General features: G+C 47.8%; 2 protein-coding genes across 3 annotated transcripts; one reads left to right on the top strand and one right to left on the bottom strand.

Annotated features, from left to right (window-relative positions):
- The first annotated feature begins 5,315 nt into the window (after positions 1 to 5,315).
- ZNF57 (zinc finger protein 57) lies at positions 5,316 to 25,566 on the top strand. Its single transcript, XM_054466100.2, has 4 exons — positions 5,316 to 5,455; positions 21,997 to 22,123; positions 22,568 to 22,739; positions 23,405 to 25,566. The coding sequence occupies exons 1-4, from the start codon at positions 5,453 to 5,455 to the stop codon at positions 24,768 to 24,770; spliced, it is 1,668 nt and encodes a 555-aa protein (XP_054322075.1). The 5' UTR covers positions 5,316 to 5,452; the 3' UTR covers positions 24,771 to 25,566.
- Positions 22,818 to 49,065, bottom strand: ZNF77 (zinc finger protein 77). Of its 2 annotated transcripts, XM_054466102.2 has the most exons (5): positions 48,934 to 49,065; positions 44,443 to 44,569; positions 41,903 to 42,083; positions 38,795 to 40,191; positions 23,489 to 23,587 (listed from the first exon to the last, which is right to left on the bottom strand). In XM_054466102.2, the coding sequence occupies exons 1-4, from the start codon at positions 48,934 to 48,936 to the stop codon at positions 38,865 to 38,867; spliced, it is 1,638 nt and encodes a 545-aa protein (XP_054322077.2). In that variant the 5' UTR covers positions 48,937 to 49,065; the 3' UTR covers positions 23,489 to 23,587; positions 38,795 to 38,864. The 2 variants fall into 2 exon arrangements, with proteins under 2 accessions (XP_063514385.1, XP_054322077.2); XM_063658315.1 differs by lacking the exon at positions 38,795 to 40,191 and having other exon boundaries at positions 22,818 to 23,587.
- Positions 49,066 to 70,928: the final 21,863 nt, after the last annotated feature.

Genomic DNA, 70,928 nt, shown 5'->3' on the forward strand with positions numbered 1-70,928 from the left:
AGAAAACCCGTCTCTACTAAAAATACAAAATTAGCCGGGCGTGGTGGCGGGCGCCTGTAGTCCCAGCTGCTCGGGAGGCTGAGGCAGGAGAATGGCATGAACCCGGGAGGTGGAGCTTGCAGTGAGCAGAGATTGCGCCACTGCACTCCAGCCTGGGCTACGGAGTGAGACTCTGTCTCCAAAAAAAATAAATAAATAAAAAGTACCCACGTTGACATGGGAAATCTTGTACAACACATGTACTCTAGATTTTATCATCTTCAAATAACAAGGTCTACCTTCTCACTTCATAACTTTTGTGTCCAATTCCCAGCCAGGAGCTGGGACACACAGAAAAGGGTAAAAGAGGAAAATGAGTCACATGAGGGTGTTCCCAGGCCACAGCCTTGTATTTAGCAATTTCTGCCAGGATCATGAAATACTGTGTCCACTAAGTAAAAAAAATGCTGAATATACATTTTCTAATACTAAAGACTAAAACCCTCAAAAAACATGGTGAAACCCCGTCTCTACTAAAAATACAAACAAATTAACTGGGCATGGTGGTGGGCGCCTGTAGTCCCAGCTATTCGGGAGCCTGAGGCAGGAGAATGGCGTGAACCCGGGAGGCGGAGCATGCAGTGAGCCGAGATTGTGCCACTGCGCTCCAGCCTGGGCGACAGAGAGAGACTCCATCTCAAAAAAACAAAACAAAAAAACAACCTTAAGTTCAAACTTTCAGCCTCCAGAACTATGAGAGAATAAATTTGTTTCATTCGGCCACCAACTTTGTGGTGATTTGTTACAGCACCCCTTGCAAACACTTAAAGGAGTATTTACCAGCTGTGTTTCTCTCAAAAAGAATGAGAAATAATGGGCTAGAGGTCTACTTTAACATAAGACACTAATAAACCCATGGCTAGACTTAAGACCTTTATAAACATTTTCTAACAGTATTGAATTTATTCAGTACAGTAAGTCATCTGCACGGAACCTTTGCCACATTACTTACTAACATAGGGTTTCCCTCCAGTGTGAGTTTTCATCTGTTATTTTAAGGATGGGAGACCCCAGAAAGCTTTTCTATGCTGCATACATTTAGAGAGTTTCTCTCCGATGTGAATCCTTATGTCTTTGTAAGGACGAGAGTCTACCGAAGGCTTTTGTACATTCCTTACATTCGTGGGGTTTCTGTCTACTGTGAGTTCTCAAATGTCCTCGAAAAGATGATGACCAACTGAAGACTTTCCCACACTGCTCACACACATAGGGTTTCTCTCCAGTGTGAATTCTCACTTGTGTTCGGACGTATGAGGGACTACTGAAGACTTTCCCACATTCCCTACAGGCGTACGGTTTCTCTCCAGTGTGAGTCCTTACGTGTCCCTTAAAGGAGGAGGGAGAACTGAAGGATTTTCCACACTGTTTGCATCCACAGGGCTTTTCCCCAGAGTGTGTTCTCATGTGAACCCTAAGGTCCGAGGGCCAACTGTAGGTGTTCCCATATTCCACACACTTGTAGGCTTTTTCTCCTGTGTGCATTCTGGCATGTATGATCAGGCAGAAGGAATGAAAGGCCTTCCCACATTCCTTGCATTTGTAGGCTTTCTCTGGACTGTGAACTTTTTTTTTTTTTTTTTTTTTGAGACGGAGTCTCGCTCTGTCGCCCAGGCTGGAGTGCAATGGCGCAATCTCAGCTCACTGCAAGCTCCGCTTCCTGTGTTCACGCCATTCTCCTGCCTCAGCCTCCTGAGTAGCTGGGATTACAGGCACACACCACCATGCCCGGCTAATTTTGTATTTTTATTAGAGACAGGGTTTCTCCATGTTGGTCACGCTGGTCTTGAACTCCCAACCTCAGATGATCCACCCGCCTCGGCCTCCCAAAGTGCTGGGATTACAGGCGTGAGCCACCGCGCCCGGCTTGTATTTTTTTTTTATAGAGATGGGCTCTCCCTATGTTGCCCAGGCTGATCTCGAACTCCTGGACTGAAACGATCCTCCTGCCTCGACCTCCCAAAGTGCTGGGAATACAAATGTGAGCAACCACATCTGGGCCAACTTGCATAAAACCTTCTAAGTAGGCGGCCACATTTTTTTCAATTACTTTCCATTGCTAAAATTTCTCTGGTCAATTTCAGACACAATGACTGACAGGCCAGCCTGCTACTCATAGAAGGTCTGGCTACAGAACATGAGAAGAACAGGTAGGTGCCAGCAGGCTTCCAAGTGAAAGGAACACCATTTTCACTTCAATTATTTATCCCTGCTTGAATGTAACCATCAAAAATCACCATGATCGATAAAAAGAATGTAACGATAGAAGTAAATCTTGTCATTGGAAGTGATAATATCGCTTTTCTGAGAAACTAAACATAACTGCAAAACTGCCAGAACTTGATAAAATACGTGCAATATACATAATTAAACGTATTGATGGACTAAAATTTCATTTTCTGGAAAAACTATATAAAATATTGAGGAATAGGCTGAACAGCACCTGCCAGGTCTGTGTGAAGACAATGTCAGGTATCTCATGAGAACGTGACAGAGAGGTCTCCCATGGGTATATAAACAACTTTGTGAGGGTGAAGACTCCTCAATTCAAATGCATTTGCATTCTGTAAGCATATTGAGTTAAGTGGGCCAGGCACGGTGGTTCATGCCTGTCATCCCAGCATTTTGGGGTCCTGGAGGGAGGCCATCAGTTCAAAATCAACCTGGGCAACATAGGTAGAGCCTGTCTACAGAAAATAAAAAAAAGAGTTAACTGGTCCACGGGTTCTGGTTTACAGTGAGCTGTGTTTTTTTGTTTGTTTGTTTTTTGTTTTTTGTTTTTGAGATGGAGTCTCACTCTTTCACCAGGGCTGGAGTGCAATGGCACAATCTTGACTCACTGCAACCTCCACCTCCGTAGTTCAAGCCATTCTCCTGCCTCAGCTTCCCGAATAGCTGGGACTACAGGCGCTCGCCACCATGCCCAGCTAATTTTTGTATTTTTAGTAGAGATGGGGTTTCACCATGTTGGCCAGGATGGTCTCGATCTCTTGACCTCGTGATCCGCCCACCTTGGCCTCCCAAAGTGCTGGGATTACAGGTGTGAGCCACCGCCCCGGCCGAGCTATGATGATCTTGTCACTGCGTTCTATCCTGGACAACAGAGCAAGACCTTGTCTCAAAAAAAAAAAAAAAAAAAAAACAAAGACGAAAAAAACAAGAGAGGGAGATTGAGAAACACTTAACTGGTTTATCCCAAATTTATTTATTTATTTAATTTTATTTTTTAATTTAATTTAATGTTTTTTTTCAGACAGTATCTCACTCTGTTGCCCAGGCTGGAGTGCAGTGGCGGGATCTTGGCTCACTGCAACCTCCGCCTCCCAGGTTCCAGCGATTCTCCTGCCTCAGCCTCCTGAGTAGCTGGGATTACAGGCACACGCCACCAGGCCCAGCTAATTTTTGTATTTTAGTAGAGACAGGGTTTTGCCATGTTGGCCAGGCTGGTCTTGAACTCCTGACCTCAGGTGATTCCCCCCCGCCTCAGCTTTCCAAAGTACTGGGATTATAGGCGTGAGCCACCACGGCTGGCCTGGATTTTTTTTTTTTTTTTTTTTTTTTTTTTGAGACGGAGTCTCACTCTGTCTGCCAGGCTGGAGTGCAGTGGTGCAATCTCGGCTCACCGCAAGCTCCGCCTCCTGGGTTCAGCCATTCCCCCGCCTCAGCCTCCCGAGTAGCTAGGACTACAGGCGCCTGCCACCACGCCTGGCTAATTTTTTTGTATTTTTAGTAGATCTGGGTTTTCAGCGGGTTAGCCAGGATGGTCTTGTTCTCCTGACCTCGTGATCCACCTGCCTCGGCCTCCCAAAGTGCTGGGATTACAGGCTTGAGCCATCGTGCCCAGCCCCGGATTTCTTGATCTAAAGAATGTCTGCCGGGCGCGGTAGTGCAAGCCTCTAATTCCAGCACTTTGGGGGGTGGCCAAGGCGGGCGGATTACGAGGTCAGGAGTTCAAGACCAGCTTGGCCAACATAGTGAAACCCCCGTCTCTACTAAAAATACAAAAATTAGCCAGACGTGGTGGCGGGCGCCTGTAATCTCAGCTACTGGGGAGGCTGAGGCAAGAGAATTTTTTTAACCTGGGAGGTGGAGGTTGCAGTGAGCCGAGATCACGCCACTGCACTCCAGCTGGGGCGACAGTGCCAGACTCCATGTCAAAATAAATAAATAAATAAAACAAAAACAATGTCCAACAAAAAACAAATCCAACGAGGCCAGACAGGATAGGGGCTCCCCGGGGTCAGCCCATTTTCGGGATCAGGTGACTGAGGTTTGGTCCTTATTTTAGTGCAGGCTCGGATGTGGGGGGCGAGCAAAAGTGCAGGGGCCTGTGGGAAGGACAGGAGGCTGGGAAACGTTTGGGTAAAAAAAATCAGGACACTGGCCAGGCGTGGTGGCTCACGCCTGTAATCCCAGCACTTTGGGAGGTCGAGGCGGACTGATCACAAGGTCAAGAGCTCGAGACCATCCTGGCTAACACGGTGAAACCTTGTCTCTCCTAAAATACAAAAAAACTAGCCGGGCGTGGTGGCGGGCGCCTGTGTCCCAGCTACTCGGGAGGCTGAGGCAGGGGAATGGCTGAACCCGGGAGGCGGAGCTTGCGGTGAGCCGAGATGGCGCCACTGCACTCCAGCCTGGGCGACAGAGCGAGACTCCGTCTCAGGAAAAAAAAAAAAAAAAAAAATCAGGACACTGACATCACGTGCTCCAGCACGGGGCCGGGCCTCCATGGGGTCCGCGCCCACGCGGGGCAGGGCGGTGACGTCACGGCTGAGGACCCCGCCCCACGAAGGGCTCAGCCCCACGCGACCCAGGCCGCCCGCTCGCCCTCCCCTCCACCCAGCACTCGGGCTGCTCCGTGGGGAAACGGAGTCTGGACTTCTCCTGCCCGTTCAGGAGAAGGACGCGGGAGTGGGGGCCGAGCTGCGGGAGGAGGCTGGGCTCGCCCCGGGCCAGAGCGAGTTCGCGCAAACGCGAGAGTCCACGGCTGGCGGGTCAGCCACTAGCGTTGGCTACGCGCCGGTCACTCAGGCGACAGGAGGCGGGGCGGCGTGGAAGTTATCTTCCAATCAGGCGCTCCTGGGGCAGGTTTGGACAACTGTCCAATCAAGGCACGGGGCGGGCACCAGGAAGCGGATTGCAGGTTTGGAGTAGTGTCCAATCGAAAGCACCAGGGGTGAAGGGGGCGTGTCCAAAACACTGTCCACTCAGAGCGTTGAAAGGGCGGGGACTTAGAAATTGTCCAATCAGGGGCGCCGCTGCCTGCGCTCCGAGGCCCCGAGGGCGGGACGTTTCGTCCTCCCTGCCGCACGTGCCCCGCCTACCCCGAGAGGCCCGGGAGTGCCTGTACCTTTCAGCTGCGCCGGCCGGGAGGCCACGGGGAGCTCGCCTTGGAGAGCCCAGGAGCAGGCGAGATATGGTGAGTGCGGGGCAGGAGCAGAGCCAGGGGACGGTCGGAGCGACGAGAACCGGCTGGAACCAGAGTCCGCCGAAGTCTGCGGCCGGGCTTGGCTGAGGGACGCGCGGGGCGGCGCAGGACTAGCGCCTGCGACCCGGGGACACCAACACAGCGGCCGGGCTGGAGGGCTAGGGGCAGTTTGGGGGGACGGAAGGGGCAGCCAGGAGCTGGGGGGTAATTTAGGGGGAGGCCTGGGCAGGAGGGGGGCTGGAGGTAGTTTGAGGGGACGGTAGGGGCGGTCAGGGGTCAGGGACCAGTTTGGGGGGACGGCAAGGGACGGTCAGCAGGTTGGGGATGTTACGCGTGTCCGTATAAGAGATCACCTGAGCAGGCTTAGTTTGAGCCACAAGGCTGTTTACTCACTTGGGTGCAAGTGGGCTGAGTCCGAGAAAGGAGTCAGCAAAGGGTGATGGGATTATTATTATTATTTTTTTCCATACTAGCAAAATACTTTATTTTTATAATGATAAAACAAGGAAAGTAAAGATTTCTTTTTGGTATATACCAGAGTTAAGGGTAGTAGAAAAATATGGGGATTAATAGGACTTTTATGCACTTTTGATGACAATAAAAAGTTAACAATACCAACTGTTTGCCATAAAACTTATCATAGCTCCCCCAAAACACACATATAAAGGATCATAGTTTTAAAATCTATAAAAGTAAAAAATATACAGTTGGAAGCTCTAGCGCTTATTCCATCTTTCATATAAAATTGTAAACATTTATTTACACAAAGCAAATGTATATAACAAAAGTCTGAGCACCCTTTTCTTCTGAGTCGTGGCTCCTGGAAGACGGGGCTGTGCACAGAAGCAAAGTCATCTCCTCCCCTGACTCCTGAAAACCAGATTCATAAATACAGCCATGGGCAGCTTCCCTGGGGGGACCCTAAGAATCACATTTTATTGCTATGACACTGCAGCAAGTGAGGAGCCCACTGTGTCGCCGGCCCCAGGAGTGTGATGGGATTATTATTGGGGTTTTTTGTTTGTTTGTTTTTTTGAGACGGAGTCCCGCTCTGTCGCCAGGCTGGAGTGCAGTGGCGTGATCTCGGCTCACTGCAACCTCCGCCTCCCGGGTTCACGCCATTCTCTCGCCTCAGCCTCCCGAGTAGCTGAGATTACAGGTGCCCGCCACCACGTCCGGCTAATTTTTGTGTTTTTAGTAGAGACAGGGTTTCGCCATGTTGGCCAGGATGGTCTCGATCTCTTGACCTTGTGATCCTCCCGCCTCAGCCTCCCAAAGTGCTGGGATTACAGGGGTGAGCCACCGCGCCTGGCAATCATTAGTCCTTATAGGTTTGGGACAGGCATCGGAGTTAGGAGCAGTTTTTTTGAGGACAGTTGGTGGGTGTTACAAAGTACATTCTCGGCCGGGCGCGGTGACTCACGCCTGTAATCCCAGCACTTTGGGAGGCCGAGGCGGGCGGATCACAAGGTCAGGAGATCGAGACCATCCTGGCTAACACGGTGAAACCCCGTCTCTACTAAAAATACAAAAAAATTAGCCGGGCGTGGTGGCGGGCGCCTGTAGTCCCAGCTACTCTGGAGGCTGAGGCAGGAGAATGGCGTGAACCTGGAAGGCGAGCTTGCAGTGAGCCGAGATCGCGCCACTGCACTCCAGCCTGGGCAACAAACAGCAAGACTCGGTCTCAAAAAAAAAAAAAAAGTACATTCTCAAGGGCGGGGACGATGTTTCAAAGTACATTCACAAGGGCGTGCGGGATGTATTGTCACAAGGGCTGGGAGGAGTATTACAAAGTACCTTCACAAGGGCGGGGTACCTTCACAAGGAAGTACATTATCACAAGGGCGGGGGGCTTGACCCCACCCACGATGGCTTGACCATGGTGCAGCCAGCTCAGAGCACCTTACAGGGGACAGCTTGGGGGGACAGCAAAGGACAGTGCGGGGGTCGGAGGCAGTCTGGGGGATGACCTCGGCGGTGGGAGTGACCTGCCCTGGGGGTTTTGTTGCAGGGTATCACCAATGCCCTGAAATCTTTATTCGGGCAGCCGGTTCCAGTAAATATACTGTCTCCTGTGTGCCTTTTTTCTTCTCCTTAGTGACAATAGGAAAATGTTCAAGTCTGTTTTCTGCCTTCTGGTCCGTCAGGATAACACCTGTTTATTCTGGGGTTCAGGCTAAGAATGGCCTAAGGAAGTCTCTCAGGAATATTCTCTCTCCCACCACAATTGTAGAGAAAGGGTGCGCAGTTCCACATCTTATAGCAGCTAGAGATGGATTAAAATGTTCATAAAAATAGTTTTTCAAATGCCAAAGCAATCAGACAAAAAATAATAGTAGTTATTCCTCCATACAAGTGCAGAGTTTGTGACAGCGTGTGATCGTGTTCCATTTCAGTTCAGCTAGACATGAGATTAACGCAAATTCTGCAAAAACCTGTAAAACTGAGGCGTGTTCCATTCTGGTTAGTTTCCAGTTTGTCATCAAGAGTATTGCTTCACTGATCCATCATCTGTTTGCTGACTGGGAAAAGCAGTTTCTGGCCACGTAAAGTCATAAAGACTGCGTTGGAACTCCCTTCCCCTACTTACACGCGGGGTGAAAGCAGTGATTCTGCTGCATTCTCACTCTACAGGATGAGGGTGTTTGTGGCATTTAAAGTGTAGCACCTGGAGCAGAGAGGTGAGCCCCAAGACCAGTGACTCCAGCTGAGCCCACAGTTGAGCCTGCACGGGAGGCCGCTGAGGGTGCAGCGGGGTCTGGCTGGGCAGCCTCCCCCTGCTCAGACCTCCTGCCTCGTGGAACAGCCACAGCGGGAACTGTTCATGCTGATTGAGGCTGCTGAGCATTGGAAAGACGATTGTCCTGGAGATGTGCTTGTGGGCGTTTTAGCGTTTCTGAGGTTGCACCTGTGGTTGTCTTGGAGCCGTTTCTAAGCAGCTGGTTTAGTTTATGCATTAAGTGTTTTTTTTCTTTTTTTGAGACACTGTGTCTCCCAGGCTGGAGTACAGTGGCGTGATCTCCACACATTGTATCCTCCGCCTCCCGGGTTCAAGCAATTCTCCTGCCTCAGCCTCCCGAGTAGCTGGGATTACAGGCACCTGCCACCACGACTGGCTAATTTTCATATTTTTAGTAGAGATGAGGTTTCACCATGTTGGCCAGGCTGATCTCAAACTCCTGACCTTAAACGATCCACCCTCCTCCGCCTCCCGAAGTGCTGGGATTTCAGGCGTAAGTCACCACGCCAGCCTGGATTAAGTTTTAATATAAACACCAGTGGTCTTTACTGCCTGCATAAATAGGCCTTCAGCCTCTCTTCAACACCTGTGTGCTGCTCCCAGAGCTCATCTCTGTTTTGCCCGCAGGGTAACCACTGTCCTGGTTTTTTTTTTTTCATTCTCTCTACCTTTACCATTTATTATTTATCACCATACAGAGTTTTAATTTTGCCTCCTTTGAATTTTTTTTTTTTTTCAGGCAGGGTCTTACTCTGTTGCCCAGGCTGGAGTGCAGTGGCGTGAGCACAGCTAACCACCAATGGCGCATGCATGCCACCATTCCTGGCTAATTTTTATATTTTTTTGTAGAGAAGGGCGCCTCGCTGTTGCCCCAGGCTAGTCTGGAACTCCTGGACTCAAGCGATCTGCCCTCCTTGGCCTCCCAAAGTGCTGGGATTACAAGCATGGGCCACTGCACCCGGCCTGAAATTTCAATAAGTGACTGTTACCATTAATGCACCATGAATATCAGCTCGAAAGGCTTTTCTGTGGTTTCTTTCCTTTGCACTGATGTCTGAGACGGTGACGCAGTTAGTTCAGTCATTCCAGCGTTTGTCGGGCTTGGGTTAATTCAAGTGTGTTCATTTATTTTATGTACTTATTTATTTTTAGAGACAAGGTCTTGTTCTGTTGCCCAAGCTGGAGTGCAGTGGTGTTATCATGGCTCACTGCAGTCTCAGACTCCTGGCTTTAATTAATCCCCTCACCTCAACTTTCCAAGTAGCTGAGACCACAGGTGTGCACCACCACACCCAGCCAAAGTTTTTTTTGTTTCTTTCTTTTTTTTTTTTTTTTTGAGACGGAGTTTCACTCTGTCACCCAGGCTGCAGTGCAGTGGCACGATCTCGGCTCACTGCAACCTCTGCCTCCCGGGTTCAAGCAATCCTCCTAACTCAGCCTCCCGAATAGCTGCGGTTACAGGCATGTGCCACCAAGCCTGGCTAATTTTTATATTTTTAGTAGACACAGAGTTTCATAACGTTGGCCAGGTTGGTCTCAAACTCTGGGCCTCAAGTGATCTACCTGCCTCAGCCTCCCAAAGTGCTGGGATTACAGGTGTGAGCCACTGCACCTGGCCTTCCTTGTAGCTTACTAATGTCTGTGTGTGGGCATATGTGGGCACTTGCTGTGCCTGGCCGTTGTCAGAACTAACTTCTGAATGGGTTCTGCTTTTGTCATTCACAGTGAGATGTGCGTTATGCCGATGATTGAACTTGCAGTTGACGTGGACGTTCCTTATTCTCCCATAGATAGCATCTCTCTTTGCCCAGGTGTTAAACTGCCCCTCGTTTCCAGCATTGTCGCAACGCTTGCTCTGTCATATATTCATGCACCATAAACACAGCTTCCCATCCTTTTCTGTCGGTCTATTTGTCCATCCTGCCGATACCATCCTCTAATTACTATTTTTTCTTTTTTTAAGAAGGAGTCTTGCTCTGTTGCTTAGGTTGGAGTGCAGTGGCACGATCTCGGCTCACTGCAACCTCCGTCTCCCGGGTTCAAGCGATTCTTCTGCCTCAGCTTCCCGAGTAGCTTAGATTACAGGCATATGCCAGCACGCCCATATAATTTTTAAATTTTTAGTAGAGATGGGGTTTCATCATGTTGGCCAGGCTGGTCTCGAACTCTTGACTTCAGGTGATCTGCCCCACCCTCGGCATTCCAAAGTATTCGCATTACAGGCATGAGCACCCGTACCTGGTCCTCCTAATTATGATTGTGATTTAAGTGCCTTGATGTGTTTTAGCATTGTCCTTCTACCGGCCGAGGTGGGCGGATCACGAGGTCAGGAGATCGAGACCATCCTGGCTAACAGGGTAAAACCCCGTCTCTACTAAAAATACAAAAAAAAATTAGCTGGGCGTGGTGGCGGGCGCCTGTAGTCCCAGCTACTCGGGAGGCTGAGGCAGGAGAATGGCGTGAACCCAGGAGGTGGACGTTGCAGTGAGCTGAGATTGCGCCACTGCACTCCAGCCTGGGTGACAGAGCAAGACTGTCTCAAAAAAAAAAAAAAAAAAGAATTGTCCCTCTACCTTGTTGTGTAGGAAACCTGGTTGTTCTTAGACATTTGCCTTTCATTTCAGTTCTTAGAAGTAGTTTTTCATAAATTCAAAAACAAGGAAAAACAAGGAAATGAGGCTGGTTTTGGATTTAATGGAATTTTATTCAAACCCTAGATCAGTCTGTGAGATCTGCTGACGTGGTGGCATTGTTTCCTTCCTGAGTCCATGTGCCATCTCTCATTTCTCTCTCCTTTTATGTCTTTCAGTAGTGTTTTATAATTGTTCCATGATGATTGTTTTATATCCTTCATTAGATATAAAATCCCTCTTGGCCAGGCTGGAGTGCAGTGATGCAGTCATGGCTCACTGCAGCCTCAGACTCCTGCGCTCAAGCGATCTTCGGCCTCAGCCTCCTGAGTAGCTGGGACTGCAGATTCATGCCACCACACCCAGCTAATTAAAAACTTTTTTTTTTAATAGAGCTGGGGTCTTGCTGTGTTGCCCAGGCTGGTCTCAAACTCCTGGGCTCAAGCGATCCTCCCGCCTCTGCCTCCCAAAGTGCTGGGAGGAAAGGCGTGAGCCACCGTGCCTGGCCCTGAGTGTGAATTTTAAAAGGTTAATGCCCAAGCAGTGTGTCTTAGTAAGGACAAGCAGGCCCTGAAAGAGCTTTGGAACACTGAAGACAGAGCAAGCAAAATATGCCAGTGGGCTCAGATCAAGTATTTTAGCAATGTTGATTATTCTGTTTTCATTGTGGAGTTGAATGCGCAGCCTTGCCCGTCTACCCATATGCAACAAGAAGCCCCGTTGTCGAAACCGCCCCCTCCCTGGCTGGCCAGTAAACAGTCCAAAGCCACACAGTCATCTGCTGCGTGGCTACCAGGGAGCGTCGTCCTGGCTGTGAAGCTTCCAGACAGTCACTGTCTGCTGTGTGTGGTTAGAACGATTTGGACATCCATGTTGTGTGTGTACAAGACTGTCCTCGGGAGATGGGCCAGAGGGCCCAGGTTTGCCTCAGTGCCATAAGTATCATTTCCATTTCAGGAAGGAGGTTCTGTGGACCCGTGAGTCTCACCACCGGAGGCATCAGGGCAGCTCCGGGCAGAGAGGCACAGGGCCCCTGGGAGCCTCCATCTCTAGTGGGCTGTGGAGGCCACATGGGAGGACAGTGTCCTGCACCAGATCCCCATGGCCAATTCACCGCCACCAGGACTGGTCTGAGATTCCCTGAGGCTGGAGCAGAGGCTTCGAAAGCCTCTCCAGAGGAGGAGTCCAGGCGAGGGGGCACAGTGGAATCCTGTCGTCATTGCATTTTGCACAGCATCTAGAACCTCTTGTCCCACAAGTAGGCTGATTTCCGATTGCACAGATGGGTCAGAGTAAAACCTGTAAGTGAGGAATATGTTCTCTCCAAAACCCAGATAGACCTACAAAGTGTTAGGCTTGCTCTGGCCGTGGGTGTTGATAAATGAGGTGTGCTTCCTGCCTGGGCTGCTGCTTCAAATAACGACCAGAAATATGAAGAAAGTGGTGGGGACTTGAGTCTAATGGGATGCAGCAGCTTGCCCCACCTGGAAAGTTCTGCAGCAGGCCCACGAGCCTGTCCCCATGCCTGACTCTTCCGAAAGCACAAATTAAATCTCTAAAATCTAAAACCCTCTCATCCCCAAGGCCAGCTACCCTCTTTCACTTCATAATGTCACAGGAATTATTCTTCCCCCATCCTACACTTCAGTAGGATTTTCATTATCGTTACGTCACAGAGAGATCCATTCTTTTCCATTGGTTCGTTTGTCCATCCTTCTGCTAATACTGTACTGGCAAGATTGACAGCTCTAAAATCCTTGCCCTGTGTTAGGTAAGACTTCACCCTGTTCTTCAGAAAGTTTTGGCTATTTTTAGACTTTTTTTCTCTGTTCAGTTTGGCAAGTAGTTTTGTTAAGTCCTAAAAAGTCTCATTAAGAGAGGATCTCACTGTGTGGCCCAGGCTGGAGTACAGTGGTGTGATCACAGCTCACTGAAACCTCCTGGGCTCAAGTGATCCTGCTGCGTCAGCCTCCCTAGTAGCTAGGACCGCAGGCACAGGCCATCATGCCTGGCTAATTTTAAAAATAATAATTAAAAAAAATTGTAGACTGTGTCTCCTTTTGTCACCCAGGGTGGTCTCAAATTCCTGGCCTCAAGCAGTCTTCCTCCCTCGGCCTCCCAAAATGCTGGGATTATGGGCACGAACCACCTCACAGGGCCCCGATCAAGATTTGTTTCTCCATTGAAATCCTTTACTAGCCTTAAGTACTTATTTAACTTTGGATTTTCCCATAGTATGTATCAGCTTTTAAAAATTAATTTTCCAACTATTATGAAGTAGAAATATAATGCAATTTCTTGGAATCTTGGTAAAAAATCTTTTTCTAGGATTATCTCTTTGTTCTGTTGGGGTTTTATGTGCATAATTCTTAGAAATTTGCATAAAGACAAGTTTATATTTTATAATTCTTGTATATTTTCTGTTGGTGCTGGAACTAGTATAACGTTGACTAGAGGTGAGGTCCTGGGCATCTTCATTTTGTGTATCATGTTTTGAGGAAGACAGTGAACTTCACATTCTTTATGTTTTTTAAAAATCAGCTTTACTGACATATATAACGTACAGCCATTTGACGTGTACATTTCATTGTTTTTTTTGTTTTGTTTTGTTTTGTTTTTTTGAGACGGAGTCTTGCTCTGTCGCCCAGGCTGGAGTGCAGTAGCGCGCACTCCAAGCTCCGCCTCCCCAGTAGCTGGGACTCCAGGCGCCCGTCACCAAGCCCGGCTAACTTTTTGCATTTTTAGTAGAGATAGCTAGGATGATCTCGATCTCCTGACCTCGTGATCCGCCCGCCTTGGCCTCCCAAAGTGCTGGGATTACAGGCGTGAGCCACCGCGCCCGGCCACTGGTTTTTAGAGTCACACAATCCTGCAACCAAGACCACAGTCAACCTGAGAACATTTCCATCACCTCACGAAGAAACCCCCAGACCCTTCAGTTAGCACTCTCCTATTGCCCCGGAGCCCCTCCACCACCCTAAGAAATGACTCATCTGCCTCTGTCTCTAGAGATTTGGCTGTTCTTGACATTTCGTATGTTGTTTCTCTTTTTTTTCCTTTTTATTCTTTTGTTCTTTTGACATTTCATATGAATGGAATCCTAATATGTGTTCTTTTCTGGACATGTTTTCAGGGTCATTCATGTTTTAGCCTGTCAGAGCCTCATTCCTTACATGGCTGAGTCATATCTACTCTGTGGACAGTACCACATTTTGTTTATCAGTTGATCAACTTTGAGTTGTTTCCACCTTTTGACTATTGTGAATAATGCTGCTGTGAACATTTGGGTACAAATGTTTCTTTAAATATGTTTTCAAATTTCTTCAGTATATATTTAGGAGTGGAATTTCCATTTGATAATACTATGTTAACTTTTTTCCTTATAATAGATTTTATTTATTTTTGTTTATTTGTTTGAGATGGAGTCTCGCTCTGTCACCCAGGCTGGAGTGCAGTGGCACGATCTCCGCTCACTGCAAGCTCGGCCTCCTGGGTTCACACCATTCTCCTGCCTCAGCCTCATCAGTAGCTGGGACTACAGGCACGCATCACCACGCTCGCCTAATTTTTTGTATTTTTCGTAGAGACGGGGTTTCACCTAACATGGTCTCGACCTCGTGATCCGCCCACCTCGGCCTCCCAAAATGCTAGGATTACAGGTGTGAGCCTCCGCACCCGCCGGTATCTTGTTTTCATTTGCATTTCCCTGATGACATGATGTGGAACATTTTTTATATACTCATCTGCCATCTATATATCTTCACAGATGAGTTGTCTTAAGGTCTTTAGCCTCTACACCTGGCTAATTTTTTCTGAATTTTAGAAATGGGGTCTCACTATGTTGCCCAGGGTGGTCTCAAACTCCTGAGCTCAAGCAATCCTCCCACCTTAGCCTCCCAACATGCTGGGATTACAGGCATGTGCCACCACACCTGGCCTATTTGTACATGCTTTGCTCTACATCACACTCTCCTGATGACCATAGCTCTCCAGAAAGCCTTGAAAATGAATAGTGTCAGTCCTCCAACTTTAATCTTCCCCTTCAATACTGTGTTGGTTGAGTCTTTTACCTCCATAGAAACTTTAGAAGCAGTTTGTCAATATCCACCAAATAACTTGCTGGGATTTTGATTGGGATTGTGTTGAATCTATAGATCAAGTTGGGAAGAACCGATGTCTTGACAATATTGAGTCTTCTATCCGTGGACATGGAATAACTATTCACTTAGTTCTTTGATTTCTTCTGTCAGAGTTTTATAATTTTCCTAAGATCTTGTGCACACTTTGTTAGATTTATACCTGAATGTTTTATTTTAGGGCAATGCTGATTTAATTCCAGTATTGTCTAAGAGCATATGATGTATGATATTCTTTTACACTTGTTAAGGTGTTTTATGTCCCAAAATACAGTCTAGGTTGAGGAATGTTCCATGTGAGCTTGACAATGTGTTTTCTGCTGTTGTTCAAGTTGTCTACAGACATTCATTATTGGGGGTGCTGTTGAATTCAACTCTGTCCTTATTGATGTTCCACCTGCTTGATCTATTTCTTTCTTTCTTTTTTTTTTTTTTGAGACAGAATCTTGCTCTGTTGCCCAGGCTGGAGTGCAGTGGCACGATCTCAGCTCACTGCAAGCTCCGCCTCCTGGGTTCACGCCATTCCCCTGCCTCAGCCTCCCCAGCAGCCGGGACTACAGGCACCTGCCAGCATGCCCGCCTAATTTTTTTGTATTTTTAGTAGAGACGGGGTTTCACCGTGTTAGCCAGGATGGATAGTCTTGATCTCCTAACCTCGTGATCCGCCCGCCTCAGCCTCCCAAAGTGCTGGGATTACAGGCGTGAGCCACCGCGCCCAGCTGCTTGATCTATTTCTAATAGGTGTTTAAGTCTTCAGCTATGATGGTGGATTCATCTGTTTTTTCCTTACGGTTCTAGCAGTTTGTACCTCCTCTGCCTGAAATTAATATATGTGCTCCAGCTTTCTTTTGAATAGTGTTAGCATGATTTATCTTTCTCCATCCCCTTACCTTTAATCTGTTATGTATCTTTAAAGTGGGTTTCTTATAGATTGGGGTCCCCAGCCCCCAGGCCATGGACCAGTACTGGGTTGCACAGGAGGTGAGTGGCGGGCAGGCAAGCAAAACTGAGTTCCATCTCCTGTCAGATCAGCAGCGGCATCAGACTCGCATAGGAGCCTGAACCATATTGTGAACTGCGCATGACAGGGATCTAGGTTGTGTGCTTCTTATGAGAATCTAATGCCTGATGATCTGTCACTGTCACCCATCACCCCCAGATGAGACTTTCCAGTCACAGGAAAACAAGCTCAGGACTCCCACTGAGTCTACCTTGGGGTGGGTATGTAATAATAATGTGCACAATAAATGTAATGCACTCGAGCCATCCTGAAAGCATCCAGCCCCCACCCCGTCCATCTGTGGAAAAACCGTCTTCCACAAAACCAGTCCCAGTGCCAGCCAGGTTGGGGACTGCTATTATAGACAACATATAGTTGGGTCTAGTTTTTTTGGTCCATCCTGACAATCTGTTAATTGTAGACCATCAACTTTTAAAGGGATTGTTGACATAGTTGGATTAATAGCTTCCATATTTGTTAGTTTTCTTTTGTTTTTTTTTGTTTTTTTTGTTTTTTTTTTTTTTTTTTTGAGACAGAGTCTTGCTCTGTTGCCCAGGCTAGAGTGCAGTGGTGCATTCTCAGCTCACTGCAACCTCTGCCTGCCGGGTTCACGCCATTCTCCCACCTCAGCCTCCCGAGTAGCTGGGACTACAGGCGCACACCACCATGCCCGGCTAATTTTTTGTATTTTTAGTAGAGACGGGGCTTCACCGTGTTGGCCAGGATGGTCTCGATCTCCTGACCTCATGATCTGCCTGCCTCAGCCTCCCGAAGTGCTGGGGTGACAGGCGTGAGCCCCCACGCCCGGCCTGGTTACTGTTTTCTATTTGTTACCCTTGTTTGTTGTTCCTTATTTTGTCTTCCACTCTTTTTCTGCCTTTTTTGGTTTTAATTGCATGTTTTGTGTGATTCCATTTTTTCTCCTTTCTTAGCAAGTCAGGTATGCTTGTCTTTCCTTTTTTTAGTGATGGCCCTAGAGATATTTATTTCCCTTTTATTTGGCAGGGTCTTGCTCTGTCACCCAGGTTGGAGTGCAGCGGTACAATCATGGCTCACTGCAGCCTTAATCTCCCGGGCTCAAGCCATCCTGTTACTTCAGCTTCCCAAGTAGCTGGGACCACAGGGTACATGCCTCCAAGCCCAGCTTATTTTTAAAAACTTTTTGTGGCCGGGCACAGTGGCTCATGCCTGTAATCCCAGCACTTTGGGAGGCCGAGGTGGGTGGATCACCTGAGGTCAGGAGTTTGAGACCAGCCTGGCCAACATAGTGAAACCCTTTTCTATAAAAATACCAAAAAATTAGCTGGGCATGATGGCGGGTGCCTGTAATCCCAGCTGCTCAGGAGGCTGATGCATGAGAATCACCTGAACCCAAGAGGCAGAGGTTGCAGTTAACTGAGATTGTGCCATTGCACTCTAGCCTGGGCGACAGAGGGAGAGTCTGTCTCAAAAACAAAACAACAACAACAAAAAACTTTTTAAAGACAGGGTCTCACTATGTTGCCCAGACTCCTAGCCTCAAGCAGTCCTCCTGCCTCAGCCTCACAAAGTACTGGGATTCCAGGCATGAGCCACCGTGTCTGGCCTAGAAGTTTTCATTACATGTCTTCAGGCTCAGTCTTTCCTCAGCCACAGCAGTCTCTCGTGAGTCCGTTAGTGTCATTCTCCGTTTCTGTCACAGTGCTTTTCATCTTTCCCATGGCTTTTTCATTCTTAGGATTTCCACTTCTCGGCCTGTATTGCCTGTTTCTGCATGTTGTCTACTTTTTCCATTAGAGCACTTCACCCGTTAATCATACTTGTTTTAAATTCCCAGTCTGATACTTCCAACGTCCCTGCCATATCGGAGGGGTTCTGCTTTATCTCTTCAAGCTGTGTCTTTTGCCTTTTAGTATGCCTTGTCATTTCTCTCTGGAAAGCCAGATGCAATGTACTGGGTGAAAGGCACTGAAGTAAATAGACCTTTAGTAACACAGTGGTGAGGTGTGGGCAGAGGGCAAGGATTCCCTGATCCTTTGATGACGTCTCAGTCTTTTCGTGAGCCTGTGCCCCACGACAATGAACTTCACAAGTGCTTCTCAGTTCCTCCTCCTCTCACTTGGCGGGACAAGATGAATAGAGGAAGCTGATGAGGGATACATCTCTTTCCACAGGCCATTTAGACTCTGATGAAACCCCAACAGGTGAGGCTCTGATCAAATAGTTTTAAGGGAAAGGCCTGGTGAGAAAGAACAGAAATATCTGGCCTATTTCAAAATCATTATTTTTCTCCTCTACAAGACTGGGCCCCCTGAGATTCCTAACTCAGACTTGGGCCCGCTGTGCCCCCAGCAATTCATCAGTTACAGCTCAGGGTTTCCCATCTAAGTAACGGTTCCCACAGAGGCTTCTGTTCATGGTTGCGTGTTCTGGTGAATTGTGATTCTCTGTATCCGCCTCTCTCTTCAGTTTGAGGGGGCAGAGCTTGCCTTGTGACATCAGTTCTCTGAAGGATGGAAGAAGAGCTTGTTGAGGTTTCAGTTTGTTCAGCTTTTGGAGTAATAACTTCCAAGCTCCTTACATGCTGGACCAAAAACTAGAAGTCATTTAACTTTTAAAAGGAACTGCCACACTGTTTTCTTAATTGGTTGTACCATTTTACATTCCCACCAGCAATGTGTGAAGATTCCTGTTTCTCCATATCCTTGCCAAAACTTATTTTCCTTTTTAGTTTATTTTACCCATCCTAGTGGGTGAGAAGTGGTATCTCCTTTTTGTATTGATTTGCATTTCCTTGATGACTAATTACTGATAATGTTTATTTTTCTTGGAGAAATGTCTATTTACATCCTTTCCCCACTTTGTTGTTGTTGTTGAGACTGAGTCTTGCTCTGTACCCAGGCTGGAGTGCAATGGTGCGATCTCGGCTCACTGCAACCTCTGCCTCCTGGGTTCAAGCAATTCTCCCTCCTCAGCCTCCTGAGTAGCTGGGATTACAGGCATCCGCCACCATGCCCAGCTAAGTTTTGTATTTTTAGTAGAGATGGAGTTTCACCATATTGGCCAGGCTGATCTCAAACTGCTGACCTTGTGATCCACCCACCTCTAAAGTGCTGAGATTACAGGTGTGAGCCACTGTGCCCGGCCGCTAAATCAGTTTTGTTTGATCTTTTCAAACAACTAGCTTTGGTTTCATTGATTTTTCTCTAGTGTTTTACTGTTCTCTGTTTCATTGATTTGTCTGTAATATTTATTATTTCCTTACTCCTAATTGCTTAGGGTTAGTTTTGTTTTCCTGTTGTCTTGAGGTGAACTAGGTTAGGTTGTTGATTTGCAGTCTTTAGGATAGGTATTTATAGCTATTAATTTCCTTTATATAAGTTTTGTATATTATGTCTTTATTTTCCATCCATCTCAAAGTATTTGCCTTTTGATTTCTCTTTGATCCATTAGTTACGGAGGAGTGTGTTAATATCAACATATTAGTGAATTTGCCAAATTTTCTGTATTAGTTTCCAATTTCATTTCTCATTCCATTGTGGTCAGAGAACATACTTATTTCTGGTTTTCTTCTTTTTGTTGGTGGTGTTTTTTTATTGGGAGACTGACTCTCACTCTGTCAGTGGTGTGATCAGAGCTCACTGCAACTTGTCTTCTGGGTTCAAGCAATTCTCATGCCTCACCCTCCCAAGTAGCTGGGAATCCATGTGTGTGCCACCATACCCAGCAAATTTTTGCATTTTTAGTAGAGACAGGGTCTCACTATGTTGCCCAGGCTGGTCTCGAACACCTGAGCTCCAGCGATCCATCTGCCTTGGTCTCCCAAAATGCTGGGATTACAGGTGTGAGTCACCAAGCTCAGCCAATATTTTGTATTTCTATTGTTTAAAATGTGTTGAGGTTTCTTCTATGGCCTAGCAAAGGGTCTCTTTTACAGAACGTTCTTCTGCACTTGAAAAGAATGCATGTTTTGCTATTGCTGGGTTCAGTGTTCTGCAGATGTCTGCTATGTCTAAATGACATAGTGTTCAATTATTTTATTTCCTTGTATTTCACCTAGATGTTCTATCATTAAAAAGTGGGGTAATTGATGATGCTGTGTTCAACTAAAAAAAAAGAATGGGTATTTATGTTCCAACTTTTATTTTTAATTATCCATTTATTTTATTTTTATTTTTATTTATTTTTTGCTCTGTCATTTATTGTCATTTATTGTCATTTATTGTCATTTATTGTCATTTATTACTGTCATTTATTGTCATTTATTTGCTCTGTTATTTATTTCTTGCTCTGTCACCGAGGCTAGAGTGACAGTCTTGGCTGGAGAGCACAATCTTGGCTCACTGCAACCTCCGCCTCCTTGGTCAAGCAATTCTCCTGCCTCAGCCTCCTGAGTAGCTGGGACTACAGGCACGTGCCACCACGCCCGGCTAATTTTTGTATTTTTAGTAGAGACAGAGTTTCACTATGTTGGCCAGGCTGACTTCGAACTCCTGACCTCCAGTGATCTGCCCACCTTGGCCTCCCAAACTGCTGGGATTATAGGTGTGAGCCACCGCACCCAGCCCCATCCTTTACTTTCAATCTGTTTGTATCTTTGGAGCAAAAGTGTGTGTCTTACACAGCGTGTATCGTTGGATTGTTTGTTATCCATATTCTGCCGTTTCACTGGGTTCCGGAACTCACTCCCAGTTAGTGTCATTATTGATGCAGACATACTTATGTTTGCAAACATCTTACTTTTTGTTTTCTGTGGGTTTTATGTCTTTCTTGTTGCTACACTCCTTTACTACTTTTTTTTTTTTTTTTTGAGATGGAGTTTCGCTCTGTCACCCAGGCTGGAGAGCAGTGGTGTGATCTCAGCTCACCGCAAGCTCCACCTCCTGGGTTCAAGAGATTCTCCTGCCTCAGCCTCCCAAGTAGCTGGGATTACAGTCTTGTGCCACCACACCCGGCTAATTTTGTATTTTTAGCAGAGACGGGGGTTTCACTGTGTTGGCCAGGCTGGTCTCAAACTCCCGACCTCAGGTGATCCGCCTGCGTCAGCCTCACAAAGTGCTGGGATTACAGGCCTGAGCCACCGCGCCCGGCCACTACTTTCATTTTCATTAAGTATTTTCTAATGAAACCTTTCAATTAACTTTTTACTATTTGTTGGTTTCTTTAGGGGTTACTGTATTATAAATGTGAGGCTTATCAGATGAGCTTCAGGTTTATATTAATTGCTTGATTCCAGTGAGATAGAGAAATGCTGCATCTGTGTAGCTCTATTCCCTCCTGCCCCCCCCACTTTTCTGGCATTATTAATACATACTACATCCATGAATATTATCTGCCAGAACAGTGCATTTTAATTAGTACTTTACCATCTATAGTCATGTCCCTTGCTTAAATATGCCTTTGCTCCCTCCCACCCACCTCCTCTGTGCTGTTATTGGCAAATAGGTATTCTTATGTGTTATACGTGTAACAGTTCTTTACAAACATATTTATATGGCTGCCTTTAAAATAATTTAAGAAAATAAAGGAGAAAAAACTGATACAATGTTGCCTAGGGCTCCAGGCAGACAAAAACAGGAATTCTTAAGTCACATTGTTAGAAACTCTCTGGCTGGCCGCAGGCCCGTCTATACAAAGATCCCCTTACCAGGCAGTGGATTCCAAGGACTTACGGTTTTCTCCAGTAGCCGATCGAAGGCTTGTCCAAAAGACCTATGAAATATGCATTGTTTGGACAACTGAGGCCGGCTGCATTATGCAGCGTTTCAAACGGAAAAGTTACTTCGTTTGCATAGCATTTCTCTCTAGACCCTGCTGGTAGAGGAAAATAAGCGGTCACAGTAAAAAGGCAGAGATAAGTTCAGACTGATAGTGGTGCTGTGAAGTTTATGAGGAAGTGACTGTGAACCAGTAAAAGATCTAACATTCACGACATAGAGGTGGTGTTGGGACACGACAGAATCTTGTTTGAATTTATGAATTGAGTCCAGTTCCCCAGTACCTTCAGTGTCACCAATCCTCCTGCACACCTATGTGGTCTGTCTTAGGACTCAGTGGTCTTTGAGGATGTGGCTGTGGACTTCACCATGGAGGAGTGGGCTTTGCTGGATTCTGCTCAGAGGAACCTCTACAGAGATGTGATGCTGGAGACCTTCCGGAACCTGGCCTCAGTAGGTAAGGATGACATCATTCCTTCACTTGGTTTATTAATGAACTCATTTCTTTCTCATCAGTTCTGTTCCAAGATGTGAAATGTGGGAAAGGACAAAGACAGACATGTTCACAGCCACCGTGGACCTAGAATCTAATCATTATTCCTTAACAGTGAAAACGTGTGTGAAACAGATGTTAATTCTGTCTTGGTTTGAAAGACGTGAAGTTCCTTTAGTGTCATTAGTATGGGTACATTAGTATGGGTATAGATTTCATTGGTCATTTAGGATCACAGAGTGGCTCCTTGTTCGATACCTGTGACTTACTGTGTTTGTGAAATACCTAACATTTTGACCCCTTATGTCTGTTATTGATGAGGTCCTCAAAATGCTAAACTCCTCAGTGTCTTCCTTTGCTTAATACGTGTCTTATTCCTTATGAGATTTGTTTACTTTTTTGTTTCAGATGATGAGACTCAATTTAAAGCCAATGGGTCAGTTTCTCAGCAGGATATGTACAGGGAAGAAAAATCTAAGAAACAGACAATACCAAACTTCACAGGAAATAATTCCTGTGCCTACACTTCAGAAAAAAATTGTGAAGGCTATGGCACTGAAGACCACCACAAAAATCTGAGGTGAGTTGCACTCACAAGAGAAAAATCCTTGTATGCAATTAAATATATATATAAGTATTGCTCCAAATACAAGCATTGCTCCAAATTTGTTTATTCCTCAGAATTTTAACCAAAAAAAAATTTGTATTTGACTTAGACATTGATAATTTAAAACATAATTGTTAGAAATAATTACAGGGGGCCGGGCGCAGTGGCTCACGCCTGTAATCCCAGCACTTCGGGAGGCCGAGGCAGGTGGATCACAAGGTCAGGAGATCGAGACCATCCTGGCTAACACAGTAAAACTCTGTCTCTACTAAAAATACCAAAAAAATTAGCTGAGCGTGGTGGCAGGCACCTGTAGTCCCAGCTACTTGTGAGGCGGAGGCAGGAGAATGACGTGAACCTGGGAGGCAGAGCTTGCAGTGAGCTGAGATTGCACCACTGCACTCCATCCTGGGCGACAGAGCAAGACTCCATCTCAAAAAATAAATAAAAATAAATTACAGGAAAACCCCATATATAATAAATACTGCATTAATAAATGTCTCTTCAAACAATTCAGAATAGAAAAACTTCATGTATACTGAAATGTAGTTAGAAATGTACTTCTAATACTTGTTAATACATATCAACAAATCATTTCTAAACATACCATAAATAAAAATGTTTCTCCTTTTTAACAGAAATCATATGGTGGACAGATTCTGTAAACATAATGAAGGTAATCAATATGGAGAAGCCATCCATCAAATGCCAAACCTTACCCTGTACAAGGAGATTTCTGCTGGAGAAAAACCATATGAATGCACCAAGTGTGGGACAGTCTTCACGCATCTTTCTTCTCTTAAAAGGCACATCAGGTCTCGCTGTGGACGAAAAGCGCCTCCGTGTGAGGAATGTAAGCGGGCCTGCATTTGTCCCTCACACCTACACCGTCCTGGAAGAACCAACGCTGACGAGAAGCCGTATAAGTGTCAAGCATGTGGGCAAACTTTCCAACATCCCCGTTCCCTCTCTCACCACGTAAAGACTCACACAGCAGAGAAAACCTACAAATGCGAGCAATGTCGGATGGCGTTTAATGGGTTCGCAAGCTTCACTAGACATGTGAGAACTCACACAAGAGACAGGCCATATAAATGTCAGGAATGTGGGAGAGCCTTCATTTATCCCTCGACATTTCAAAGACACATGACAACACACACTGGAGAGAAGCCCTATAAATGTCAACACTGTGGGAAAGCCTTCACTTACCCCCAGGCTTTTCAAAGACATGAGAAGATGCACACGGGAGAGAAGCCCTACGAATGCAAGCAGTGTGGGAAAACATTCAGTTGGTCGGAAACCTTGCGAGTCCACATGAGGATCCACACTGGGGAGAAACTCTATAAATGTGAACGCTGTGGGAAGGCTTTTACCTCTTCCAGATCATTCCAAGGTCATTTGAGGACGCACACTGGAGAGAAACCTTATGAGTGTAAACAATGTGGGAAAGCCTTCACTTGGTCCTCAACATTTAGAGAACATGTGAGAATTCACACGCAAGAGCAGCTCTATAAATGTGAACAATGTGGGAAGGCTTTTACCTCTTCCAGATCATTCCAAGGTCATTTGAGGACGCACACTGGAGAGAAGCCTTATGAGTGTAAACAATGTGGAAAAACCTTCACTTGGTCCTCAACGTTTAGAGAACATGTGAGAATTCACACACAAGAGCAGCTCTATAAATGTGAACACTGTGGGAAGGCCTTTACCTCTTCCAGAGCATTCCAAGGTCATTTGAGGATGCATACTGGAGAGAAGCCTTATGAGTGTAAACAATGTGGGAAAACCTTCACTTGGTCCTCAACCTTACATAATCATGTGAGGATGCACACTGGAGAGAAACCTCACAAATGTAAACAATGTGGGATGTCCTTCAAGTGGCCCTCCTCCTTCCGGAACCATCTGAGGATGCACACAGGACAGAAATCCCACGAATGTCAGTCATACTCAAAAGCCTTCAGTTGCCAAGTCATTCTTTCTAAAACCAGTGAGAGCACACACTAAAGAGAAATTCTATAACTCAGTAACAGGGGGTAACCTCACATTAATTCATGTATAATACTCCAGAAAATTCACACCAGGAGAGAAATCTTACAAGTATGATACTGTCTTTGTCAATACCTCATTTGTAAAACAGACCCATTAGTCATGAATTTCCAGCTGTTTCAAAAATAAATGTTTATGTGAGAAAATAATTCTCTAAGTCCTCTATCAGCTATAGTACCTGAAGTTTTAATAGTTAAGTGTTTTATCTCTTAAATATTTTCATTTCGAACCATATTAGACCCATGGTGATTTGAAGTGTACTTTGAACAGAGTCTCGCTCTGTCACCCAGGCTGGGGTGCAGTGGTGCGATCTCCACTCACTGCAAGCTCTGCCTCCCGAGTTCACGCCATTCTCCTGCCTCAGCCTCCAGAGTAGCTGGGACTACAGGCACCTGCCACCAGGCCTGGCTAATTTTTTGTATTTTTAGCAGAGATGGGGTTTCACCATGTTAGCCAGGATGGTCTCGATCTCCTGACCTCGTCATCCACCCACCTCGGCCTCCCAAAGTGCTGGGATTACAGGCGTGAGCCACCGTGCCCAGCTGAACATGACATAATTTTTATAGTTTCTATATTTTTCTGTATGGGATCATTACAACAATGAAACTTTGACATTTCTTATTCTTAGTGGCCTACTGCTACAGATAGTGGATATCACTTACCTATTTTATATATTGTACCTTACCAAATTTTTTTTTGCAAAACCTTGTAAATATGCAGAGTTCTCTATAAAGTATAGTCTCTAATCATCTTTTGCAATTTGTTTTTCCTCATTTCTCACTGGGAGTTAGACAGTAGCCTTTGAATTAGGAATGGGGACCTATAAAACAAGAATGAAATCTGTAGATGGTTTTGTTACAGATATATGTGTAAAGCTGGCAATGACATTTCCCTGAATGTCTTTCCTTTATGGCACCAAGTTAAAATCTGCTGATTTTCTACTTTGCATGACGTTTGGCAGTCAGGACTAGAGAGAGAAGTCATTACCCGCTTTGTAGAGCCAGCACACTCAGAGACATAAAGGTGGCACACAGGCATACCATGCACATGGCCTTCTGGATCATTGTATTGATTCCTGCCACTGTTAATGAAGAGTATCTCTACAACAGACACCAGCTGCCTAACTTTCAGCCAGACATCTCCATGAGCTCTCCCAACATGAATACATTTAGTGTGGATTGCTACAACACCTGCCATGTCCACCAGGCCACTGATCCTGACTGTCGTGGTGATCATCTCTGAAGCTCTGAGTCCCTCCTTTAGGTCTTACCTTATTTTTATTTATTTATTTTTTTTTTGAGACAGTCTTGCTCTGTTGCCCAGGCTGAAGTGCAGTGGTGTGATCTCGGCTCACAACCACTGCCTCCCGGGTTCAAGCGATTCTCCTGCCTCAGCCTCCCAAGTAGCTGAGACTACAGGTATGCACCACCATGCCCGGCTAACTTTTGTATTTTTAGTAGAGACAGGGTTCACTATGTTGGCCAGGCTGGTCTTGAACTCCAGACCTCGTGATCCACCCACCTTGGCCTCCCAAAGTGCTGGGATTACAGGTGTGAGCTGCTGTGCCCAGCCCAGGTCTTACCTTATTTTTATACTAAACATTTTGTTCTTTTGTTCTCTTACTACTGCTTATGGTTCTGTGTGCAGACACAACCATGACAGCCTACGCAACAGCCAAAAAGCACATACATACACACACACGTTTGATTGTGTACAGCATCGTTGAATGACTACTTAGTCCATGTAAGAATAATCACCTCTCTCATATCAGGCTGACTGTTGGGAGTGTCCTATTACTCAGAGCTGAGTGCAACCCTTCAGTATGTGTTCAATACTATGTTTAATTATATGCTATTAAGAACAAGACACTTTTTGTCAAATTCCTCTGTAGTGGTTTCTTAGATTTTATCAACCATGTTCAGATAAACTGTATACTAACAAATATTTTTACTCTGAAGATATAAATATTCCATTGCAATTATGGAATATGAAATCAACTTTGTAATTCTGTCAATTTAGGCACTATTTATTAGTATTACCAGATGTGTACCAGCTCATGCACTCTTCTTAAAGGTCAATTTTTCATATACTTAAAACTTTTTACTTTTTTTTTTTTTAGACGGAGTCTTGCTCTGTCACCCAGGCTGCAGTGCAGTGGCACTATCTCAGCTCAATGCAAGCTCTGCCTCCCGGGTTCACGCCATTCTCCTGCCTCAGCCTCCCGAGTAGCTGGGACTACAGGCGCCCGCCACCACGCCCGGCTAATTTTGTGTATTTTTTAGTAGAGACGGGGTTTCACTGTGTTAGCCAGGATGGTCTCGATCTCCCGACCTCGTGATCCACCCGCCTCGGGCTCCCGAAGTGCTGGGATTACAGGCGTGAGCCACTGCGCCCGGCACTTCTATCCTAACAATCTTAACCAAAGAACTACTGAGGGGTGTTTAAACGGTGGGGAGCCATAGACACACAGTTGTGCATTCTTGGAGTTAAGAGTAGTGACTCCCCATAACAATAAACACAGGGTGTGCTTCAGCTTCATTTCTGCAATGGTTTAAACTTAGGCCATGTAATATGTGGCCCTGAATTGGAACACGGGTGTCACTCATCAGAGGGTTCCCATGAGATGTGGACCACAGACTGTCTTACCTACACAAGTTGTAAGTTGAGTGTTAGCCTAGCTCCTGCAGCAGCAGATCCCTCTCCCAGCCTCTCCTGCATTCCAACCTGGATGTTCCCTGGCAGCTATGATGTTAAGGCTACAAATGCTGAATTTAATACTATGGTCACACTTGCAATTATTTTAAAAGGGGGGAGGGGGTTTTCATAAAAGCCTTTGTATGGCCAGGCCTGGTGGCTGACGCCTATAAATTCCAGCACTTTGTGAGGCCAAGGCAGGCAGATCACTTGAGGTCAGGAGTTCGAGATCAGCCTGGCCAACATGGTGAAACCCCGTCTTTACTTAAAAAATACAAAAATTAGCCGGGTGCGGTGGCTCACGCCTGTAATCCCAGCACTTTGGGAGGCCGAGGCAGGCGGATCACGAGGTCAGGAGATCGAGACCATCACGGCTAACACAGTGAAACCCCGTCTTTACAAAAATACAAAAAATTAGCCAGGTGTTGTGGCGCTCTCCTGTAGTCCCAGCTACAGGCTGAGGCAGGAGAATGGCGTGAACCTGGGAGGAGGAGCTTGCAGTAAGCCGAGATCGCGCCACTGCACTCCAGCCTGGGCAACAGAGCGAGACTCCGTCTCAAAAACAAAAACAAAAAAATACAAAAATTGGCTGAGCACGGTGGTGGGTGCCTGTAATTCCAGTTTCTCAGGAGGCTGAGGCAGGAGAATTGCTAGAACCCGGGAGGCGGAGGTTGCAGGGAGTCAAGATCGCACCACTGCACTCCAGCCTGGGCGACACAGCAAGACTCTGTCTCAAAAAAAAAGAAAAAACCCATAAAAGCCTTTGTAATATGTGGCTCTTGCATCTGAATGTTAAAAATTGACATAAAACATTAAATTTTTTTATTATACTTTAAGTTTTAGGGTACATGATGTGCACAACTTGCAGGTTTGTTACGTATGTATACATGTGCCATGTTGGTGTGCTGTGCCCATTAACTCGTCATTTGCATTAGGTATATATCCTAATGCTATCCCTCCTCCCTCCCCCCAAAACATTAAATTTTTGAAATTTCATAAATAGTAGATGGTTCATCTGAAACAGAGAATGACTGCATGGCAAACATGATTGCTGCCAAAAGCTGGAGTTTGGCAAGGGCATAGCCCAGGCACTATGACCTCTACCCATTCCTGACACTGGGCTCTTGACCCCCTACCTGGGGGATGTCCCACTGCTGACGGCTTGTGTTTGGCTTTCTGGATTCACTGCAGTTTGTAAATGGATAGTTTGACCCTGCTTCCCTCACCTTCTCCTGGTACACACAACTTAAGGTAGTTATCCCTCAGAAACAGACTGATCTTTTCTGAGCTGCTCACTGGATAAATGATCAGGACAAAAGGGATGGGAGGTTATGTAAAGCCATCTTGAAATTTTTTTGAAAATTTCAGATTTTATCACAACCAATTTTTAAAGCTGTGTCTTTGAGTAAATCGTATTAAAAGGTTTCTCTGTGGAAAAACTTTGTTCCTATTCCATACAACCCTTCCAGAAGAAAGGTCTGGATAACACTAAAGGATGATTTTTGAAATGTAAAATGATTGCCCAATGGGACACAGTGATTTTGTAACAGGAGGAAATATCCAAAAGCATCTGAGGAGGTGGCTGGGGGAGGGCAGAGGCCAGTGTTCATCTTATTTTTCAGAATCTTTCCGGCAACCTTTTCCTTCCTCCTGAAGGAAAACCCTCTGTGCTGCTTTCCAAACTCCCATGAGTTCTTTTTATTTTATTTCATTTATTTTTTGAGACAGGGTTTCACTCTTGTTGCCCAGGCTGGAGTGCAATGGCGTGATCTTGGCTCACTGCAAACTCCACCTCCCGGGTTCAAGTGATTCTCCTGCCTCGGCCTTCCAAGTAGCTGGGATCACAGGCACACGCCACCATCCTCAGCTAATTTTGTATTTTCAGTAGAGACGAGGTTTCACCATGTTGGTCAGACTGGTCTCAACCTCCTGACCTCAGGTGATCCACCTGCCTCAGCTTCCCAAAGTGCTAGGATTACAGGCGTGAGCCAACGTGCTCGGCCCCCATAAGTTCTCTGAATGCAAACTGACTGCTGAGCCTAGACCACCCTGACACGCTGTGAGGGAGCCGCCCAGCTGCTATACCTGCCCTGCAGAACACCCTGAGGGCCCCACTGGTGAAAGTGATGATCTGTCCTCACAGACAAGCAAACTATGTGGAACTGACTGCCTCAGGCAGTCCCTCTGAAATCAGGGACTCATTCATTGGACAGAACTGAGAATTCTCCCTAGAGAGGGAGTCCGCGCTGAGTGTCTGTTAACCTTCACTGCTGACTAATGGACGTCTTGCTTAGGTTGCCCTGAAAATTGTAAACTCAGTTTCCGGCAGTACCTTGTGTCTCCTGTGGGACCATAATCAGGTGTGGAACCTATGGTGACACCGTCTGAGCTGTGGAAGCTTCAAATTACTGGCAAGAGTTCTGCTCTCCCACACACTTGGTAACTTAGGTAAAAAGGATTAATACATAAGTTTAAGGAGGAAGCCAAGTGGCTTTCTAAAATAGACCTTTATTTTAACTAAGTCCAAAACCCCTAAAGGGCATAGCTGGAATCATTCCTGCAAGCTCATTCCCCCCCGTGCTGTGACGGTCTTACTGATAATTATTTTGCTGTAAAGCAGGGGCCAATAGGCTGCACTGCAAAAAACTTAGCAAAGCAGGCCTGAGTGCCATCTCTTGAAAGGCCTGTTTACAAGGTCAGCTGTGTCAAAATTGCACAAGCAATATGGTTTATGCAAAACACCTTTCATTCCAGGCATCTGGAATCTTGGTATTTGCCAAGCAGTGAGTGCATCATAACCAGCTGGCAATAAAAAACCCTGGCAGAGTCTCTGTTGAGCTTCTCAGGTTGGTAAATAGTCACACATGCTGTTACAATTAGTTTCCCGGGCAGTAAAGGCATCTTGTATGCCGCCAACCAGGGAGGACCCTTGGAAGCTTATGCCTGGTTTCCCCGACTTCACCCCATGTGCCTCGTCCCTTTGCTAATAGTTGGCTCTGTTTCCTTGCACTGTAATAAATCTTAGCTGTAAGGCTGACTATATACCAGTTCCCTTCAGTACCCCTAACAAATGACTGAACCACTGGGGGTGGCCTTGAGGCCCCCCAGCACACTTGACATCCTGAAACTGGGAAATTTTAAATGCATTTTCATAAGAGTGGATGGAAGCTTTGTGTCTTAATGATCTGCAAAGCCCAAAAAGCCCATTTTGCTTTTCAAAGATCATTTTCATAAGTTTCACTACCACCACATGGGCTCACAGGAAAGAGAAAAAAATGTAATAGCTTTCTGTGTGTGTGTGGTGGGGGGCGTTGTTTCTTTGTAGAGATGAGGTCTCACTGTGTTGCCCAGGCTGGTCTGGAACTCCTGGACTCAAGTAATCCTCCCCACTCAGCCTCCCAAAGCTCTGGGATTAAAGTTGAGAGCCACCACCCCTGGCCAATAGCTTTGCATTTTGTTAATAAGGAAAGCAAATGAAATTCTGTCAATTTCTCGATGTTAAGTACTGCGCAGATTAATATGACTTATCATCTCATTGTACCTCCTGTTCCCAGCCTCCCTCCCATCATACAAATGAAGAAAGTTAAGCACAGGAAACACAGAATCTTAACCTTAACTCACATATCTTGAGATAAACATAGTAATTTAACCTCTCAGTTTTGAAGGCCTGTTATCTGCCACCTCTTATACTTAGCTCTGTTTTTTTTTTTTTTTTTTTTTTTTTTAAGACGGAGCTTTGCTGTTGTTGCCCAGGCTGGAGTGCCATGGCGCGATCTCAGCTCACCGCAACGTCTGCTTCCTGGGTTCAAGCGATTCTCCTGCCTCAGCCTCCCGAGTAGCTGGGATTACAGGCATGCTCGGCTAATTTTTTGTATTTTTAGTAGAGATGGGGTGTCTCCATATTGGTCAGGCTGGTCTCCAACTCCTGACCTCAGGTGATCCGCCCACCTCGGCCTCCCAAAAATGCTGGGATTACAGGTGTGAGCCACTGTGCCCGGCCCCTCAAAAGTTTTTAAACTGAGAACTCTACAAGACAATAATAGGCTGGGCGCCATGGTTCATACCTGTGAACCCAGAACTTCGGGAGGCCAAAGTGGGAGGACTACTTGAGCTCAGGAGTTCGAGGCCAGCCTGGGCAACATAAGGAGACTTTGTCTCTACTAAAAAAAATTTTTTTTAATTAGCAAGGCATGGTGATGCATGCCTGGAGTCCCAGCTACTGGGGAGGCTGAGGTGGGAGGATCACTTAAGCCTAGACGTTTGAGGCAGCAGTGAGCTGTGACTGTGCCCCTCCCACTCCAGCCTAGGTGACAGGATGTGATCCTTGTCTCAATCAATCAATAAATGACAAGTATAATTAGCTAATTTTACAAATATGGCATCGAATTTTACAAACAGGGCTGAAAAGGCTACATGTTTCACATAACATGACATTCTGGAAAAGGCAAAGATACAGGTAGCTAAAGCAGATCAGTGGTTAGGAGTGAAAGGTTGAGTACAAATGGGCAACCCAAGAGTATTTGGGGAGTGATAGAATGTTCTCTATTTTGGTGGTGTAAATATGCATTTATGAAAACTCATAGAAATACGCTTAAAATAGTCTTACTGTATGTATATTAAAAATAATAAAAAACAACAAACCGCTTTCGCTAAGAGAAAATGTAAACCCTCCCTGAACTTTGAAAACGTGCAATGTGGTTGGGCGCGGTGGATCACACCTGTAATCCCAGCACTTTGGGAGGCCGAGGTGGGCGGATCACTTGAGGTCAGGAGTTCAAGACCAGCCTGACCAACATGGTGAAACCCCGTCTCTACAAAAATACAAAAAATTAGCCGGGCGTGGTGGCAGGTGCCTGTAATCCCAGCTACTCGGGAGGCTGAGGCAGGAGAATCGCTTGAACCTGGGAGGTGGAGGTTGCGGTGAGCCGAGATAGCGCCACTGCACTCCAGCCTGGGCAACAAGAGCAAAACTCCGTCTCAAAAAATAAATTAAATAAAGAAAGAAAAGAAAAGAAAACGTGCAACGTTTCTTTTACCACCTTTGGATACTCAGGAAGCACTGAAGGTCTGAGGAAGGAGGGCTCATGCCCCAAACTTGCTTGTACTGATGTTAGGAAATGCCCTTTCGGGCCGCACCTGCCAAGAACGCTTCTGTGAGAGTTGAGTTTATTCAGGTCCCCAGGGTCAGATCTTTGGAGATGCTGTGGTTTTGAAACCTAAAGGCGCACTCCAGTTCTCCCAAAGAGGACTCTACCTAGTGGGGGGTCCTAATCCTCAGGCATCAGCCGAGGACTTGGCTTCAGACCAGTTTCGACTCTCCAGCTCCCATAACAACCCAGTTCCACGACTTCTTCCCCACAAGCCTCATTAAAGACCCGCACCTGCACCCTCTCGGGAGGACAGTTGCGGCTGCGGAGGGAAAGCGCTGGAAAAAGTGTGGCTGGGTCCATGTTCCACGGACACCCGCCGACCACAGCCACAGCCACAGCCACCGCACAGCCGCGTAGCCACCTCGGCTCCCCAGGACAACCGCAACCACCAACCTCAAAGGCGCCCCACCACGTCCAGCACAGACGCACCCACACCCACCTTAGGTTCCCCCGACCCACTGCCTCTCGGTCCCCGACATCTGCAGGCGCACCCACACCCACCCTCTGTCCCCCACACCAGCAGCCGCACCCAAATGCACTGCCCCTCGGTCCCCCACACCCACAGGCGCACCCACACCCACCATCACCAGCAGGCCCACTCACACCCACCGCCCCTCGGTCCCTCACACCTGCAGGCGCACCTGCACCCACTGCCCCTCAGTTTCGCAATTACCGAGGCCGGAGGCAGTAGCTGCACATGCACCAGCCACACCAGACCCCGAAGCTCACCGCAGCACCCGCGCAGTCCCAGCCAGACAACTGCGCCGGCGAGATCCCTGTCCCGGGGACTTGTGGGAAACGGCGACCTCAAACGGAGGCTGCGCAGACGCTCAAAGCCCCGCCCATCGAGCGCCTCCCGGCATGCAGCGCGCCCGGCTTCTTAAGCCTCGTGCCGTGGGTCTCCCTGGGATTACGGAAGCCGCTATAGCACGGGCAAGGTTCCCTACTTCTGCGAGGACGGCTGCTGTGGTTTTTCCAGGCGACAGAAAAGGGGACTCAGACAGGGCGAGGCGGGAGAATACGGACAGCCTGAACCCCTGCTCTGCGTTGCAGCAGCTTGCGGTCATCTTCTGGGTCTGGGGAGTGGCATCTGTGGCAGGGCCCCCACCCACGATGGACGATGCTCTGTGTATGGAGGTGACTGATGACAGATTCTGGAGGGATGGGGGGCGGCTGTGAGGCTGAAGAGTGGGGGCGATGATATGTGGGTGCGTCCATGTCTCTGGATGTGTTCATCCTTTTGTCCCCGGAACAAATGTTGTGATTTTTGTCAGCCTTTGGGGCTACTCCTGCGTGTCTGGGAGGACTCCCTTGTTGGTGGCGGTCCCTGTGCCTGGAGTGTGGTGACTCCGAAGTGTCAGTGGTCTAGTGCACAGCTGTAGTTTTCTGCGTCTCTGTATTCCTAGTCTGAAATAACCAAAATAGAAAATAGGGCCGGGCGCGGCGGCTCACGCCTGTAATTCCAACACTTTGGGAGGCCGAGGCGGGCGGATCACAAGCATCCTGGCTAACATGGTGAAACCCCGTCTCTACTAAAAATACAAAAATTAGCTGGGCGTGGTGGCGTACGCCTGTAATCCCAGCTACTTAGGAGGCTGAGGCAGGAGAATCGCTTGAAGCGGGGAGGTGGAGGTTGCAGTGAGCCAAGATCTCGCCACTGCACTCCAGCCTGAGTGAAGCAGCAAGACTCTATCTCAAAAAAAAAGAAAAAAAAAAAAGAAAATAGAGGGCAAGGACGCTGGCTCATGCCTGTAATCCCAGCACTTCGGGAGGCCAAGGTGGGTGGATCCCTTTAGCTCAAGAGTTCGAGACCACCCTGGGCAACATGGTGAAACCCTGTCTCTATTTTTTTTTTTTAATAATTAAAAAGAAGACCAGGCATGGTGGCTCATGCCTGTAATCCCAGCACTTTGGGAGGCCGAGCCAGGTGGATCGCTTGAGGTCAGGAGTTCGAGACCAGCCTGGCCAACATGGTGAAACCCTGTCTCTACTAAAAATACAAAATTAGCTGGGCATGGTGGCATACACCTGTAATCCTAGCTACTCAGGAGGCTTAGACAGGAGAATCGCTTGAAGCCGGGAGGTGGAGGTTGCAGTGAGCCAAGATCTCACCACTGCACTCCAGCCTGGGTGAAGCAGCAAGACTCCATCTCAAAAAAAAAAAAAAAAAGACAAAATAGAGGCCAAGCACGCTGGCTCATGCCTGTAATCCCAGCACTTTGGGAGGCCAAGGTGGATGGATCCCTTTAGCTCAGGAGTTTGAGACCACCCTGGGCAACATGGTGAAACCCTGTCTCTATTTTTTTTTTTTTAATGATTAAGAAGACCAGGCAAGGTGGCTCATACCTGTAATCCAAACACTTTGGGAGGCCGAGCCAGGTGGATCGCTTGAGGTCAGGAGTTTGAGACCAGCTTGCCGACATGGCGAAACCCCATCTCTACTAAAGATACAAAAAATTAGCTGGGTGTAGTGGTGCACTCCTGTAATTTCAGCTACTCAGGAGGCTGAGGCAGGAGAATTGCTTGAACCTGGGAATTGGAAGTTGCGGTGAGCAGAGATTGTGCCATTGCACTCCAGCCTGGGCAACAGAGCGAGACTTTGTCTCAAAAATAAGTACATAGGCCGGGTGCAGTGACTCACGCCTGTAATCTCAGCACTTTGGGATGCCGAAGTGGGCAGGTCACTTGAGGTCAGGAGTTTGAGACCAGCCTGGCCAACATGGTGAAACCATGTCTCTACTAAAAATACAAAAATTAGCTGGGTGTGGTGGCGCATGCCTGAAGTCACAGCTACTTGGGAGGCTGAGGCAGGAGAATGGCTTGAACCCAGGAGACAGACGTTGCAGTGAGCCAAGATTGCACCATTGCAGTCCAGCCTAGGCAACAGAGTGAGACACTGTCTCAAAAAAATAAATAAATACAAATACAGAAAAGCTGGGTGTGGTGGTGTGCACCTGTAGTCCCAGTTACTTAGGAGGCTGAGGCAGGAAAATCACTTGAACCCAGGAGGCAGAGCTTGCAGTGAGCCAAGATCATGCCACTGCACTCCAGCCTGGGCAACAGAGTGAGACTCAATATCAAAAAGGAAAAGGGTGGGTGTGGTGGCTCGTGCCTGTAATCCCAGCACTTTTGGAGGCCAAGGCAGGTGGATCACCTGACATCAGGAGCTCAAGACCAGGCTGAGCAATATGGTGAAACCCCGTCTCTACTAAAAATACAAAAAAACTAGCCAGTTGTGGTGGTGCACACCTGTAATCCCAGCTACTCGGGAGGCTGAGGCAGGAGAATCGCTTGAACCTAGGAGATAGAGGTTGCAGTGAGCTGAGATCGTGCCATTGCACTCCAGCCTGGATAACAAGACTGAAAATCGTTTCAAGAAAAAAAATAAAGTGGAGGCTCAGTGGTCACTGCCACCACTCAACATCAACAATGCAATGAATGCATTCTTGGCTGCAACATTAAAACTGTCAGGGTGGAGTGAGGAAACAGGTTACGATTAAAGAACAAGATGCTTACTACAGAAATCATGTAAATATGAGAAGAGTTGGAGATAAAGGGGTTCACAGGAAGAGAGGAGATCACTAAATGCAGTAGCCTGGAATGGCCTGATGAAAACCAGAGGGATGGTGAAATCCAAGGATCTCTGTGTACCTGAATCCTAAAGAGGGGATGGTGGTGGGGATTGCTTGTGGAAAAGTCTGTGGACTGTGCTAAGAGGAAACTAAAGTCAAATGTCATGTTGGCTTTGGGGGCTGTTCTAGACTAGCAGAGCCAGAAGTCAGAAAAATGTATTGCAACGTAGGTCCATAAGGTTACCATGTGTTTGTTTCTGGGTAGTCTATTAGAACTGAGAATAGGCCGAGCGCGGTGGCTCACACCTGTAATCCCAGCACTTTGGGAGTCCAAGGCGAGTGGATCATGAGGTCAGGAGATCGAGACCATCCTGGCTAACACGGTGAAACCCCGTCGCTACTAAAAAAAAATACAAAAAATTAGCCAGGCATGGTGGTGGGCGCCTGTAGTCCCAGCTACTTGGGAGGCTGAGGCAGGAGAATGGTGTGAACCCAGGAGGTGGAGCTTGCAGTGAGCCAAGATCACTTCACTGCACTCCAGCCTGGGCGACAGTGCAGGACTCCATCTCAAAAAAAAAAAAAAAAAAAAGAACTGAGAATAATGCCTTCTTCACTTCTACTTTTCAAAACTCATGTGCCTTCATCTTCTCATGAACATTAACTCAGAACCATAAACAGAAGGGACTCTGGGATATATAGTTTCCAACCTTATTAGGGCTGACAGCACAATCAAGTAGAACAAGCTATACACTAACTTTCATCTTCATGTCAAAAGGTCTTTCTTCTTAATGCAGTTTGTCCAATTTCCATCCAAGATCAAGGACAGTGAACAAGAAAATAGGGCCGGGCGCGGTGGCTCATGCCTGTAATTCAAAATATGACCAGAAACCAGTTGAGAATGATGTCTGTCAAGAGTCTTCTATAAGGACTAATGTATCTGAGTTACACACAAGTGGTATCCACAAGGAACAAACAAATGTGGAAGACACATTTTTTTTTTTTTTGAGATGGAGTCTTGCTCTGTCACCCAGGCTGGAGTGTAGTGGCACGATCTCTGCTCACTGCAAGCTCCGTCTCCCAGGTTCACACCATTCTTCTGCCTCAGCCTCCCGAGTAGCTGGGACTACAGGCGCCCGCCACCACACCCAGCTAATTTTTTTGTATTTTTAGTACAGACAAGGTTTCACTGTGTTAGCCAGGATGGTCTCAATCTCCTGACCTCGTGATCCACCCGCCTCAGCCTCCCAAAGTGCTGGGATTACAGGCATGAGCCACCGTACCCAGCTGGAAGACACATCTTTAAATAATAAAGACTGAAGGACACTGGGCATGGAGACTCATGCCTGTAATCCCAGCACTTTAGGAGGCCAAGGCGAGAGGACTGCTTGAGCCCAGGAGTTCGAGCCTAGCTTGGGCAACATAGCAAGACACTACCTCTATAAGATAAAACTTTTAATTAAAAACAAAATGATTGAAAGGAAAGGCAGAGTGACAGCAAATTCCAGTACCTGCAATAGTGGACTGGAAAAGAAATAACAGTCTCATGATCACACACTGGAAATATAATGGCAAGTGGGAATCAGGCCAGGCACGGTGGCTCACGCTTGTAATCCCAGCACTTTGGGAGGCTAAGGCGGGCAGATCGCCTGATGTCAGGAGTTCGAGACCAGCCTGGCCAACATGGCAAAACCCCCATATCTACTAAAGATACAAAAATTAGCTGGACATGATGGCACGTGTTGTAGTCCCAGCTACTTGGGAGGCTGAGGCAGGTGAATTGCTTGAACCAGGGAGGTGGAGGTTGCTGTGAGCCAAGATGGTGCCTCTGCACTCCAGCCTGGGAAATACAGCAAGACTCCGTCAAAAAAAAAAAAAAAAAAAAAAGGTCAGGCGCTGTGGCTCATGCCTATAATCCCAGCACTTTTGGAGGCCGAGGCGGGCAGATCACCAGGTCAGGAGATCAAGACCATCCTGGCTAACATGGTGAAACCCCGTCTCTACTGAAAAATAGAAAAAATTAGCCAGGCTTGGTGGTGGGCATCTGTATTCCCAGCTACTTGGGAGGCTGAGGCAGGAGAATGGCATGAACCCGGGAGGCGGAGCTTGCAGTGAGCCGAGACTGCACCACTGCACTCCAGCCTGGGCAACAGAGTGAGACTCTGTCTCAAAAAAAAAAAAAAAACCAAGAAAGTAGGAATCAAAAATGTTTCATCTAAACTCACACCAAGTTGTGCATGAAAACAAAAAAAACAATCACCCCAGGTCCAAAAGACATTTCAATGGAAATATGACAAATTTTATATAACTACAATTATTTAAAGTCCTAAATGACAAAATATACATAGTATAGCTGAAAGCGTACAAAACAGGATATTTATTAAATGTTTACATCACAAACATACACTAGAAATTAATACACAAGGAATCACTATTAAGGCTGAGGCATGTAAAGGCAATACCGTATTAATCATAATTAAGAGATTTCTCTCCTACTCTGAGTTTTTAGGTACAAAATAAGTGCTATACCAGGTTTTCCTACATGCTCTACATAAATAAGGTTTCTCACCAGTGTTTTATCGCATTTACAACAAGGTTTTACGGTTGAACACTCTCCCAGGTCCACTGTATTCGTAGATTCACACTCCAGCATGTGTTCTCACATGTGCTTGAAGCGATGCAAGATACCTGAAGGTTTTCCCACACTGCTTGCATTCATACGGTCTCTCTCCAGTGTGCGTTCTCACGTGCACACGAAGGGATGAGGAACAACTGTAGGCTTTCCCACATTCAGTACATTCGTAGGGTTTGACCCCACTGTGTGATCTCACGTGCTTTTGAAAGTACTGAGCATGGCTGAAGGCTTTCCCACATTCATTACATTCGTAGGGTTTCTCTCCGCTGTGGGTTCGCACATGCTCTCGAAGGGAGGAGTGACAGCTGAAGGCTTTCCCACAATGCTTACACTCAAAGGGCTTCTCTCCAGTATGCGTCCTCACGTGGATTCGAAGGGAGGAGGAAAAACTGTAGGCTTTCCCACACTCCTTACATTCATAGGGCTTCACCCCGCTGTGTGTTTTCACATGTCTTCTAAAGTAAGTGGGACATCCGAAGGCCTTCCCACACTGCTTACACACATAGGGCTTCTCTCCGGTGTGCATTCTCACGTGTGCTCGCAGAGAGGAGGGGTACCTGAAGGCTTTGCCGCATTCCTTACATTCATAGGGTTTGTCTCCACTGTGTGTTCTCCCGTGTTCTCGAAGAGACGAGTAACAAGTGAACGCTTTTCCGCAATGTTTACACTGACAGGGTTTCTCTCCAGTGTGCGTCCTCACGTGATCTCTAAAGGAGGAGTAACAGCTGAATGATTTTCCACAATGCTTACATTCATACGGTTTCTCTCCAGTGTGTGTTCTGACATGTTCTCGAAAGTATGAGGGACAGCTGAAGGCTTTCCCACACTCCTTACACTCATAGGGTTTCTCTCCTGTGTGAGTTCTTACGTGCCGTGTAAGGTAGGAGTAATACATAAAGGTCTTCCCACATACTTTACATGCATGGGTTTTCTGCCCATGGTGACTATTCACGTGTCCCCTGAAAGATGAGGGACAAGTGAAAGCTTTTCCACATTTCTTACATTCATAAGACTTTTTACTGCTGAGACTTTTCACGTATGTCGCAGATGCTCTCCTTGAGTCCTGGCAATTACAGGGTTTCTCTACAGTCTGCATTTTCATAGAAGGGCTTTGGCAGGAGAGGCAGCTGCAGGCTTGCCCACATTCCTTACACACTCTCTGTCCGGTGTGAGATCTCTGCCGATTCTCGAAGGCTTTGCCACACTTAGCGCACTCAGAGGGTTTAGCTTCAGTAGGGTAACTCTTGTGCACAAGAAGGTTCGCAGTCTGGCTCAAGGTCTCTCCGCATTGATGACCGTCATTACTTTCACAGAGGCTCCCCAATTGACTTCTGTTCAAAATCAGAAGCAAGCTACTAGTCATGAATGTTTATAAGTGATTAATTTATTAATGGTTTTTAGTGATTATTTTGATTACATATTTGCCAATTTCACTGAATGGGTCTATTTTCAGCACTGTCTGCCTGTTTTCTATGGAGAACAAGCTTAATGCTCTAGCTGAAGGCTCAACTGCAGCCATAAATTTCACGATGTTTCTTTTTTTCTTTTTTTGAGACAGAGTCTCACTCTGTCGCCCAGGCTGGAGTGCAGTGGTGCCATCTCGGCTCACTGCAAGCTCCGCCTCCCGGGTTCACGCCATTCTCCTGCCTCAGCCTCCCGAGTAGCTGGGATTACAGGCGCCCGCCACCACGCCTGGCTAATTTTTTTGTATTTTAGTAGAGACGAGGTTTCACCGTGTTAGCCAGGATGGTCTCGATCTCCTGACCTCATGATCCGCCCAACTTGGCCTCTCAAAGTGCTGGGATTACAGGCGTGAGCCACCACGTCCGGCCTTTTTCTTTTTTTTTTTTTTTTTTGAGACGGAGTTTTGCTCTTGTTGCCCAGGCTGGAGTGCAATGGCATGATCTCAGCTCACCGCAACCTCCACCTCCTGGGTTCAAGTGATATTCCTGCCTCAGCCTCCTGAGTGGCTGGGATTACAGAGGTGCGCCACCACACCTGGCTAATTCTTTATTGTATTTTTTTTTTTTTTGTAGAGATGGGGTTTCTCCATGTTGGTCAGGCTGGTCTTGAACTCCCGACCTCAGGTGATCCACCTGCCTCAGCCTCCCAAAGTGCTGGGATTACAGGCGTGAGCCACCGCGCCCAGCCCACGGTGTTTCTTATAGATGAGGTTTCCTGATATTGTTTCCAACTGTTTCAGACACGTGACATTGACATCACATTTATGAAAATCCTCTCTTAGGAAAAGTCTCGGCCAGGGACGGTGAATCACACCTGTAATCCCAGCACTTTGGGAGGCCAAGACGGGTGGACTGCTTGAGTCCAGGAGTTTGATACCAGCCTGGGCAACATGGTGAAACTCCGCCTCTACAAAAACACAAAAATTAGCTAGGTGCGGTGGTGTGTGCCTATGGTCCCAGCTACTTGGGAGGATAAGGTGGGAGGATTGCTTGAGCCCAGGAGGCAAAGGTTGCAGTGAGCCAAGATCCGTGCCACTGCACTTCAGCCTGGTTGACAGAGTGAGACCCCATCTCAAAAATAAATAAATAAATATAATAGAAATAAAATAAAATAAATAAAATTATTAAAATATATTTTTAAAAAGAGAAAATAAAGAAAAAGAAAAAAATGTCTTTGTGAATCTGCAATTGTGTAGCTGGTTCATACTTTTTTTTTTGAGATGGAGCTTTGCTCTTGTTGCCCAGGCTGGAGTGCAATGGTGCAATCTCGGCTCACCGCAACCTCCACCTCCCAGGTTCAAGCGAATTCTCCTGCCTCAGCCTCCTGAGTAGCTGGGATTACAGGCATGAGCCACCACGCCCAGCTAATGTTTTGTATTTTTAGCAGAGACGGGGTTTCTCCATGTTGGCCAGGCTGGTTTTGAACTACTGACCTCAGGTGATCCGCCCGCCTCGGCCTCCCAAAGTGCTGGGATTACAGGCGTGAGCCCCTGCGCCCGGCCGATACTTTTCTTTGAATTGAAAGTTAGTTTTAGACGCTCTGCAGAGAGGCCCATCCCTCTGGTTGAGCGCCACTCACCTCAAGTGCCTCTCTGGGATTTGGCGCTGATCTCCAATGTTATCAAATCTCCAATTTTCTCCAAAAATAGACCAGGAATCACTTCTTGTGAACTTGACAATTTCTTCATCATTGGATATTCCATTCCCAAAAACGTCCCTCTGAGAACTTGATCCACTGGTTCTGACATAAATGCAACAATCTGCAACAATCAATTACACAATTTCTTAGGGGAAATATGTTAGGATAAAGGAAATAAAATAGACCACATACGGATTTCTTTTCACATAGTAATCCAAAAATGTACCGTTTATAAGGAAGAATAGACATGCTATCAAAGTGAAACTCTGAGGACCTCATCTACTTGAGAATTTGGCAATAATAAAAAACAGATGAGCCGGGTGCTGTGGCTCATGCCTGTAATCCCAAAGCACTGCAGGGCCAATGTAGGAGAACTGCTTGAGCCCAGGAGTTCAAGACAAGCCTGGGCAACACAGGAAAATAAGGAGACCTCATCTCTGAACAACAATAAAAAATTTAAATTAGCCAGGCGTGGTGGTGTGTGCCTATAATCCCAGCTCCTTGGGAGGCCAAGGAGGGAGGATCACTTGAGCCCAGGAAGTCTAAGCTGCAGTAGGCCATGATCGCACCACGGCACTGCAGCCTGTGTGACAGAGTGAGACCCTGTCTCGAAAACAGAATAGTGCTGGGTGCAGTGACTCACGCCTGTAATCCCGGCACTTTGGGAGGCCAAGACAGGTGGATCACCTGAGGTCAGGAGTTCGAAACCAGCCTGACCAACACAGTTAAACCCCATCTCTACTAAAAATACAAAAAATTAGCTGGGCATAGTGGCACGTGCCTGTAATCCCAGCTACTCGGGAGGCTGAGGCAGAAGAATCACTTGTAGCTGGGAGGTGGGGGTTGCAGTGAGCCGAGATTGCGCCATTGCACTCCAGCCTGGGCAATGGGCAATAAGAGTGAAACTGTGTCTCAAAAAAAAAAAAAAAAAAAAAGAAGAAGAGATAAACGTGGCAACCCATTTACTAAGAAATAGAATAGTTCCAAACAGATGGAGACTGATGTTAAGTAAAATATTATCAGAAAAGCAAAGTACAAAGTTGGTGGGCAAAATGCACATGCACAAATGCTCCTTGTATACGAGGAAATACAGAGGCTTTCCCCTGCGAAGGAGGACAGTGCAGGAGGGTGGAGGAAAAACCAAACAGGGCAGCTGAGAGAGGACACACCTCCTCCTTCTCAGAGCAGGGTTTGTGTTTCTTTTTGTTTTGTTTTTTGAGACAGAGTCTCACTCTATCACCAAGGCTGGAGTGCAGTGGCACTGTGTTGGCTCACTGCAACCTCCGTCTCCTGGGTTCAAGCAATTCTCCTGCCTCAGCCTCCCGAGTAGCTGGGATTACAGGCACCTGCCACCACGCCCGACTAGTTTTTATATTTTTAGTACAGAGGGGGTTTCACCATGTTGGCCAGGCTGGTCTTGAACTCCTGACCTTAGGTGATCCGCCTGCCTAGGCCTTCCAAAGTGCTGGGATTACAGGCGTGAGCTACTGCGTGCAGCCAAGGGTTTGTGTTTCTAACCCTCACTGCCAAACAGAAACTTCTTATCCAGAACCCACTCCGGCCAAGGGCTGCTGCTCTCCTGGTGCTCACAGGCTCAGGGCCCTTACAGGAGTCCTTCCTCCACTGTGCCCGGCTGCCCTCAGGTGTGAGCGCCGCCCGCTCCTGGAGAATCACATGATGAGGAAGGATTGTGAAGGGCAACAAATGTTCCCCTGAGACAGGCCAACACTTGGACCTCCAGGACCACCGGTGATGACTGAGTGTGAGTTTTCACTGCAGCAAAACTACCACGTCAAACGTGGATTACTCACAGTGTAACTTTGATTTACTTTATCACAGTGTATTTTGATTTTCAAAGTACAGTTACTCTGTGCGGTGAACCACAAAGCTGCTTTCGTTGCCCCAACGTGACACAGAATACTCTGCTCATACTTATAAAATGTGGGCAGCCAAAGACGGGTGATCAAGGAAACCTATATCAATAATACACAAAACTTTGTTTTCATGGAGAAGCGTTTTGACTCCCATGTTCCATGGGTGTTGGGATCACGTCTATCTCTTTTCCAACATATTTCAATTTTTGAGCTCAAATAAAAAGGAAAACAAGCTATCTTAGGCCGGGCACGGTGGCTCACACCTGTACAATCCCAGCACTTTGGGAGGCCGAGGCGGGAGGATCACGAGGTCAGGAAATGGAGACCATCCTGGCTAACACGGTGAAACCCCGTCTCTACTAAAAGTACAAAAAATTAGCCGGGCGTGGTGGCAGGCGCCTGTAGTCCCAGCTACTCGGGAGGCTGAGGCAGGAGAATGGCGTGAACCCGGGAGGCGGAGCTTGCCATGAGCCGAGATCCTGCCACTGCACTCCAGCTTGGGCGACAGAGCGAGACTCCGTCTCAAAAAAAGAAAAAAAAAAAAAAAAAGAAGAACAAGGTCTCTTTGCTCTCCAGGACACAGTGAGGGAACGATGCCATCCTTACCCAAGGAGGCCAGGTTCCTGCAGGTCTCCAGCATCACATCTCTGTAGAGGCTCCTCTGAGCATGATCCAGCAACGCCCACTCTTCTGGGGTGAAGTTCACAGCCACTTCCTCAAAGACCACGGAGTCCTAAAACATTCCACACATCCCACTTCAGCAAAGGCACTGCCTCCCCCATGTGCGCAGGAAGAGGGGTGAGGCTGACAGCCTGGGGAACTGAGCCACACAGAGCTTATGTTCTTGTGAGACGTGACAAACAATAGGAAAGTGCGGTACACTCAATGCCGTGAGTACCTTCCCAACAGGAAGCAAAGCACAATGATGGCCTCTGCGGGAGACTTACAAAGAATTACTGAGGAACGGCAGGTCTGAGGGCGGGGAAACACTGAAAAATCTGAAAACATCATTAAGCTAAGGCTGGTGGCTCATGCCTGCAATCCAGTACTTTGAGAGGCTCAGGTGGGAGGATTGCTTAGGGCCAGGAGTTGGAGACCAGCCTGGGCTACATAGCGAGATCCCGTCTCTACAAAAAAAAAATACAATAAATTAACCAGCCACGGTGGTACACACCTGTAGTCCCGGCTACTTAGGAGGGTGAGGAGGGACGATCGCTTGAGCTCAGGGGTTCAAGTCTGCAGTGAACTATGACTGTGCCACTGCACTCCTGTCTGGGCAACAGAGTGAGACCCAATCTCAAAAAAATAAAATCAATCAATCATTCAGGTAACATGGAAATTGACAAGACTTGCTCAAATTTTATTATTTCTTATTCAGCTATAATATCAGCACTTTGGGAGGCCAAGGTGAGAAGATCGCTTGAGGCCAGGAGTTCAAGATGAGCCTGGGTGACAGAGCAAAGACCCTGTCTCTTAAAAAAAAAAAAAAATTAAATTAAATTTTAAAAATACAACTATGAAGAAAAGCAAGATTATTTCCTTATAATTTAGGATATTGGCCAGGTGTGGTGGCTCACGCCTGTAGTTCCAACACTTTGGGAGGCCGAGACAGGCAGATCACTTGAGCTCAGGAGTTCGAGATCAGCCTGGACAACACAGTGAAACCCTGTCTCTACCAAAAAAAAAAAAAAAAAAAACTAAAAGAATTTAGGATAGGCCGGGCGCGGTGGCTCACGCCTATAATCCTAGCACTTTGGGAGGCTGAGGCGGGCGGATCACGAGGTTAAGAGATCGAGACCATCCTGGCCAACATGGTAAAACCTCATCTCTACTAAAAATACAAAAATTAGCTGGGCGTGGTGGCATGCGCCTGTAGTCTCAGCCACTCAGGAGGCTGAGGCAGGAGAATCACTTGAACCCAGGAGGCAGAGGTTGCAGTGAGCCAAGATGGCGCCATTGCACTCCAGTCTAGCAACAGAGTGAGACTCCATCTCAAAAAAGAAAAAAAAAAAAAAAAAAAGAATGTAGGATACTGGCCTGATCTGGAGGAAGAAGCCTACCATTACATATCATTTCAAATTGGATGCCAAGGCTTCTTCAAAGACATGGCCTGGCTGTCGTTACACACTGTTCACTTTAGGATGTTTCCGTTGACTCTGTAATTGTCTTACAAAAGTTCTACATGAGTTCTATTTTATAATAAAATGCTATCAGCAGCTGGGCTTGGTGGCTCAGGCCTATACTCCCAGCACTTTGGGAGACTGAGGTGGGAGGACTATTTGAGCCCAGAAGCTTGGGACCACCCTGGGCAATATAGTGAAACCCTGTCTCTACAAAAAATACAAAAATTAGCCAGGCATGGTGGTGCACACCTGGAGTCCCAGCTATTTGGGAGGCTGAGGCAGGACAATCTCTTGAGCCCAGGAGGCGGAGGCTGCAGTGAGCCGAGATCACGCCACTGCACTCCAGCCTGGGCGACAGAGCAAGACTCTGTCTCAAAAAAAGAATCAGTTGGGTGCAGTGAGGCATGCCTGTAGTCCCAGCTACTCAGGAGGCTGAGGCAGGAGGCCTGCTTGAGTCTAGAAGGTCGAAGATGCAGTGAGTCATGATCGCACCACTGCCCTCCAGCCTGGGCAACAGAGTGAGACCTGACTAAAAGAAAGAAAGAAAAGAAAAACTTTTTTTAGCAAACTCTTTTTTTTTTTTTTTTTTGAGATAGAGTCTCACTCTGTCGCCCAGGCTGGAGTGCAGTGGTGCGATCATGGCTCACTGCAACCTCTGCCTCCCAAGGTCAAGCAATTCTCCCTGCCTCAGCCTCCCGAGTAGCTGGGATTACAGGCACACACTACCATGCCCGGCTAATTTTTGTATTTTTTAGTAGAGACGGGATTTCACCATGTTGGCCAGGCTGGTCTTGAACTCCTGACCTCAGGTGATCTGCCTGCCTCGGCCTCCCAAAGTGCTGGGAGTACAGGCGTGAGCCACCGCGCCTGGCCAATTTTTGTATTTTTATTAGAGACAGGGTTTCACTGTGTTGGCCAGGCTGGTCTCGAACTCCTGACCTCATGATCTGCCTGCCTCAGCCTCCCAAAGTGCTGGGAGTACAGGCCTGAGCCACTGCGCCCGGCTAATTTTTTGTATTTTTTAGTAGAGACGGGGTTTCACCGTGTTGGCCAGGCTGGTCTCGAACTCCTGACCTCGTGATCTGCCTGCCTCAGCCTCCCAAAGTGCTGGGAGTACAGGCGTGAGCCACCGCGCCCGGCCCAGCCAACTCTTCAGATGCTGCATACTTGACGGTCACAGAGCTCTCCCCCTGCAGCTGTCTCCCTGTGGCTATGGCATTAGTCCCGAAACTCAATCATCAACTGTCCCCATGCCCCTGTTGCTTATACCCCCACCCCACTGCAATAGAACCCCACGCCTCTGGCATTACTCTCCTGCCTCTAATCCAACTAACCCTTCTCCCGAGTGCAACATCCCCCTCTCCCCCTCCCCCAATACCTCGCAATAATCCTTTTTCATCAAAGTTTCCTTACTACGTTTGGGTTGACACAGGCTTGACCACATGTTCGCAACGTCCCGTTTCTTCCCCAAACTTTACTCAGCCTTCTGTCCTCTCCGCAGGCCCCTGAACTTTGAGTGGCCCCCCCCGAGTCTGAGCAAGCAATAAGTGTGGAGTCCCCCGTCACCTCCCCTGAGCTAGCTGACCACGAGGAGGTACATTTACTGTCAACCCCCTTTCTGCTTGTCCCCTAAAATGTTCCTCCAAACCTTTTCTTGTGTATGAAAGTAAAGTCTTTTCCTGGTTGATATGGAGACCTGGCAGGTTTCTGAGGCTGGGGCTTATCCCTATTTTTCTCTCTCCTTCTCTAGCCAGGTTTATTTATTTATTTATTTTTTTTTTTGGTTTTTGTTTTTGAGACGGAGTCTTGCTCTGTCGCCAGGCTGGAGTGCAGTGGCGCCATCTCGGCTCACTGCAAGCTCCACCTCCCGGGTTCATGCCATTCTCCTGCCTCAGCCTCCCTAGTAGCTGGGACTACAGGCGCCCACCACCACGCCCGGCTAATTTTTGTATTTTTAGTAGAGACGGGGTTTCGCCATGTTGGCCAGGCTGGTCTGGAACTCCTGACCTCAGGTGATCCGCCCGCCTCGGCCTCCCAAAGTGCTGGGATGACAGGCGTCAGCCACCGCGCCCGGCCCAGGATTTTATTATTTGACAGGCTCCAGGACAGGGCACCACTTCCTCCTTGGCAGACCTTCCCAAACTGACCACCAAGCCCCTGACGGCTCCTGCCCTCTCCTCCAAGTCTCCCCGATCCCCTGACTGCCTCTACTGTTCCCCAACACATCCCTCGAGCCCGACTCCCTTTACTGTCCCCCCAAACTGCCCTCAAGCCCCTGACCGCCTCTACTGCTCCCTTAAAGTACCCCTGAGCCCCTGACTGCTTCTGCTGTCCCCTCGAGCTGCCCCCAAACTCCCGACTGCAGCTACTGTCCCCCTAAACTGCCTTCGCGCCCCTGCTCACCTGTCCCCCAAAACTGCCCCTTCAAACCCATGACCGCCTCTACGGCCCCCCCCAAACTGTCCCCGAGTTCCTGACTGCTGCTATTGGCCCCCTAATCTGCCCTTGAGCCTGACTCCCTTCCACTGAACCCCCAAACTGCCGCCGAGCCCCTGACCATGTCTGTTCCCGCAAACTGCCCCTCCCCTCCTCCACTGTCCCAAAACTGCCCTTGAGTCCCTGACCGCCTCTACTGTCCCCGCAAACTGCCCCTGTGCCTCTTAAACCTCTACTGTCCACTTAAATTGCCCCAAGCCCCTGACCACCTCTGCTGTCCCCACAAGCTCTCCCCAAACTCCTGACCTCTACTGTCCCCAGAAACTACCCCTCGAGCCCCTGACCGCTTTTGCTGTCTCCCCAGGCTGCCCCCAGCCCTACCGCTTGGCCGCTGTGACCACGTCCCCGGGGCCCAGGCGCTCGTCCTGCGCCGCCCCGCGCGTCCCTCAGCTTTCTCCGGCTGCGAACTCGGGCGGACGCCGGTTCCTGCCGCCCCACCTCGCCCCGGGCCCAGGCGCGGCTCCCGCCCCGCACTCACCATGTCTCGCCCGCTCCTGGGCTCTCCAGGGTTAGCGCCCCGCGGTCCAGCGACCGGCGCAGGTGAGCACGAAAGGACACCTGGGCCGCTCGGGGTAGGCGGGGAAGCGCGCACGGCAGAGGGGAACGCGGCTTACCGTCCTCGGGGTCTGATTGGACAGATCTCGGGAAGTCGAGACTCTGACTGGACAGTGCTGTTGACTCCGCACCTCTGATTGGAGAATTCCCCAGTCCGTCCCCCTAGCGCCCTTGATTGGGCAGGGCTCCACTTCGGCTTAACGTCTCTGATTGGACAGTTCTCTGGGCCCCGCCCCTGCCTGTCCTGATTGGATAATTCTCTCCTGAGTGACGGGCTCGTCGAGAACACGCGTGGCTGACCCTCCAGCCGTGCACCCGCGGATCTGGGAGAGCTCACTCCAGTCCAGGGAGGGCGCGGCGTCCTCCTCCCTGACTGCACGGGAACTCCAGACTCAGTTTCCCCTCGGAGCGGCCCCACGTGCGGGGAGGAGAGGAAGGGCGCGGAGTCCCATGGGGCGGAGTCCTGGTGGGGGCGGGACCCGCGTGCGTGACGTCACCGTGCTGTCCCGATTGGGCGCGGACGCCTGGGGTCCAGAGACCTGGAGATCTGGAGACCAGGCGACGAGGCCCCAGGAGGCCGGACCCCACCAGGCGCTCTCTGTGTTTTTTAAAACTCTCGGCCGGGCGCGGTGGTTCACGCCGGTAATCCCAGCACCGTGAGAGGCGGAGAACGGCGGATCACCAGAGGTCAGGAGTTCAAGTCCAGCCTGACCAACTTGGCGAAAACCACTTCTCTCCTAAAAATACAAAAATTAGCCGGGCACGGTGGCGGGCGCTTGTAATCCCAGCTACTCGGGAGGCTGAAGCAGGAGAATCGCTTGAACCCAGGAGGTGGAGATTGCAGTGAGCCAAGATTAGGACACTGCACTCCAGCCTGGTCAACAGAGCGAGACTGTCTCCAAAACAAAAATAAAAAGAAAACTTCCAAGTGTACACTTGGCCGTGGGGGTAGAGAGGAATACCTTTTAGGTCTGAGTTTGAGTGTGTTCCTAGATAATTTTTAGAAACCCTGTGTCTACTAAAAATTAAAAAATTAGGCAGGTGTGATGGCACATGTCTGTAATCCCAGTTACTCGGGAGGCTGAGGCAGGAAAATTGCTTGAACCCAGGAGGCGGAGGTTGTGGTGAGTCAAGATCACGACATTGCACTCCAGCCTGGGCAACAAGAGCGAAACTGAGTCTCAAAAAAAAAAGCAGCCCTCCCACAAATAGAACCACGGAAGGTCATGAAGAGAGAGTTCTCACATTTATATGCTTAATAACGAAAAAGACTCTACAAAAACCACAGGCTTAAACAAAAAATACTTTTACAGGGACACTCAGACTGGTGTGACCCTTGTTACTGATCTTTGTAGACAAGGATAATTATTACTGAAAAATGATGTAATCCTTACTTTTTAAAAATTTTTTTCCTTTATAAACCTTTGTCCCAGTCTGGGCAACATGGCAAAACCCCATATATACAAAAAATACAAAAATTAGCTGGGAATAAATGAGTGTGCGCCTATGATCCCAACGACTTGGTAGGCTGAAGCAGGAGGATCTCTTGAGCCCGTGGGGATCGAGGCTGAAGTGAGCTGTGATCTCACCATTATACTCCAGCCTGGGCAACAGAGACCCCCGTCTCAAAAAAATGAAAACCAAAAACAACCTTTGTCTTCCTTTTCCTCCCTGAATAAGCACACAGTTTGTTATGCCGCGCATATTCCCATTGCAATGAACTGTTACCACCGTTGTTAGAAATCCTGTTATTTAGGTAGACACAGTAAAAACATGAATTATGACAATTATGTTTGTACGTAAAATGGCAAGCGATATAGAGTTTATACTTCTACTCTGTCTCAAGCTGGAAGGTCTTTTCGGAGATGAGCAGTCGTGTTCCAGGCTTTAGGAATTGTGGCTCAACTGAATAAAAGTATTCAGAATTTTCAAGTCCAGTTCAAATGTATTTAAACTTCTATGATTATTTTCTCAAATGAGTTAAAATAAGATTTCAATTGCCATAGGAACAGTACAGCCTTTTACTTTAAAAAATTCTCTAGGGCTGGGCATGGTGGCTCACACCTATAATCCCAGCACTTTGGGAGGCCGGGGCAGGTGGATCACCTGAGGTCAAGAGTTCGAGACCAGCCTGGCCAACATGGCAAAACCTCGTCTCTACTAAAAATACAAAAATTAGCCGGGCGTGGTGACACACACCTGTAATCCCAGCTACTTGGGAGGCTGAGGCAGGAGAATCACTAGAGCCCGGGAGGCGGGGATTGCAGTAAGCCAAGATGGTGCCACCGCACTCCAGCCTGGGTGACAGAGCGAGACTCTATCTCAAAACAAAAACAAACAAAAAAACGCCATTTGAACGACATGTTTTGTTTCCCCCCGCTTTATTATTTTTAAAAAGTACCATGGTGTACACATTGCATTACAATTGTTTTTGTGGCTCAATGAAAAAAATAAATCCTCCAACTCTCTTCATCTTAATAGGTGACTTCCTTACTCCTGACAGATGTAAGATGATGTAAGTTGATGTAACAAGGTCTCTCTAAATAGACAGCGGACTTGTTTCCAATCTTTTGCTACTCAAAGCTTGTCTTATGTTGCACCACCATGCCTGGCTGATTTTGGTATTTTTTGGTAGAGATGGGGTTTCACCATGTTGGCCAAGTTGGTCTTGAACTCCTGACCTCAAGTGATCCGCTTGCCTCAGCCTTCATCAATGGATATTAATGAAGCTTAGGACACTCACATTGTGTCAAAGATAAGAGGCAAGGAAACCACAAAGAAATTGGAAGTGATAGGAAAACAATGGAATAACTGTCAGAGAGGAAGCAGTAGGAACAAAAGACAGGAAAGAAAAACATGCCTATTATCAGAGTCCCTGAAGAAGTAAACAGTAGCACAGCTTTTCACGTTACATCATTAAGAAACACATAAATAGGCCGGGCGCGGTGGCTCACGCCTGTAATCCCAGCACTTTGGGATGCCAAGGTGGGCAGATCAACTGAGGTCCGAAGTTTGAGACCACCCCAACAAACATGGAGAAACCCTGTCTCTACTAAAAACACAAAAATGAGCTGGACGTGGTGGCAAATGCCTGGAATCCCAGCTACTCGGGAGGCTGAGGCAGGAGAATCACTTGAACCCGGGAGGTGGAGGTTGCGGTGAGCCGAGATCACGCCACTGCACTCCAGCCTGGGCAACAAGAGCAAAACTGTCTCAAAAAAAAAAAAAAAAAAAAAAAAAAAGGAAAAGAAACACATAAATACTATAATAAATGTAGCAACGTACCTTGCAGAAGATCCAAAGGTTGCTTGTGGAATTGGGCAAAGGAATCTAAATTTCCAGAGTTAGTATGCAGTGGTGGAGAGAGGGTTGTCGGAAATCTAATGTTAAGTTTTAAAGCAGAAGAAACAGTGTGACTTGGTATTTGAGGTGTGTGTGTGCATTTTCTGTTTTCCTACCAGACTCTATTCAGTTATGTGCAGTTTCCTCTGTTCACTTAGTGTTTCTTGGGGTTGAAACTGAACATAAACAAATATGAAATTCGTGTTATACTCACATTACTCAACATATCAGGTAATTTGTGAAGACAGAGATGTTTCCTGATCAATTGTTCTAGCCGACTGACAGCCTGTGTGTACTCACTATCTATGTAGAATTATTTCAAAGTTGCAGGGTACGGTGGCTCACGTCTGTAATCGCAACACTTTGGGAGGCCGAGGTGGGTGGATCACAAGGTCAGGAGATCGACACCATCCTGGCTAGCATGGTGAAAACCCGTCTCTACTAAAAATACAAAAAAATTAGCTGGGCGTGGTGGCGAGCGCCTGTAGTCCCAGCTACTTGGAAGGCTGAGGCAGAAGAATGGCGTGAACCCAGGAGGCGGAGCTTGCAGTGAGCCAAGATCACGTCACTGCACTCCTGCTTGGGCAACAGAGCAAAACTCTGTCTCAAAAAAAAAAAAAAAAAATTATTTCAAAGTCAATTGAGTGGCCAGGGGCAGTGGTTCACGCCTGTAATCCCAGCACTTTGGGAGGCCGAAGCAGGCAGATCACGAGGTCACGAGTTCAAGAGCAGCCTGGCCAAGATGGTGAAACCCCATCTCTATTAAAAATACAAAAACTAGCCGGGTGTGGTGGCGGGTGCCTGTAGTCCCAGCTACTCGGGAGGGTGAGGCAGGAGAATCACTTGAACCCGGGAGGTGGAGGTTGCAGTGAGCCGAGATCGCACCACTGCACTCCAGCCTGGGTGACAGAGTGAGACTCCGTCTCAAAAAAAAAAAAAAGGAAATTGAGGACACTGTAACACTCTGCTTTTAAATACCTCCCAAATGCTATTTTAGAGAAAAATCTGTATTTTTATCTAAAAGTCCACACTTCATATTCACACTTTACATAGTTAACAATCATTCCTTTATACCTAGCCCATAATCATATTTCCTTCAATTATACCCAAAATGTTCTTTATAGCTGGTCCTCCGAAGATCCAACCCCAAACCAGGTATTGCATCTTCTTTTATTTTACAGTATTATATGGTCATGTTGAATTTTTCTTTTGAGGTGTATTCTATGAATTTTTGTGTATGTATAGTGTTAAGGGGTGAATTGCGTCCCCACAAATACATCAGGTGAAGGCCTAACCCACAGTACCTCAGAAGGTATTTGGAGATAGGCCTTTAAAGAGGTAATTCGATTAAAATGAGATTAAGGTGGGCTCAAATCCAAAATGACTGGCGTGCTATTCATTGTAGGGTGTTGGGCAGCACGCTAGACCTCCTCATCCACTAGTTGCCGGTGGCCCCAACCCCATCCCCGGTTGTGACAACCAAGTCTGCAGACATTGTCCAGTGTCCCCTGGGCGTAAAATTTCTCCTCCTCTCTTTGATAATCACTGCTTTAGACTCTATTTGGTCTTAGAGTCTTTTCTCCGAAGTCCATCATTTTATCCGCCATAACCCTGCTGTCTTCACTTAAGGGGTCCAAGACGTTTACAGGAGGGTGATAATGGTGATGATGAGCTGCCAATAATAATCCACACACAGCACTCATTATTTGACAAATGCAGGTAATGTTATGTACTTTCATTTTACAGATGTGGAAACTGAGGCACTGAGGGGCTTGGCAACTTGCCTAATATCACCCGAGAGCTGATTAAGGCTTGGGGCCAGGACTGGGACCCCAGGATGACGCCCAGCTGAGCAGAAAACCTCTGTGCACAGGATGCAGCGATCAAGATAATAAAAATCAACTCCGACTGAGAAAGTATCTGCCTACACATTCATCAGGCTGGGAGGACAGACCCAGATAATATCAGTTGGAAAATTAACAGAAAACAGTATTTTTGCCAAGGACACCTTTTTCTGAGGCATCAGTGTCTTCTAGCTCGCTAAATGCCTTCCTTGCCCATTACAATCATACACAATGATTGACATTTTATCAGTAAGAATAAACTTCCCTTCTCTGGCCGGAGGGTGATTTCCTTGGACACAGAGAATCCGTCTCCATTTCCAACCCAGGTGCAGGGCTCTGATAAGGGGTTTCCGGACATAACAATCTACAGCGGTCTTATCTTGTGGTTCCCAAGGAAACAGGACCCGGCTGCACTTCGCAGCCCAGACCCGAGGGTGACTCCTTTACAAGCTTGCTCTTTGCCAAATGGAAACCACGCAGTATTTACATTTCACCTAAACCCCACCCTTCCCTCCAAATCCGATGGGTTCTCAGGCCTAGGATCCTCAGGCCTAGGGGGTCAAAACGCCCCGCGTCCCCAACCAACACTCCTGAAGTCCAGCGGGGTTCCACTGGCCTCCGGAGCCTCCTCCCTGGGGCGCGGTGCCAGGAATTCGCCATTAAACGAGCCCGCCCCCTGCATTTTTGAAGTCTGCCCCCATCCTTTGACCCAAACCCCCCTACGCCCCGGCATCAGAGTCCCCTCGCTTGGCCGCTGCCACCAAGATACGGGGTCAGGTCCAGCAGTAGACGGAGGAGAAACCGCTCTCACGGGAGGCGCTGTGGCCACTAAGAGACAACCGCCGCGGGTCACAGACGGATTCTTCCGTTTCCGGTTCCGAGGCGGCTGGGAGCAGAAAAGTGGGCTGGTAATGAGCTTGGCATTGGTGGAGCCTCAAAGGTAGGCGGGACGACCTACGTCGTCCAATCGCTGAGCAGGAAAAGCTAGTTCCCGCCTCTGGGAGATGATTGGCATTGTTGGCAGATCCGCCCCTGGAGGTCAAGTCTCAGGTCAGAATCGCGCTGTGGGCGTGGCTTGTACTGGATCCGCCCTGGGGCGTGGCTAAAACCAGACCGTGGTCCCGGGACGAGGCTGGGGGCGTGGTCTTTCGTGCAATCCTCCAACGCCCAATTACCCTGATAAACAATAAACGCTAAAATAAGTAATAAATGCTCATTTCCTCCAGCCAACACATTCCTTGTGCTAACATACTCCTGCACAAAGATATTCCCATTGTTGGGATTTTTATTCCTTGAATGTCTCTCATTTCTTCCAGAAATAAGGTCATTTTTATGCATTTACATGTGGCTTTTCTTATTAATGAGTGCGTTGTGATGTTCCCTTCTGGCCACTAGATGGCCACGTAGCTCACATTTTCAAATTCGCGGCTATTTTGTTGTGTTGCTTTAGACATAGGTGTCCAATCTTTTGGCTTCACTGGGCCACATTGGAATAATTGTCTTGGGCCACACATAAAATACAGGAACACTAACTACAGCTGATGAGCTAAAACAAAACAAAAATCGCAAAGTAATCTCATAATGTTTTTTTTTTTCTTTTTTTTTTTTTTTGTTTGAGACGGAGTCTCGCTCTGTCGCCCAGGCTGGAGTGCAGTGTCGCGATTTCGGCTCACTGCAAGCTCCGCCTCCCCGGGTTCAAGCCATTCTCCTGCCTCAGCCGCCCGAGTAGCTGGGATGACAGGGGCACACCACCACGCCCGGCTAATTTTTTGTATTTTTAGTAGAGATGGGGTTTCACCGTGTTAGCCACGATGGTCTCGATCTCCTGACCTCGTGATCCGCCCGCCTCGGCCTCCCAAAGTGCTGGGATTACAGGCGTGAGCCACCACGCCCGGCCAATAATCTCATAATGTTTTAAGAAAGTTTACGAATTTGTGTTGGGCTGCATTCAAAGCCATCCTGGGCTTCATCCGGCCTGCAGGCCCTGAGCTGGAGAAGTTGGCTTTAGAGTTTAGACACAGGAAAAATGCAGGAGTCTTTGCCTTCCATTGTGAGGCAGGATAAGTAAGATTAGGAGGCTATCCTGACTTGTCCCCTTGTGTGACGCCCAGCGGGCTCCACATCCCTTACGTTCTCCTGCCTGAGCACCTATCTCTTTCGAAAGGTAAGCAGTCCGGAAGGATACCAGCAGACCACCAGATGGCTTACAAGTTCCTCATATCCGGTACAGCCCGCGAAAGAGAACAAAAGTCCCTTATTCCTGATGCAGCTTCCCCAGTCTGCAGCCAATCAACACCAAAAAGCCCAAGAAGCTATTAGCTACAAATTCCTGCCTTAAGACCGGGCATGGTGGCTCACACCTGTAATCCCAGCACTTTGGGAGGCCGAGGCGGGTGGATCATCTAAGGTCAGGAGTTTGAGACCAGCCTGACCAACATAGTGAAACCCTGTCTCTACTAAAAATACAAAAATTAGCTGGGCGTGGTGGCACATGCCTGTAATCCCAGCTACTTGGGAGGCTGAGGCAGGAGAATCGCTAGAACCCGGGAGGTGGAGGTTGTGGTGAGCCGAGATCGTGCCATTGCACTCCAGCCTGGGCGACAAGAGCGAAACTCCATCTCAAAAAAAAAAAAAAAAAAAAATTCCTGCCTTAAAAGGGGCCAGGGACTTCATCCAGGCCCCACATGTGCAGCTAGAGTCAAGGTTTAGCTAATAGCAACCTTTTCCTCATTTTATTTTATTTTTTTGAGATGGAATCCCACTCTGTTGCCCATGCTAGAGTACAGTGGAACAATCAAGACTCAATGCAGCCTCCATGTCCTGGGTCCAAGCGATTCTCCTGCCTCAAACTCCTGAGTAGTTAGGACTACCAGCACCTGCCAACACACCTGCCTAATTTTTGTATTTTTAGTAGAGATGGGGTTTCACTATGTTGGCCAGGCTGGTCTCAAACACCTGACTTCAGGTGATCTGCCCGCCTCAGCCTCCCAAAGTGTCGGGATTACAGGCGTGAGCCACCGCGCCCAGCCAACCTTTTCCTCATTTTAATAGTTAAAAAAAAAAAAAAAAAAACACCCAAGGCTGAGGCAGGAGAATTGCTTGAGCCCGGGAGGCGGAGGTTGCTGTGAGCTGAGATCATGTCACTGCACTCCAGCCTGGGCGACACAGCAAGACTCCGTCTCGAAAAAAAACAAAAAGAAAAACAAAATCCACCCCTAGGTGGAGATTTTGTATGCTATTGATACATGCAGTGTGTGTTAGAGCATGCAGATGCTGAGTCCAACCGCAGGTCCACCTTTGCACACCTGACATCACCGGTATTTTCCGACTATGTACGTACAGCCCCCAAAAAGGAATGTATCTTAAGGCACTAGCTGCTGCCTCTCCCTGTGAACAGTCTACTCTGCCTCTCAGAGAGTACTTTCATTTTGCAATAAATTTCTTTGCTTACTCACACTTTGGACTTGCTCTCAAATTATTTGTGCAGTGAAGCCAAGAACCTCCCCAGCCCACCAGCAACAGTTGTAGCTGCCCGACAGGTTCTTCCTGCTCACTGCACAAACAAAATCGATTCACAAAGACCATGGTATTGCAGTAAAGAGAGTTTAGTTGGCCTTAGGTCAGCTATGCCATGCAGGAAACGGAGCCATTACTCAAACCAAGCTCCCTGAAGGCTCTGTCGCCCAGGATGGAGTGCAGTGACGTGATCTCAGCTCATTGCAACCTCCACCTCCCAAGTTCAAGCGATTCTCCTTCCTCAGCCTCCTGAGTAGCTGAGATTAGAGGCACACGCCACCACGCCCGGCTAATTTTTGTACTTTTAGTAGAGATGGGTTTTTGCCACATTGGCCAGGCTGGTCTTGAACTCCTGACTTCAAGGGATCCACCAGCCTTGGCCTCCCAAAGTGCTGGGATTACAGGCGTGAGCCACTGCACCCACTCAGGGGTTTTTCAAAGATAGTTTGGTGGTCAGGAGGCGAGGGTCTAGGTGCTGCCGGCTAGTTGGGGATGGGATCATAGGGATGTGGAACACGGTCCTCATGCCCTGAGTCCACTTCTGGGTGGAGGCTATAGGATGGGCCAGGGGTGTCCATCTGGTTGTCAGAAATGCAAAAGCCTGGCCAGGCGCGGTGGCTCACACCTGTAATCCCAGCACTTTGGGAGGCCGAGGCAGGAGGATCACTTGAGGCCAGGAGTTCGAGGCCAGCCTGGCCAACATGGTAAAACTCCGTCTCCACTAAAAATACAAAAAAAAAAAAAAAAAAAGCTGGGCGTGGTGGTGCATGCCTGTAATTCCAGCTACTCGGGAGACTGTGGCAGGAGAATCGCTTGAACCCGGGGGCAGAGGTTGCAGTGAGCCGAGATCACGTCACTGCACTCCATCCTGGGTGACAGAGTGAGACACCGGCTCAAAAAAAAAAAGAACCAGAGCGAGTCCATCTTGAACAGGGGCTGCGTAAAATGAGGCTGAGACCTGCTAGGCCAAGTTCCCAGGTCAGGCATTCTTAGTCACAGGAGGAGACAGGAGGTTGGCAGGACAGTATCACAGGACACAGGTCACGAACACCCTGCTGTTAAAACAGAATGCGGTAAAGAAGCTGCCAAATCTCACCAAAACCAACATGGCGAAGAAAGTGACCTCTGGTTGTCCTCACTGCTCATTATATGCTAATTATAATGCGTAAGCATGCTAAGAGACACTCCCACCAGTGCCATGACAGTTCACAAATGCCATGGCAATGTCCAGAAGTTACCTTATGTGGTCTGAAAAGGGGAGGAGGGTGAGGCGGGCGGATCACCTGAGGTCGGGAGTTCAAGACCAGCCTGACCAACACGGGGAAACCCCGTCTCTACTAAAAATGCAAAATTAGCCAGGTGTGATGGCGCATGCCTGTAATCCCAGCTACTCGGGAGGCTGAGGCAGCAGAATCACTTGAACCTGGGAGGCGGAGGTTGCAGTGAACCGAGATCGCACCATTGCACTCCAGCCCAGGCAACAAGAGTGAAACTCTATCTCAGAAAACAAACAAACAAACAAGACGTGTGTGTGTGCACACAGAAATGTGTGCCTATTGTCTAATAAATACTCATAAAGCATCTCCTATGTCCCAGACTCTGTTTTCTGCACTGGGAAACACAGCAGTAAACACCACAGATATCCTTCTCTATATCCTTTAGATTCCAGTAGGGAAGGACAGAAAGTTAAGCATGTTGATAAATAGCATGTTAATAGATATATCCCAGCCGGGCACGGTGGCTCATGCCTGTAATCTCAGCACTTTGGGAGGCCAAGGAGGGCAGATCACCTGAGGTCAGGAGTTCGAAACCAGCCTGGCCAACATGGTGAAACACCATCTCTACTAAAAAAAAAAAAAAAAAAAAAAGCCAGGCAAGGTGTCGCATGCCTGTAATCCCAGCTACTTGGGAGGCTGAAACAGGAGAATTGCTTGAACTCAGGAGGTGGAGGTTGCAGTGAGAGAAGATCACACCACTGAACTCCAGCCTGGGCAACAGAACAAGACTCCATCCCCCCACAAAAAAAGAAAAAATATCTGTGAAATGTATACATGCAGTTGTCCCTCAATATCTGCAGGAGATTGCAAGATCCCTGCAGGTATCAAAGTCAGTGGATGCTCAAGACCCTGATATAAAATGGTTCAGTAACCGGACGCGGTGGCTCACGCCTATATTCCCAGCTCTTTGGGAGGCCGAGGTGGGAGGATTGCTTGAGCTCGGGAGTTTGAGACCAGCTTGTCCAACATAGTGAGACCTCATCTCTACAAAAAATACAAATATTAACTGGGTGTGGTGGCTGGGGCCTGCGGTCCTAGCTACTTGGGAGGCTGAGGTGAGAGGATCACTTAAGCCCGGGAGGCCAAGGCTGCAGTGAGCTGAGATCACACCATTGCCTCCTATCCTGGGGGACAGAGTGAGAGCCTGCCTCAAAAAAATAAAATAAAATGGCGCGGCCGGGTGCAGTGGCTCACGCCTGTAACCCCGGCACTTTGGGAGGCCGAGGCGGTTGGATCACCTGAGGTCAGGAGTTCGAGACTAGCCTGGCCAACATGGTGAAACCCCGTCTCCACTAAAAATACAAAAATCAGCGGGCACCTGTAATCCCAGCAACTCGGGAGGCTGAGGCAGGAGAATCACTTGAACCCAGGAGGCAGAGGTTGCAGTGAGCTGAAATCATGCCGTTGCACTCCAGCCTGGGCGACAAGAGCAAGACTCCATCTTTAACAAAATTAATTAATTAATTAATTAAAATAAAATAAAATTGTGCAGTATTTGTGTAAAACCTCCACACATCCTCCCACATACTGTAGATCAGCTCTAAGTTACTTATAATAACTAATGCAACATCAACGCTATGTAAATAGTTGTTATACTGTATTTTAAACTTTGCATTATTTTTCTTCTTGTGTTATTTTTAGTTTTTATTTCAAATGCTTTCTTCTTTTTTTCTCTCCTTTTTTTTTTAATTTTTTATTTTGAGACAGGGTCTTGCCCTGTCACCCAGGCTGGAGTGCAGTGGTGGGATGGTGGTTCACTGCAGCCTGGAACTCCTGGGTTCAAGCAATCCTCCTGCCTCTGCCTCCAGAGTAGCTGGGACCACAGGTGCAGCCACCATGCCTGGCTTCAAATATTTTCGATTCTGCTGAATCCATGGGTATGGAACCAGCAAATGCAAATACAGAACCCGAGGACAAGGAACCCGCAGATACCGAGAATCAATTATACTAATTGTATCCAGAATATATAATTACGTCAATGGAAAAATTGCATGACCACCAGAGGGCGCACTTTTACTCCCAAAACGTCCCACTTTGCTGTTTGCTTTTTTGTGGGTTTGTTTGTTTGTTTGTTTGTTTGTTTGAGACGGAGTTTCGCTCGTTGCCCAGGCTGGAGTGCAATGGCGCGATCGATCTGATCTCGGCTCACCGCAACTTCTGCCTCCCGGGTTCAAGCGATTCTCCTGCCTCAGCCTCCCAAGTAGCTGGGATTACAGGCATGTGCTACCAGGCCTGGCTAATTTTGTATTTTTAGCAGAGACGGGGTTTCTCCATGTTGGTCAGGCTGGTCTCGAACTCCCGACCTCAGGTGATCCGTCCGCCTCAGCCTCCCAAAGTGCTGGGATTACAAGTGTGAGCCACCTTACCTAGCCCACCACTTTGCTGTTCTTTGGAAATGTTCACAGAAGGCAAACAATGCTATTTGCTCTGAGTTAAGGGGGAGAATACGCATATATTAAACACGCATTTCCATACACACACAGAGAAGGATAAAGCAACAGAGGGCACAAAAATAGCATGGGGGAAGCACGGGGAAAGATGCGTTCAGGGGTTCTTGGTACTATTCTTCCAACTTTTCTGTAAGTTTGAAGTTATATCAAAGTAAAAAGTTGGGCTGGGTGCAGTAGGTCACAACTGTAATGCCAGTACTTTGGGAGGCTGAGGCAGGAGGATCGAACGAGCCCAGGAGTTTGAGATCTGCCTGGGCAACATAGCCAGACCCCATCTCTACAAAAAAATATGAAAATTAGCCAGTGTGGCAGCACGCACCTGCAACCTCATAGCTCACTACAGCCTTGACCTCATGGGCTCAAGTGATCCTCCTACCTCAGCCTCCTGAGAAGTTGGGACTACAGGCACACGCCATCACACCCAGCTAATTTTTCTTTTCTTTTCTTTTTTTTTTTTTTGTGAAATGGAGTCTTGCTCTGTCGCCCAGGCTGGAGTGCAGTGGCGTGATCTTGGCTCACTGCAACCTCCGCCTCCCAAGTTCAATCAATTCTCTGCCTCAGCCTCCTGAGTAGCTGGGATTGCAGGCGTGTGCCACCACGCTCAGCTAATTTTTGTATTTTTAGTAGAGACAGGGTTTCACCATCTTGGCCAGGCTGGTCTTGAACTCCTGACCTCATGATCCACCCTCCTCGGCTTCCCAAAGTGCTGGGATTACAGTTGTGAGCCATGGTGCCCAGCCATGCCCGGCTAATTTTTCAATTTTTTATATGTTGTCCAGGCTGGTCTCAAACTCTTGGTCTCAAGCGATCCTCCTGCCTTAGCCTCCCAAAGTGCCGAGATGACAGGTGTAGAAACCACTGCGCCTAGCCCTTTGAGGAATTTTAGAATAGTCTGTTGACAGTTGAAGACAGGTCATCCAAAACAAAGCTGCTAACCTGAATCACCCAGAAGCTCTTTTCTTTTTGTATTTAATCCTGGATGTTATTCTTAAATTTATCGCGGTAAGGCATTGTAATTGGACAATGACAGGGAAAATTCATTCATTTAGCTCCAAATGACTATTGCTTGCAAGCTGCAGCCAATGTATCCATTTATTTTTCTTTTCTAGTTTCTAATGCTATTGGTATTCTCATCATAACATGGTTTTCTTACATTTCTATTAGCATGTCTCTTTTTTTCACTGAAATTGTTATTGAGATAATTGTAGAATCAGACGCAGTTCTAAGAAATAATACAGACATTGGCCGGGCACGGTGGCTTACTCCTGTAATCCCAGCACTTTGGGAAGCTGAGGCAAGTGGATCACCTAAGGTCAGGAGTTTGAGAGCAGCCTGGCCAACATGGCAAAACCCTGTCTCTACAAAAAATACAAAAAAAAAAAAAAAAAAAATTAGCCGAGCGTGGTGGCGGGTGCCTGTAGTGCTAGCTACTCAGGAGGCTGAGGCAGGAGAATTGCTTGAACCTGGGAGGCGGAGTTTGCAGTGAGCCGAGATCATGCCACTACACTCCAGCCTGGAGGACAGAGCGAGACTCAGTCTCAAATAATAATAATAATAATAATAATACAGACAGATCTTGTCTTTTTTTCTTTTTTTGAAACAGAGTCTTGCTCGACAGACATCTTTTCTATACTTGGCCCAGATTCCTCCAATGGTGACATTTTGCAAAACTAAAGTACACTACCGCATCCCTGATATTGACGCTGTTACAATCTATCCATCTTCTTCCCATGGCCCCATTTTACTTGTGTGTGTGTGTGTATATGTGTGTATGTGTGTGTGTGTATATATGTGTATGTGTGTGTGTGAAGTTAACCTGGGTGAGTTTGTGTATCCATCACAGTCAAGGTACAGAACTTTGTCCGCACCACAAGGATGTCCCCTGAGATCCTTCTACAATCACACCCACCTCCCTCTAATGCTCCCATCCCCCAAACCCATCAGGAAGCTCCCTAAAAAGATGTTGGTCTCCTAGGGATCCCCCCAGGTTCTACTCCCCAGTCTGCTGAGCTAGAATCCCAACGCTGGGGTCAGAAATCTGCATACTTAATAAGATGCCCAACTGACTCCAGGGCTGAAGATAGGATTGGTACAAAAATTGAGCCCAGCTGGGCACAGTGGTTCATGCCTATAATCTCAGCACCTTGGAAGGCTGAGGTGGGAGGATCTCTTGAGCTCAGAAGGCAGAAGTCGCAGTGAGTTATGATTGCACCACTGCACTCCAGCCTCCACAACACAGCAACAGAGCAAGATCCTGTGTCAAAAAAAAAAGAAAGAAAGAAAAGAAAAAAGAAAGAAAGAAAAAGAAAGGAAAGAAGAAAGAAAGAGAAGGAAAGAAACGAAAGAAAGAAAGAAAGAAAGAAAGAAAGAAAAGAAAGGGAAAGAAAGAAAGAGCGGGCCAGACGCGGTGATTCACACCTGTAATCTCAGCACTTTGGGAGGCCGAGGCAGACGGATCACCTGAGGTCAGGGGTTCAGGACCAGCCTGGCCAACATGGTGAAACCCGTCTCTACCAAAAGTACAAAAATTAGCTGGGTGTGGTGGCACACGCCTGTAATCCCAGCTACTCAGGAGGCTGAGGCAGTAGAATCACTTGAACCCAGGAGGCAGAGGTTGCAGTGAGCTGAGATAGTGCCACTGCACTCCAGCCTGGGTGACGAGAGTGAGACTCTGTAGAAAGAAAGAAAGGAAAAGAAAAGAAAAGATCCCAAGGGCCCTTCAAAAGCCATTCCAAAGATTTCAGTTTTGCCTCTGAGTGAGTGGGGCCTTAGGAGGAGTATCAGCAGAGGAGGGACGGGATCTTACCTAATTTTTTTTTTTGAGTCTCTACAAAAAATACAAAAATTAGTGGAGCATGGTGGTGCACGCCTGCTGTTCCAGCTACTCGGGCAGGGCTGAGGCAGGAGGATTGCTTGAACCTGGGAGGTCGAGGCTGCAGTGAGCTATGATCGTGCCACTGCACTCCAGCCTGGGCAAGAGAGCAAGACCCTGTCTCAAATAAGAAGACACAGCGTGGGCAGCGAGATGGGGGCAGGGTGGGGGTCATCCTCTATTATTGCATGGAATCAAAAATCTCCACCATTGCAAATCCCAAAATAGAACGCTGAGCTTTAGTTTTTTGGTTTTTTTTTTTTTTTAGACAAAGTCTTGCTCTGTAACCCAGGCTGGAGTGCAGTGGCACAATCTTGGCTCACCACAACCTCAGCCTCCCAGTTTCAAGTGATTGTATTGCCTCAGCCTGTTGACTACCTGGGATTACAGGCATGCGCCACCATGCCCGGCTAATTTTTGTTTTGTTTTGTTTTGAGATGGAGTCTTGCTCTTGTCACCCAAGCTGGAAGGCAGTGGCAGGATCTCAGCTCACTGCAACCTGCGACTCCTGGGTTCAAGCAATTTTCCTGCCTCAGCCTCCCGAGCAGCTGGGATTACAGGTGCACGCCATCACCCCCGGCTAATTTTTTTATTTTTAGTAGAGACAGGGTTTCACCATGTTGGCCAGGCTGGTCTTGAACTCCTGACCTCAGATGATCCGCCTGCCTCCGCCTCCCAAAGTGCTGGGATTACAGGAGTGAGCCACCGTGCCTGGCCCTAATATTTATATTTTTAGTAAAGGCGGGGTTTCACCATGTTGGCCAGGCTGATCACTATGTTGGCCACTCCTGGGCTCAAGAGATCCTCCTACCTCAGCCACCCAAAGTGCTGGGATTACAGGCGTGAGTCACCGCGCCCGGCCTGAGCTTTAGTATTGAGAGGAGCAGTTCTCAAACTGTAGTTTCCAGAGCGGCAGCATTGTCACCTGGGAGCTTGCTAGAAATGCAAGTTCTCAGGCCCCAGACCCAGATTTGCTGCCTCAAAAACTCTTAGGTTGGGGGCCCACAATCTGAGTTTTTTTTTTTTTTTTTTTTTTTTAAGACGGAGTTTCGCTCTTGTAGCCCAGGCTGGAGTGCATTGGCACGATCTCAGCTCACTGCAACCTCCGCCTCCCGCGTTCAAGCGATTCTCCTGCCTTAGCCTCCTGAGTAGCTGGGATTACAGGCGCGCGCCACCATGCCCGGCTAATTTTTGTATTTTCAGTAGAGACGGGGTTTCACCATGTTGGCCAGTCTAGCCTCGAACTCCTCACCTCAGGCGATCCACCCGCCTCGGCCTCCTAAAGTGCTGGGATTACAAGCGTGAGCCACCGCACCCAGCACAATCTGAGTTTTAACAACCCCCCCAGGTAATTCTGATGCACACTCAAATTTAAGAACCACTGACTTAAAGATATGAAAGTCTTTGGGAGGCCGAGGTGGGAGGATCACTTGAGGCCAGGAGTTCAAAGCCACTCTGAGCAACATAGCGAGACCCCATCTTTGCAAAAAGAGAAACAAAAATAGACAAGAGGCCAGCCGCCGTGGCTCATGCCTGTAATCCCACCACTTTGGGAGGCCGAGACGGGCAGATCACGAGGTCAGGAGTTCGAGACCAGCCTGACCAACATGGTGAAACCCTGTCTCTACTAAAAATACAAAAATTATCCGGGCATGGTGGCGCCTGTCTGTAATCCCAGCTGCTCAGGAGGCTGAGGCAGGAGAATTACTTGAACCCGGGAGGCGGAGGTTGCAGTGAGCCGAGATCGCACCACTGTACTCCAGCCTGGGCGACAGAGCGAGACTTTGTCTCAAAACAACAACAACAACAACAACAAAAAACAGACAAGAGGAACATTCTTCTTATGTGGGAAATTTTCTTTCTTTTTTTTTTTTTTTTGAGACAGATTCTGTCACCCAGGCTGGAGTGCAGTGGCGCCATCTCAGCTCATTGCAAGCTCCACCTCCTGGTTTCATGCCATTCTCCTGCCCCAGCCTCCCGAGTAGCTGGGACTACAGGCGCCCGCCACCACGCTCGGCTAATTTTTTTGTATTTTTAGTAGAGACGGGGTTTCACCCTGTTAGCCGGGATGGCCTCGATCTCCTGACCTCGTGATCCGCCCGCCTCGGCCTCCCAAAGTGCTGGGATTACAGGCGTGAGCCACCGCGCCCGGCCTGGTGATGGAAATTTTCTAAAATTGGGTTGTGGTTATGGTTGTGCTGTTGGTCACATTTGCTAAAAGTCATTGAACAATATGCTTTAAATGTATGACGTCATCTTATGTAAATTACGTCAACGAAGCGCTCATATAACATTTGACCTGTAGGGGGTAGCAGAGACCGTAAGTTCAATTCAGAACAGCCCCTCCCTGCCTTGAGGGTCTCAATGGGATGAACCCATCCCTTTCACTTAGGAGTCGTGATTGGAATGAAGAATTGGGCAGCTGGGAATTTCCCTTCCACAGCCTAAAATGCCTTGTTTAACTAACTGTGGCCACACTTCGTTCTAAATTTATACCAGTTGGCTGGGGGAGTCAAGTCTCTTGACCACGGAACCAGGAGAAGCTACATCCCCTCTCCAAGCCCAGAAGAGATGAGATGGTTCTCTTCTTTTTTTTTGTTTTCTTTTTTTTAGATGGCGTCTCACTCCATCGCCCAGGCTGGAGTGCAGTGGTGTGATCTCAGCTCACTGCAACCTCCGCCTCCTGGGCTCAAGCTCAAGCAATTCTTCCATCTCAGCCTCCCGAGTGGCTGGGACTACAGGTGCCCGCTACCACGCCCGGCTAATTTTTCTATTTTTAGTAGAGACAGGGTTTCACCTTGTTGGTCAGGCTGGTCTTGAACTCCTGACCTCAGGTGATCCACCCGCCTCAGCCTCCCAAAGTGGTGGGATGACAGGCGTGAGCCACCGCACCTGGCCTTTTTTTTTTTTTTTTTGAGACAGAGTCTTGCTCTGTCACCCAGGCTGGAGTGTGGTGGTGTGATCTTGGCTCACTGCAACCTCCACCTTCCAAGTCCAAGCGATTCTCCTGCCTCAGCCTCCCAAGGAGCTTCGATTACTGACGTGCACCACCATGCCTGACTCATTTTTGTATTTTTAGTAGAGATGGGGTTTCACCATGTTGGCCAGGCTGGTCTCGAAATTCCGACCTCAGGTGATTTGCACGCCTCAGCCTCCCAAAGTGCCGGGATTACAGGCATGAGCCACTGCACCTGGCCCAAGGGAATGGTTCTTAAAGGGTAAAATGTAAACTAGGATCCATAGCTTGACCTTCAAAAGACTCCAATACTTTTCTTTTTTTGTTTTTTATTTATTTATTTTTTTGTAGAGATGGGACCTTGCTATGTTGCCCAGCTGCTCTCGAACTTCTAGGCTCAAGCAAAACTCCTGCCACAGTCTCCAGAGTAGCTGGGACTGAGGGTGTGAGCTACCATGCCTGGCCTTGATAAGAACCAGTGTCCAGAGGAAGTGCAGGGCCCCATCAGGCCCAGGCATGCCATAGGGGCAAAGCTAGCATGGACCCTCGCAACTGAGACATCCAAAGAAAGCAGACACCAAAAATCATGCATGTGGGTGGGTTAAAGTGCTCCCCACTCTGGCCAGGCACTGTGGCTCACTCCTGTAATCCCAGCACTTTGGGAGGCCGAGGCGGGCGGATCAGGAGATTAAGACCATCCTGGCTAACACGGTGAAACCCCATCTCTACTAAAAATACAAAAAAAAAAAAAAAATTAGCCGGGCGTGGTGGCGGGCGCCTGTGGTCCCAGCAACTTGGGAGGCTGAGGCAGGAGAATGGCGTGAATCCGGGAGGCGGAGCTTGCGGTAAGCCGAGATTGCGCCACTGCACTCCAGCCTGGGCGACAGAGCGAGACTCCATCTCAAAAACAAAACAAAACAAAACAAAAATTAGCTGGGCATGGTAGTGCGCCCCTGTAATCCCAGCTACTCAGGAGGCTGAGGCAGGATAATCACTTGAACCCAGGAGGCAGAGGTTGCAGTGAGCCGAGATCACGCCACTGCACTCCAGCCTGGGCAACAGAAAGAGACCCGGGGTCTCAAAAAAATAAATAAATAAATACAGTAAGAGAAACATCACTGAGAAGAGATTTGTTAATTGAATTCCGGATGACAGAGGGTGTTCGATTGAAGAGGGGATAAAGAAAGATTCAAACACCCAGGAGTTCAAGACCAGCTTGGGCAATATAGGGAGACCCTGTCTCTACAAAAACAAACAAACAAAAAAATTACCTGGGCGTGGTGGCAGGGGACTGTAGTTCCAGTGACTCAGGAGGCTGAGGCCAGAGGATTGCTGGGGCCTGGAAGTTTGAGGCTGCAGTTAGCTGTGATCACCCCACTGCACTTAGCCTGTGAGTCTGAGACCCTGTCTCAAAAAAAAAAAAAAAAAAATAGAGGCTTGAACATGAATAATTATTCATCAGTGACCCTATGTTGAACCAACTAAGCTGCCCCCTGATTCTGGACCATCAGAAACTGTGAGATAATAAATGTTGATTGTTTCAACAATGTGTGTAAATGGCCCAGCAAGTTTAGGGGCAATTTGTTACACAGCAATAGCTAACTAATGTCTCTGGATTTCTTTTGAGGGGAAAGCCAGGTCCAGGAGATTCAAAATCTACTATTTTTTTTGGGGTGGAGTCTCACTCTTTGCCTGGGCTGGAGTACAGTGGTGGGAGCTCGGCTCACTGCAACCTCTACCTCCCCAGTTCAAGCGATTCTCCTGCCTCAGCCTCCCAAGTAGGTGGGATTACAAGTGCGTGCCACTACACCCAGCTAGTTTTTTCATTTTTAGTAGAGACGAGGTTCCCCCATGTTGGCTCAGCTGGTCTTGAAATCCTGACCTCAGGTGATCCGCCCACCTCAGCCTCCCAAAGTGCTGGGATTACAGGCGTGAGCCACCGTGCCTGGCCCTCAAAACCCACTTTTGAAGTAGATGTGGATGCCCCTTCTTCCAAGCTTGGGTTCATGAGGAGGTCCAATCTAATGCCACTACCTGAGCAGATCCTAACTGGATCTCTGTATGATGGCATAAGGGTTATGGGAATACCTCCTGGAGCAAGACTGCCTGGGATAAAATCCTAGTTTACTTAGCAACTGTGTGGTCCTAAGTAGGTCACTTAGCTTCTCTGGGACTTAATTTCCTTCTATGTAAAATGGGATTTAGCGGTTGATGAAAGCATTAAGTTGTTATAGTTACTCATATGAAAGTCGTCAGAATCAGGCTGGGTGCGGTGGCTCACACCTGTCATCCTAGCACTTTGGGAGGTCAAGGCGGGTGGATCATGAGGTCAAGAGATCGAGACCATCCTAACACGGTGAAACCCGTCTCTACTAAAAATACAAAAATTAGCCAGGTGTGGTGGTGTGCACCTGTAGTCCCAGCTACTTGCGAGGCTGAGGCAGGAGAATCGCTAGAACCCGGGAGGCGGAGATTGCAGCAAGCCAAGATCATGCCATTGCACTCCAGCCTGGAAGACAGAGCGAGACTCCATGTGAAAGAAAAAAAAAGAAAGAAAGTTGTCAGAATCAAAATAGAGTGACTTGTGTTAAAAAAAAAAAAAAAAAAGGCCGGGCGCGGTGGCTCATTCCTGTAATCTCAGCACTTTGGGAGGCTGAGGCGGGCGGATCACAAGGTCAGGAGATCAAGACCATCCTAACACGGTGAAACCCCATCTCTACTAAAAATACAAAAAATTAGCCGAGCGTGGCGGCAGGCACCTGTAGTCCCAGCTACTGGGGGGCTGAGGCAGGAGAATGGCGTGAACCCAGGAGGCGGCGCTTGCAGTGAGCCGAGATTGTGTCACTGCATTCCAGCTGGGGCGACAAAAACGAGACTCCGTCTCAAAAAAAAAAAAAAAAAAAAAAAGTGACGCCAAGTGCGGTGGTTCATGCCTGTAATCCTAGCACTTCGGGCGGCAGAGATTGGCAGATTGCCTGAGCTCAGGAGTTCAAGACCAGCCTGGGCAATATGGTGAAACCCCGTCTCTACTAAAATACAAAAAAAATCAGCTGGGCATGGTGGCAGGTGCCCATAATTCCAGCTACACAAGAGACTGAAGCACGAGAATTGCTTGAACCTGGGAGGCAGAGGTTGCAGTGACCCAAGATCACGCCACTGTACTCCAGCCCGGGCGACAAGGTGAAACTCTGTCTCAAAACAAAACAACAACAAAAAAGTGACAAATAGAGCCAGGGACAGCTGTGAATAGTGCATTCTCATGCATCAATGCCTGATAACAAGAAAATATCACAAAAGACTGCATGGCCGGGCACAGGGCTCACACCTGTAATCCCAGCACTTTGGGAGGCCGAGACAGGAGGATCAACTAAGCCTAGGAGTTTGAGGCCAGCTGGAGCAACATAGCCAGACTCTGCCTCTACAAAAAAGTAAAAAATAAAAAATAGCCAGGCGTGGTGGCACATGCCTGTAGTCCCAGCTACTCAGGAGGCTAAGGTGGGAGGATGACTTAAGCCTCGTAGGTTGAGGCAACAGTGAGCCATAATTGGGCCACTGCACTCCAACCTGAGCAATAGCATGAGACCCTGTCTCAAAAAAAAAAAAAGAAAAAAAAAAGGCTGCAAACCCCACAAATTTGCATCAAACTTTCTATTTTTTTTTT

Source organism: Pongo pygmaeus, chromosome 20, assembly GCF_028885625.2.
Source record: "Pongo pygmaeus isolate AG05252 chromosome 20, NHGRI_mPonPyg2-v2.0_pri, whole genome shotgun sequence".
Taxonomy (NCBI): Eukaryota; Metazoa; Chordata; class Mammalia; order Primates; family Hominidae; genus Pongo; species Pongo pygmaeus.

Coding starts and splice junctions, on each gene's coding strand:
- ZNF57 (XM_054466100.2), top strand. Junction 22,124..22,567: donor CCGGAACCTGGCCTCAGTAG/GTAAGGATGACA, acceptor TTTTTGTTTCAG/ATGATGAGACTCAATTTAAA. Junction 22,740..23,404: donor GACCACCACAAAAATCTGAG/GTGAGTTGCACT, acceptor CCTTTTTAACAG/AAATCATATGGTGGACAGAT.
- ZNF77 (XM_054466102.2), bottom strand. Junction 42,084..44,442: donor CAGGAACCTGGCCTCCTTGG/GTAAGGATGGCA, acceptor TGATTGTTGCAG/ATTGTTGCATTTATGTCAGA. Junction 40,192..41,902: donor ATCCCAGAGAGGCACTTGAG/GTGAGTGGCGCT, acceptor GATTTTGAACAG/AAGTCAATTGGGGAGCCTCT.